This window comes from Spinacia oleracea, chromosome 3, assembly GCF_020520425.1.
Source record: "Spinacia oleracea cultivar Varoflay chromosome 3, BTI_SOV_V1, whole genome shotgun sequence".
Taxonomy (NCBI): Eukaryota; Viridiplantae; Streptophyta; class Magnoliopsida; order Caryophyllales; family Amaranthaceae; genus Spinacia; species Spinacia oleracea.
Window position 1 is genome coordinate 91,446,103 of NC_079489.1, and position 72,089 is coordinate 91,518,191.

At 37.4% G+C, this 72,089-nt stretch overlaps 3 protein-coding genes across 28 annotated transcripts; all 3 read left to right on the forward strand.

Annotated features, from left to right (window-relative positions):
* Window positions 1-32,533: 32,533 nt before the first annotated feature.
* LOC130469184 (uncharacterized) lies at window positions 32,534-36,909 on the forward strand. Of its 22 annotated transcripts, none has more exons than XR_008929559.1 (9): window positions 32,534-32,823; window positions 32,914-32,982; window positions 33,091-33,108; window positions 33,215-33,283; window positions 33,392-33,409; window positions 34,168-34,709; window positions 34,795-34,839; window positions 34,950-35,148; window positions 36,471-36,909. XR_008929559.1 is itself a non-coding variant. In XM_056838138.1 (4 exons), exons 2-4 carry the CDS (start codon window positions 34,827-34,829, stop codon window positions 36,623-36,625), a joined length of 363 nt encoding a protein of 120 aa, XP_056694116.1. In that variant the 5' UTR covers window positions 33,392-34,709; window positions 34,795-34,826; the 3' UTR covers window positions 36,626-36,909. The 22 variants fall into 22 exon arrangements, 1 of the variants encoding a protein (XP_056694116.1); XR_008929572.1 differs by having other exon boundaries at window positions 34,580-34,709; XR_008929566.1 differs by having other exon boundaries at window positions 33,220-33,283.
* Window positions 36,910-40,880: 3,971 nt separating this feature from the next.
* On the forward strand, window positions 40,881-57,407 carry LOC110782559 (putative pentatricopeptide repeat-containing protein At5g59900). 5 transcript variants are annotated; one of them, XM_056840575.1, is made up of 5 exons: window positions 40,881-43,907; window positions 55,443-55,546; window positions 56,034-56,260; window positions 56,740-56,963; window positions 57,074-57,407. In XM_056840575.1, the coding sequence occupies exon 1, from the start codon at window positions 41,123-41,125 to the stop codon at window positions 43,850-43,852; it is 2,730 nt and encodes a 909-aa protein (XP_056696553.1). In that variant the 5' UTR covers window positions 40,881-41,122; the 3' UTR covers window positions 43,853-43,907; window positions 55,443-55,546; window positions 56,034-56,260; window positions 56,740-56,963; window positions 57,074-57,407. The 5 variants fall into 5 exon arrangements, with proteins under 5 accessions (XP_056696553.1, XP_021842413.2, XP_056696554.1 ...); XM_021986723.2 differs by having other exon boundaries at window positions 40,885-41,391; window positions 41,639-43,907; window positions 56,740-57,407; XM_021986721.2 differs by having other exon boundaries at window positions 56,740-57,407.
* On the forward strand, window positions 51,884-55,435 carry LOC130470439 (uncharacterized). Its single transcript, XM_056840577.1, has one exon. The coding sequence runs from the start codon at window positions 52,079-52,081 to the stop codon at window positions 52,559-52,561; it is 483 nt and encodes a 160-aa protein (XP_056696555.1). The 5' UTR covers window positions 51,884-52,078; the 3' UTR covers window positions 52,562-55,435.
* Window positions 57,408-72,089: the final 14,682 nt, after the last annotated feature.

Sequence of the window (72,089 nt, forward strand, 5' to 3'; positions counted from 1 at the left end):
AAAACACGTTTCAAACGTAAGTATGCTTGATTTGTGCTTTATACATGCTTCCTGGCTTTGGGGATTGTTTCCGCACATGTTATTATGTTTAACTATATTCCCCTACAGTTCTAGACAATTCATAAGCCAAAACCAAAGAATCTAAGAGGAAACTTTGCCGGAATTGAAGGAAGGATAAGGATCTGAAAGTCAGTATAAAGGTTGTTCTAAAGCTAAAAGGAGGCTCTGCTAAGGCGAGCGGTAGGTGTTCCTGAGAATTGCAGTATAGCCTACGATATATTGTAACCTTGAGTCTACATTTTTTACCGCTTTCATCACCATATAAATCGGTTCACATATTCTGTTTTATTAATCACGCCTAATAAGATAATCTCTGGACAAATTTGATTATTGCTAAGCTCTATAAATCAATCTAAATCACTATTTTGACGACTGTTTAGTAAATATATGTGCATTAAAATCAACTCAGATTAGTAATGTAGTCTTACGTATGTCCCTTTCGTCGTCGCATTGAACTAGTAAGGACCGTCGTGTGGGATAATATTGGGCTTTCCCGTATTAGTAAATGTCCCCCGGACTCTCAATCTCTACTTTGCTGGAGGTACATTGAGCGATCTCCACAATAGGGATCACAAGGGAACCTATGGCCGTTGTGAGTCAAATATGTTTGCACTCCAGGCATATCACGATAACCGGGTTTTGTCAGTTTCCTTCAATGTTGTTGTAAAACTGAATGGCGACTCCTAAATACTAGTAAAAAGAGGCTAATGCCCACAGTTAGTTCCTATTTACTTAATATGATTGCCACATCTAGAGGGGAAAGTCGTGCGGGCCATATTCTTAAATACCCGTCGTGTTTTTCGACCCCCTCACAGGCTGTGAATTGCCCAGAGGACCTTAGGGTTAATAATGTTGTATATTACCTTAGGGGAGAAGCTGACTTATGGTGGAAGAGATGTGAGAATGCCTTTGAGAGCTACACCTAAATTTGGGTGGGAATCATTTAAGGTTTCTCTAAGAAACACGTTTTACCCACCATAGGCCTAAAAAAGCAGAAAGCTCAAGTGTTCAATGAACTGAAGATTGAGGGAATGTTTGTAAAATAATTGTTGATACCAGAAATAATTATAGACAAGGAAAGGATATTACTTGATTGTAGATCTCTTAATAATAGTGTTGCGCCGTGTTGTGGAGGCCACTGCCTTAGAAGCGAATTTTGGCACCCTACCGGTGTAGCCTTATAGTGACGAACGCCCCCCAAGGTTAACACAACACCTCTATCTAAATTCTACACCCCGAACTCAAAGGTTGAAATTTCTCATGAACTGCTCATATCTCAAATGGAGATATTAGGGTTTGTGTTTTTTGTTTCTCCATAAATCTGAATATTATATTATCCCATGAAAAGAATAATAGGGAGTATTTATATGTTTCACAAGAAAAGGAAACAAAACGAGGTGGGTTCAAGTCCTACCGGTCAACTGGGCCATTTAACCCGACTGGGCCCAAACCTGAAAAACTCCGAATGCATTATTATTTCCAGCGGTCATTAATAATATACTGAAACAACACAATACTCCCTCCGTCCCGGAATACTTGACATGTTTTCCTTATCGGGCCGTCCCTTAATACTTGACCTATTTCTAAAAATGGAAATATTATAACAATATTATATTATGTCTCACTCCACCCCTATTAACCCACCTACCCCCTACTCCATACAAAAAATAATTAAAAATTCAACCCCTACTCTCCCCCAACCCCACCTCTTAACCCACCTCCCACTAACTACATTAAAATAATACCCTACTATCAACTACTACCTATTAAATTAAATAAGTCAATTCAAGTTCCTTAAACTCTGTGCCGGTCAAACCGGGTCGAGTATTCCGGGACGGAGGGAGTAGAAACTAAGGGGCTGTATGGTTCGCAGAACTGGAATGGAATGGTATGGAGATCCATACCTTAGAGGAATAGATTATAAACCCCATACCAATAAGAAATTGTTTGGTTCAATTGTGGAATGGTTTCAATGTCCAATATGTGTTATTTGGTTCACTCTTGATTTTGAAATGGATTTCTTGTCCTAGGGCAGCAATTTTCTATTTATCTATGTTTTTCCATCTTATTTTTTTTCCCAACATATGGAGTATTTCAATATTTTTTAGATAAAAAAATATATCCAACTTTTAATTAATTATTCTTTTTTACGGGACAATTAATATTCTTATATGTATTATTTCCAGAAAAAAACCAAAAAGACTGAAAAATACAGGATCCCCAACAATTTGTATTTTATTAAATAAAAAATTATGCAGAAATACTAGCTAAAAGTAATGTTAAATCAAGTAAAATAATAAAAATGGTTTTAAAAAAAGGTCAAATAAATACAAACAAAAAAAATAAAAAATAAATGAACTATGAAGTACTAAAACATCAATTTCACGACTATATCCTTTCCTTCACTAACCATCTTCAACCGGAAAGTTTACCATCTTCGCAAACCTACATGTAAACAATAATTCAGTCCAAATCAACCAAATAACCCGCCGGAGAAGATGTCACAGTCGCCGGTGATGATCGCTGGATCGAAGATCGCAGTTGAAGATCGTTAGAGATAATCGTCGGATCAAAGGTCGTCAATGATCTGATCGAAGATGGTGGCCGGCTACATCCTCTTCTTTCTCTTTCTCTTTCTTTGTTGAGTTACGTTGGGATATAGGGTTAGTAACTTGGGTGGAATGGATTGTGAATCTTAGAGTAAGAGGTGGGTATGAGATTCCAGGGGTATGAGTGGAGATAGAACCCTCTTGGTATGTGACTCCATTCCAGAAAAGCCCAACCAAGCAATAAAATGGATGGAATGGATTCTAACTCCATTACAACCCATTCCAAAACAACCAACCAAACGACCCCTAAACTTCCATCGATGTAGTTTTTTTTTTTTTTTTTGAAAAGGTAAGGAGAATAGTACATTAGGGGCCTCTCTGCACGAGGAATTCTTCTAAGTAATCACTATCTAAAATGGAAATTAACTGGGGACTATTACAATATTCAATACACATAGTGCTGCTAACTAAATGACCAACATTTGCTATCCAATCTGCTGCTCGATTAGCTTCTCTGTAGACGTGCTTAATATTCCAAGTGTCGAAAAATTTGAGAATATCCTGAATATCTTGAATGGCGAAATGGAGCTTCCACGGGATTTTCCAAGTTCCTTTTACTGCATTGATAACCATCAGATGGTCTCCTTCAATGTAAAGATGCTTGATGTTGAGTTTTTACGCTTCTTGAAGTCCTTTGTGGAGAGCACAAGCTTCTGCCATGAATGCTTGCATGATGCCTAGATTGTAGGTATGTCCATCGATGTAGTCAGTTCCTTATAGTATGTTTCCATTTATCATATACTCAAAAAATACAAGAGTAACTAAACTTCCAGTTATGTAGTTTGCTAGACCTATCAATTTTGGTAAGTACTCCTCCGTATTTGAAGGAAATAATTTCCTTGGTCCAAGTATGCATTTAATGTTAAGTCTAATAAATGCGGTTCAGTATTAATTAACAAGTTAATAATTCAGTGAGATCAAGTGAGCTGAATGCCTAGCTAGAGACCGCTTCAGTTCAAGTGGAATTAATGATATTAATCCACAGCTTACTCTTGACTGAACCCGTAGGGTCACACAAATAGTACGTAAACGGATCAAGTATTTAATGGCATTAAATACTCCATCTATGGATATTCGGAATCGACGGATCTTGGTTTTAGTGGGAGCTGAGATCGTCAAAGGCAAGTAAATGAATACTCCGGAAACGATGATATTGTCGGAAACGGAAATATGTATCGTATCGGAAATATAAATATTATCCAAGTCGTAGATGTAGCCGGAAACGGAAACATGGTACGTATCGGAAAATATCATCGGAAATAGAAATATTACCTGAATCGGAAATATTGCCGGAAACGGAAATATTGTCAGAATCGGAAATATTATCGGAATCGGAAAATAATCCCGGAAACGGAAATATTAAATATTTGTTCGAAACGGAAATTAATTCCGGAATTGGAAATGTTAAATATTGTTCGTATCGGAAATGAATTGCGGAATCGAGAATTTAATCGGAAGCGCATCGTACGAATTAGCATCGGACGAAACTTGCTAGACGAAGGCCCAGCACGAAGTCAGGCCCGCGCCCAGCAAGCTAAGCGCCCAACACACGCTACCAAAGCCTCGCCAGGCCCAGCGCAAGGCCAAGCCCAGCAAGGCATGGCGTGCGCGCATCGTGGGCTGCGAGCAATGCTCATGGGCTACGAGCTGTGCAGCTCGCGTGGGCCGCTAGGCTTGCGCGGGCTATGCGGTGCTAGTGCTCGTGTGCGGTTGTGTGCGATACGAATCCTAAAGCTATTGGAATTCGTTCTATGATTAAATCCTAATCCTAGTAGATAGAATTTATTTAATAGAGTTCTAAAGGGATTCTAATTAAACTAATTGGTATTCTAATAGGATTCTAAATCCTTTTCCATGACTCTATAAATATGTGCCTAGGTTCACAAATTTATACACAAGTTTTCAAGTATTCAAAGCTAGGATTTTTAAGCAGAAAAATCAACCAAAACACTTGCCCTATTTAGCCGAAAATAAGTAGTACCTTAAGGGCGATTCTAGTTGGTCAATCTTAAAGCGGATCCGGACGTGCTGTGGAGTTTCTAAGGAGGGACGACACTTGGAGTCCTAAAGACTTGTTCTTGTTCGGTTCGGGCGCAGCTAGGGAGGGCACGCTACAAAGTGTATGCATCCTAGACTAATAATATGATTATGTGCAATTAATATGATTCCTGGCATTAAGGTTTTTCCGCATGATTTATGTTGTTCATATGTATCATAACCTAACAGTGGTATCACGATCCTATTATTATTACATAATCTATAAATTGCTTAACGTGGTTAAATTTTACAAATTTGCAAAGAATTAAAAGGGGTGATTAATTTTCGTAATTGTTAATTAATTGCAAATTGCGTTTATTTAATTATATGTACGCAGTTTTTTCGGCAGTTTATTCGTTACTCAACCAAATCGAGTGATTTTGTGTCAATTCCGCATGTAAAAGGCATTCTAAAATTTTAACAAAATTTCTGTTTTTCGGCCGAACCCAGAATTCCCAAATTCGAAGCCTAACTATTACTTTTCGGAGGTTTTAGTTTTTCGAACGCAAAAGTTTGTAATTTTAAGATGTTAAATTGAATATTTGCAATCCTTGTTGTTAAATCTTGAATCTTTGATTGACCTACTGTATATGTTTAACAATTTTGAATGCCTAAACTTGTTAATTATACAACCTAATTTGTAATTGTAATTAATTTGTTGAAATTCGAATAATTTAGAATTTGATTTGATTTTCATAATTAATTGACAATTTAGTTAGGTATCCATGATTAAAAACCACCATAAAAATTGTTAATTTGTGATAAATTTTAAATTTTTATGACCTAGATTTGAATCCATGTTAATCGGAAATTAATTGATTAATAAATTTTTGATTTTTCGCCCTAAAATTATGAAATTAATATGATTTATTAATTTGTCATTAATTTTAAATTAAAAAATTTTAATTTTTATAAAATTCTCTCATAAAAGTTGCACGCACAAAGCAAAGGAGGCTACGTGTTACCCTTAAGGGGTGTTGTATAGTGCGAGCACGCGACGACGAGCAAGGGAGCTCGTCGCCCGTGCGGTACGAATGCAGCGAGCAACCAAGAAAGGTGCGCCCGCGAGGCAATGCTACCTGGGCGTGTGTGCTGTGTGCATGGGCGATGGGCGATGGGGCGTGGCACAACAAGACGAGGCGCGCGCGTGGGAGAGCGAGAGCTGGGTCGCCCAGCGAGCGTTGTTCCGCGCACCGGCGAGCGTTGCTTCGCCATCGATCGATTTCTCGCGCCCAGCGAGCGATGCATCCCTTCGGTAGCTGCTGCAAAGCGAGCGAGCATGCTGCGCGCAAGCGTGGCCTGGCTTGCTGCGTTTGCGCGTGGCTGCTGCTGCTTGTGCCATGGCTATGCGATCAGTCGAGGGGCATTGATGCCTCGTGCACTCGACGGGGCTTGGGCGCAAGCCCAAGTGCCTCGTCGTGTTACGATTGAGTCGTTTTGATTTAAATTTGAAATTTTCAGTTCGGAAATAATTTTAATTAACTTTAAAATTAATAATTTAAATTGTTTTCTCGGATTTTAATTTTGAATATTATAATTATTATAAATTTTAATTTATACTAATTATTTTACTAAAATTAAAACCTTGAATTAATTTAAATTCATTTAATTCAACTGAAAATAAATTAAATAAATGGATTCGATTATAATTTTATATGAGCTTTAAATTTTAATTAAACTTGTATGTTTCCGGTTAGACTAGAAATACATTTTTATGTTTAAAATTAGTAAAGCATATAAAGTTATTGGTTTAAGTGGGAGCATTTTTAGTCATAAACTCTTGATTAGGTCTATAATCCTTTAAGGTTAAAACAACTTGATTAGAATTAATAAGGACTGAATAATTGGTAGATTATTGGTGCCCTTGATTAATTGCTGCAAATATTTATGTGATGCATTACAATGTGTTTTACTAACCAGCTATGTGGGCCATTCATGATAATGAATGGGTGAATGGTATATATTGTATATGTACTGTGTTGCAGGTTATTGAAAGTGACTAGTATGGCCCAAATAGGATAGAAAATATGGTCTGCGTACCATTAATTTGAATGTAATTGGTCTAAAGTACCAAAATTGTTTTTAAATTCAAATATGGTCTGTGTACCATCAAATAGTTGTAATTAATTATAGCTTATCCTATTTGAAGAAAATGGTGCCTCCCATGGAGATTTTCGAGACGGACTTTGAAGTTGAAGCTTCAAGATGAAGTTGGGCCATACTAGATCACATTTATCTTATGCATGTTTTAAGTTATTTATTGCTCTTATATATGTCTTAATTATGCATGAGATTGTGGCTTGATTATGTTGCATGATTAAGGATTTTAGTTCACTTAAAATCTAACCAACATAGTAAGAGCCTTAAGTTCCAAACTTAAAAATTGAGTTAAAAGGTGCCATGCCAAAGTAACACTTACTTTGATAACCTTTACATCAATCTTAGTAATAGTTTTCCGCCATAGCGAGGTGTTACTTATTGATTCTAAAGGGATAAGGTACACAAACAATTGTGAGTACATGTTAGTTTTGGTGAAACTCAACGTTATAAGTAAGGAGTCCTTTTATATCGTGGCAAATTCGATAGGTTTACCTAATAAGTTCTTAGACGTACCTATCAACCAAGAGTAGTTTCTAGACTATTAGTAAAAGGCTTTTGCTTACCTAAAAGATTTTAGAATTGCGTCAAAATACATAATGTGCTTAATTCTTCAATGGGTTTTAGGATCTTGGAATCATTTTATTCACACCTGCCGGAACACATAACTTGAATAAAATGCTTAATGAACATTAAATTATGCATGTATGCTAGAATTTGAGTTTATTAAGAGAAACTGTGAATGATTATTTATTTGTTTATTCTTTTTCAATTGTAGTTTTAACTATGGCAAACAACAATCCATTCAACATTCGATCAATTCTCGAAAGGAGAAGTTGAACGGGAAAAACTTCCTTCACGGGCAAAGGAACTTGCAAATAGTTCTTATGTAGGAAGAAAATGAGTATGTCCTGGAAGAGGCGATGCCCGAAGCCGCGGGCGACGGGGTCACTCAGGCAGCCCTCAATCGTTGGATTGATGCCAACAAGGATGTGAAATGTCTAATGCTTGCAACCATGGGTGCAGATCTGCAGAAAACGTTCATCAACTCAGATGCTTTCACGATCATCAGTGAGTTAAAGAACATGTTCCAAGATCTGGCTCGAGTCGAAAGGTTCGAGACCCATAGGCAAATTCTTGAGACCAAGCTTAAGAAAGGCGAGCCCGTAAGTCCACATGTTCTCAAAATGATTGGACTCATTGAGAATATGAGTCGGCTGGATCAGCAATTCTCTCAGGAAATGGCTGTAGACACCATCCTCCATTCTCTTCATAGCGGGTATGATCAGTTCAAGCTGAACTACGGTATGAATAGTCTGGACAAAATGCTCACTAAGCTTCACGGTATGCTGAAAACCGCTGAAAAGACGCTCAAAAGTGATAAGCAAGATGTCTTATGGTGCGTGGGGGCAAGTTGAAGAAATCTGGAAAGAAGAGGAATGCTAAGAAAGGTGGCAACAAGGCCAGCCAGACTAAGCAGCCAGGTGGCACCAAATCTGAAAAGAAGAAGGTGAGCCAACCCACTTCTGAATCTGAATGCTTATATTGCAAGAAGAAGGGGCATTGGAAGAGAGATTGCTTGAAGCTTAAGGAAGATCAGAAGAACGGAACAATCGTTCCATCTTCAGGTATTTTCGTTATAGACTGTATACTTGCTAATTCAACTTCTTGGGTATTAGATACAGGTTGTGGCTCACACTTATGTTCCAATTCACAGGGACTAAGAAGAAGTAGAAGGTTAAGCAAAGGTGAAGTCGACCTACGAGTGGGAAATGGAGCAAGGATTGCTGCATTAGCTGTAGGAACTTATTATTTGTCGTTGCCCTCTGGGCTAATTTTGGAACTGGAAGACTGTTTCCATGTTCCAAGTCTTACTAAAAACATCATTTCTGTTTCTTGCTTAGATGCTAAGGGATTTTCCTTTTTAATAAAAGACAATAGTTGTTCGTTTTATTTTAAAGAGATGTTTTATGGATCTGCTAGATTAGTCAATGGACTTTATTTACTAGATCACGACAAACAAGTTTATAACATAAATACCAAAAAGGCCAAAAAGGATGATTCAGATCTCACCTATTTGTGGCATTGTCGATTAGGCCATGTTAACTTGAAACGCATAGAAAGACTTCAAAAGGAAGGAATTCTAGAACCATTTGACTTAGAGGATTATGGTAAGTGCGAATCATGTTTACTTGGCAAAATGACAAAGCAACCTTTCTCTAAAGTTGGAGAAAGAGCAACTGAACTATTGGGTTTAATCCATACAGATGTATGTGGACCAATGAGTACAAATGCTAGAGGTGGTTTCAGCTACTTTATCACCTTCACTGATGACTTCAGTAGATATGGTTATGTCTACCTAATGAAGCATAAGTCTGAATCCTTTGACAAATTCAAGGAATTTCAGAGTGAAGTAGAGAATCAATTAGGCAAGAAGATTAAGGCACTGCGGTCTGATAGAGGCGGTGAATATCTGAGCTATGAATTTGATGACCATCTGAAAGAATGTGGAATTCTATCAGAATTGACTCCTCCTGGAACACCACAATGGAACGGTGTGTCGGAACGGAGGAACAGAACCTTGCTAGACATGGTTAGATCAATGATGGGTCAGGCCGAACTTCCAATAGAATTTTTGGGACATGCACTAAATACAGCTGCACTCACTATAAATAGATCTCCGTCTAAAGCTGTTGAAAAGACTCCATATGAGTTATGGTTTGGAAAGCCTCCAAAAGTGTCTTTTCTTAAGATTTGGGGATGTGAAGTATACGTCAAACGATTAATTTCAGACAAACTTCATCCAAAATCTGACAAATGTATCCTTGTAGGCTATCCAAAGGAAACAAAGGGATATTACTTCTACAATACATCTGAGAACAAGGTGTTTGTTGCTCGAGATGGTACCTTTTTGGAAAAGGATCACATTTCCAAAATGACAAGTGGGAGAAAAGTAGACCTCGAAGAAATTCGAGTCGAACAACAAACTCTAGAGAATGCTCAAGATGACATTCAGGATGAAACTTAGAGATCTTTAGAAGTATCTAGTGAGAATCATGGACCATCTAGACATGTAACCCCGCGTGGATCGCAGAGATATAGATCTCAACCGGAAAGGTACTTAGGTATTTTGACGAACGAGAGCTATGAAGTTCTATTACTTGAAAGTGATGAACCTGCGACTTACAAACAAGCTATGACGAGCCCTAGCTCCAAGCAATGGCAAGAAGCCATGCAATCTGAATTAGACTCCATGTCTGAAAACCAAGTTTCGGATTTGGTCGATTTGCCAGATAGCTATCAAGCCATAGGAAGCAAATGGGTTTTCAAACTGAAAAAGGACAAGGATGGGAAACTTGAAGTTTTCAAAGATAGATTGGTTGCAAAAGGTTACAGGCAAGTCCACGGTGTGGATTACGATGAAACCTTTTCACCAGTTGCAATGCTAAAGTCTATTCGGATAATGTTAGCAATCGCTGCATATTACGATTACGAAATATGGAAGATGGATGTCAAAACCGCTTTCTTAAACGACGTTTTAACAGAAACTGTGTTTATGACACAACCTGAGGGTTTTGAGGATCCAAAGAATGCTAAAAAGGTATTCAAGCTTAAGAAATCAATCTACGGATTGAAGCAAGCATCAAGGAGCTGGAATATACGTTTTGATGAAGCAGTCAGTGACTTTGGTTTTATCAAGAACGCAGACGAATCTTGTGTATACAAGAAGGTCAGTGGGAGAAAAATTGCTTTTCTAGTATTATATGTCGACGACATATTACTTATCGGAAATGACATTCCTATGTTGAACTCTGTCAAGATTTGGCTTGGGAAATGTTTTTCGATGAAGGATCTAGGAGAAGCACAGTACATACTAGGCATCAAGATCTACAGAGATAGATCTAAAAAGATGATTGGACTTAGTCAAAGCACTTATATCAATAAGGTGCTTGAAAGGTTCAAGATGGCAGACTCCAAGCGAGGCTACCTACCCATGTCTCATGGAATGACTATAAACAAGACTTAGTGCCCAAAAACACTTGATGAGCGTAGACGAATGAGTGGGATTCCATACGCATCATTGATTGGTTTAATAATGTATGCTATGATATGTACACGCCCGGATGTTGCGTATGCACTCAGTGCTACGAGCAGATACCAGTCAGACCCAGGAGAGGCACATTGGACTGCTGCCAAGAATATTCTGAAGTACCTGAAAAGGCACAAAGATGACTTCCTGGTCTATGGTGGAGATGATGAATTAATTGTTAAAGGCTATACGGACGCAAGTTTCCAAACCGACAAAGATGATTTCAGATCACAGTCTGGGTTTGTCTTCTGCCTCAACGGAGGTGCAGTAAGCTGGAAAAGTGCTAAGCAAAGCACCATTGCGGATTCTACAACTGAAGCGGAGTACACTACTGCACATGAAGCAACAAAGGAAGCTATATGGCTAAGGAAGTTCATAGGTGAACTTGGTGTAGTCCCCTCCATTAATGGACCAATAGCCCTATATTGTGATAATAACGGAGTTATTGCACAGGCAAAAGAGCCTAGACACCACCAAAGAGTCAAGCATGTACTTCGTAGATTTCACCTTCTACAAGAGTTCGTTGAAAGAAAAGAAGTCGAGATAAGAATGTAACACCCTAATAATTCCTTGCTTTTATAAAACCATTTTCCAACTTAAAATAAAGGAATTACTAAAGCATTACCGCCACCGTGATAACGGTTAAGGATATTACCAGAATTACGCAGCGGAATTAAATGTCAACTAACTTTTAAAAACATAATTAATGAAATATTGAGGCCTCCTACAATTTGGAACCATAATGGCCTAAAGTCCAAAGTATAAATAATTCAAACGTTTCAAACATAATTAAAGTATAATTAAATAGTTTCAAAGTACGAAAACATGCAACTCTCTCGATCATCCCAAGCCACATGATTCTGATATACCAACCTGCTATTTTATTCTACTCCCCATCAATGCAAGTGCAAATGATAGATCATCATAGGGTCATTAAGGCAAAGGTCATGACCAAAACACACAAAGCACGTAGTCAGCAAAAGCTGAGCACTTACAAGCATAGAGTGAATGAAACTAAAACATGCATCACTCACTAAGTACTAATCAACATGCAAAAGCCATATAATAATTAACAACCAATCGTGAATACAAGACTCGACACTTGACTCGACTCTTGACTCACAATTTAATTAGAATAAGCTTCGAACGGGCCAAAAGAATATCCACAAAGGGAAAAGGTGATGGGAGCCAACCATACACCAAATATAATAATAATAAAATCGGGCCATACCGACGGAATTCCTGCGCATAATATAAATGAAACAACGTCTTGTATCATTAGTAGGAGTACGAGCTTTCCGGCAAGACTCCCCCCAATGTTCATACTCAAGGTATATACGTTGCAAGAGTTTTGAAGCTTGTTCTGGTTGCACTTTACGTTTATTAATATTTTATTAAAGGCGAACTCAAGACGCACCAACATGCACACATACAATTAATAAACAACAACCAAAACAATCTTATTTTAAATGCTTTAGGACTTGTGATCAACAAGGCAAGACACTTGTGATATTACTACCATGTTCCTCCTCACCAAAGTGAGACTCCACATCATGCACATTAACATGAGGGTTGTGCCCTTGCACGACAAATCCTAATTCATTTCATACATAATATTCCCAACTGAACCCTACATGTGCGGTGGCTTACGTGAGCTAACCCTTCACATGTGGTAAAATAAATAGTACAATGAAGTACGAGTAATTGGCTCAAAGTATGCTAGACATCCCGTACAATAGCATACAAATAAATAATTCATCCCTTGCATGTGAAATAAACCATACATGCATAAATATTGAACAACATGATTGACAATGAAATCCATACTCATAATAATTCCAACATGCTTGTTCAACAATTGACCCAATAAATCCAACATCACAAATCACATGCTCGTTCACCAAAATAAACATGATTCCACATAATGTAATTCACATCATCAACAATCATGTAATGTCATTGACAAAAAGGTGTGGTCGCCCTAGACTTGTACGTACCTTGAATAACTAAGCGTAGGGGCCACTTTGCAATAACGAGCACTCAACTAGAAATCACCTCCTATCATCAAAATAATGAAACTTAAATTATTTCCATGTTCATTAAATTTCCAGCAACTTTATAAAATTTAAAACCTCCTTTAGACTTTAGAATTCAATCTTTTTTCAATAATAAAAACGTCTCAATTTGCAAAATCAATCCCTAGTACGAAAACATACTTTTTCCGCCTTTAAAATCAATTAAAATCAACACTTTAAACCTTTATTCAAATCTGAAAAAATAATTGATTATCATAATTAAAATCATCACCTAATTATGCTAATCAATTGACTCATTAGGTCTAGGTTAAAACCCTAACTTGAAAATCCAAATAACACTAGTTTATTATCATAAAAATCAATGCTTTATTCAATAAACAAATCTGAAAATTCATCCTTTAATAATTAAAACAAGCCTAATGAATCACAATACGCAAATCCTCAAACCACGGTATTCATAACCGGTTCCCAGCATTTTAATTACTCAAAACAATATTAATATAATAATTTAAAATACGGAATTTAAATAGAATAGGTAAGGAAGAAGAGAATTATACCAATCCGGCCTATAGCACGGAACAACCACGAATTAGAGTGATTGGGCGAAAAAGGAATTGAAATACGAACACGAGCAACACACACACACACACACGTACATGTGTATGCGCGCGGGGACGAAGGGACGTAGCAGCGCTGGCGCGCTGGACAGGGCAACACGGCACGCTGGGCGCGCGCGTGGAGGGGCGAGAGAGCAGGGGCACAGCGCGCGCTGGCGCGAGAGAGCGAGGGAGGGAGAGCGGGTGTGGCTGGTGCAAGCAACGCACACAGCAACAACAACAATGGCACAGCGGCAACGCAAGGGGCGCGCTGGCTGGGCTCGAGCAAGAGAGTGGGCGAGAACGTGGGGCGAGCAACAAGGGCACGAGCAGCACACGAGGCACGACTAGTGCTCGTGCTGTGCGTGCGGGTGAACCAGACCAAAGAGGAGAGAGAAAGAGGAGTGTTGGGCAAGAAAGAGAGAAAAGGGCTTATGACAAAATATGGGGTCATTTAATGATGAGGAGTCCTATTTATAGGCTCCTTATTGTTAATGGGCTAAGCTTAGGAAATTAAATTGGGCTTAGGGGATTAAATGATTGGGGTAGCTTAGGACTTGAATTAAATTCTTTTGATTGGGCTCGTTTAGTAAAACGAATTGGACTTTTAATTTAAAACCCGAAGCATTTAAAAATCATTTGCAACCCATTTAATTTCCCGACTCAAGAATTAAATTCGTTTCGTAATTAATTAAAATAATAAATATTCTAATTAATTAAAATACATTAAATAAAATGCATTTAAATATTATTTAAATGTTAATAAATCGTAAAATTCTTTATAAATATAATAAAATATACTTATAAATATTATAAAAATACGAGGTATTACAGTCTACCCTCCTTAAAAGAAGTTTCGTCTTGGGTTCGGAAATCAAAATTCAACTCAAAAATTTAGACTTTCTGAGACTTTCAATACGTTCATTTACAAAAAATTTAAGTTGATGTACTCTTTACATGATTAAACAGGACAATAATAAGTGCAAATTCAATAGAAAGCTCTAAATTGAGCATAAAATAGGGGAAAACAAGGTAAAAAACGCGAAATTCTACCGCACTCTACCCCCCTTAAAAGACACGAGTTACGACCCCGTAACTCAACTAACCTCGGGAAAAAGCTCGGGATATTTCTTTCTCATTTCGTCCTCCGCTTCCCAAGTGGCTTCCTCGGATTCTTGACTAGACCACAACACTTTGACAATTTTCACATCTTTAGTACGCGTACTACGCACTTTGCTATCAAGGATTTTGACAGGTCTTTCCTCAAAGGTTAGACTTTGGTCTAATTCTATTGTCTCCGGTTGCAACACATGCGATTTATCCGGGATATATTTCCTTAACTGAGATATGTGGAACACATTATGCACTCTATGCAAGTCCATAGGCAAGGCTAGTCTATAGGCTACCTTTCTGATTCTTTCTAAGATCTCATATGGGCCTATGTACTTAGGGCTTAACTTCCCTTTCTTTCCAAATCTCATGACACCTTTCATTGGCGACACTTTGAGCAACACTTTATCACCTATGTTGAACTCTTCATCCCTACGTTTCAAGTCTGCATAACTCTTTTGGCGATCCTGCGCCGCTTGAATCTTTGATTGGATGGTTCGGATTTGGTTCATGGTGTCCTCTATCATTTGAGGTCCCAACACTACGGTTTCACTAATATCGTTCCAGCAAAGTGGACTTCTACACTTTCGTCCATACAAAGCCTCAAATGGTGCCATTCCAATGCTAGCATGATAGCTATTGTTATATGAAAACTCAATCGAATCCAGACTATCTTCCCAACTTCCTTGGAAATCAATAACGCATGCCCGAAGCATGTCCTCCAGGCCGGGTTTGGATAGTCCTTTTAGTTTGTCCATCCGTGGCTGGGTGGAAGGCTGTACTCATTTTCAATGTCGTACCAAAGCTCTTCTGCACACTTTTCCAGAAATTCGAAAGAAACCTTGAATCCCTATCTGATACGATATCCTTAGGAACTCCATGTAACCTCACAACATTCTTAATGTAGGCTTTAGCAAGTTGTTCTATTTTCCAGGTTTTCTTCATTGGTATAAACACTGCTGACTTAGTCAACCTATCTACCACAACCCAAATTGTATCATTCCCAGTCTTTGACTTAGGTAAACAAGTGACGAAGTCCATAGAAATACAGTCCCATTTCCAGCTTGGAATCTCTAAAGGTTGGACCTTCCCTTGAGGTCTCCTATGCTCAATCTTAACTTTCTGACAAGTCAGACATCTAGCCACAAATTCAGCCACTTCGTTCTTCATCCTTGGCCACCAATAGACCTTTTTCAAGTCCTTATACAACTTGTCACCCCCTGGGTGCACAGGATATGGCGTGTTATGCCCTTCTTTCATCAATTTCTCCTTCAATTCTCCACACTTTTGAGGCACGCACCACCTGCCTTTGTACCCCAAACTTCCATCATCATGGATTCGGAAATCTAACTCCTTACCTTGCGAAATCTTTTCCTTGATTCGCTCCAACTTTACATCACCTGCCTGATTCTCCCTAATCTCATCAAATATTGACGGCTGGATGGTTAAGGCATTCATCATTCCCTCAAGGCTTTCACCACTTACTATTTCAAGGTTCAAACGCTGCATGTCCTTACACAGCTCATTAGCAACGACTAACACATTAACACTATGACTTGATTTCCTACTCAAGGCATCCGCAACTACATTGGCTTTTCCCTCATGGTACTGGATATCCAAATCATAGTCCTTAATTAACTCCAACCACCTTCGTTGGCGCATATTCAAATCCTTATGTGTGAAGATGTACTTCAAACTTTTGTGGTCCGTAAATATCCTACACTTCACACCGTATAGATAGTGTCTCCATATCTTCAATGCAAACACTATAGCAGCCAGCTCTAAATCATGGGTAGGGTAATTGGATTCATATGGCTTCAACTGCCTTGACGCATACGCAATAACCTTCCCGTTCTGCATCAATACACACCCTAAACCATTCTTAGAGGCATCACTATACACATCGTATGCACCACTCTCATCTGGTAAGGTTAATACTGGCGCGGTTGTCAATCGCGTCTTTAAGGCTTGGAATGCTTCCTCACACTGGTCACTCCATTCAAACTTGGTTTCCTTCTTCATCAAGGTAGTCATGGGCTTGGCTATCCTAGAGAAGTCTTGCACAAAGCGCCTATAGTAGCCAGCTAATCCCAGAAAACTACGAATGTCAGTCACACTCTTGGGTGTAGGCCATTCACTAAGAGCTTTGATCTTAGCAGGGTCAACTGCCACTCCTTCTTTTGACACAAAATGTCCCAAAATGCAACTCTTTCCAACCAAAACTCACACTTTGAGAACTTGTCATACAACTAGTTATCTCTCAAGGTACTCAACACCGATCTCAAGTGTTCCACGTGATCCTCTTCACTCTTCGAATACACTAGGATGTCATCTATGAAAACCACTACAAACTTGTCCAAATAGGCATAGAATACACGGTTCATTAAGTCCATAAATATTGCAGGGGCATTGGTTAACCCAAAAGGCATAACAGTGAACTCATAATGTCCGTATCTAGTCCTGAATGTGGTCTTTGGTATGTCGTGGTCAGCGATTCTCAATTGATGATAACCCGAACGCAAATCGATCTTTGAAAAGATTCCTGCTCCTTTTAGTTGGTCAAATAGGTCTTCTATCCTAGGTAATGGATACTTGTTCTTGATTGGGACCTTATTGAGCTCCCTGTAGTCTATACAGAGCCTCATACTTCCATCCTTTTTCTTCACAAACAACACTGGTGCTCCCCAAGGCGATGCACTTGGCCTAATATAACCTTTCTCCAATAGATCCTTTAGTTGGCCTTTTAACTAATTCATTTCTGCTGGAGCCATTCGATAAGGTGCTTTTGAAATAGGGGCGGTTCCAGGCATTAGATCTATGGTAAAGTCAATAGGTCGATTGGGAGGCATCCCCGGGATCTCTTCTGGAAATACGTCAAGGAATTCATTGACTACTACAATATCCTCAAGCTGATCCTTGGTCACATTCTCTAGGTTTCTCACATTACATAAGAAGGTTGGGTTCCCTTTACTGACTAGCTTCACGAGTTCCATTGCCGTGATGATTCCTATATTCTTAGGCTTACCAAAACGACGATATGACACTACTTTGCCTAGACTAGACCTCAAGTGAACCTTCTGCTTCTCACAATCTATTTTGGCTTTGAACTTGGCCAACCAATCCATCCCTGGAATTACATCTAGCTCTCCTAACTCAAATTCGATTAGGTTAGATAAGAACACGGTCTTGGCTATGGTCAAAGGCACATCTCTATGAATTTTGGTACACTTCACTATACTACCAGTAGGTATGACTATAGGTACTTCAATTGGTTCAGGCTCTTTCAACCCTAGTTTCCCCAAAGCATCTACTGATATAAAAGAATAAGTCGCACCAGAATCAAATAGAACTTTAACTAAAACGGAATTAATAGAAAAAGTACCCGTTATGACGTCAGAGGAAGTCTCCGCTTCTTGCCTAGATATCACATTCAACTTTCCTTGGGCAACTCCTTTGTTATAGCCACCTCCATTGGTGTTCCCATTGTTGTTTCGGTTCCCATTCTGCTGTTGGTTTCCTCCAGGCTTTCCATGGTTCTGGTGATTGCCATTGCTATTGCCATTGTTACTACCTTGGTAGTTCCTTTGGTTTCCACCTCCATTTCCCCCATTCCGGTTTTGATTGTTCCGGTTATTTCCTTGGTGGTTACCTTGGTTAGGCTTTCCATTCTCAGAATAGCACTCATACTCCTTATGGCCTAACTTCTGACAGAATCTACAAGTCACCAAATTTCCATCACAATCCTTTCCAGGGTGATTCATGTTACAGCGCCTACATTCGTAGGTCCGTACTCCATTCCTTCTAGACTGATTTCCACCACCTTGGTTGTTGCGATTACCACCATTGTTAGCCCTAAACTGGAAATTCCCATTTCCTTTGTGGTTCTTAAAATTCCCCTGATTCTGATGGTTATTCCCTTGATTCGAGCTTCCACCATCCTTTCTCTTTTCAGCACTACCATTCTTCCTTTGCTGTAACCCATACAGGTGAGCAGCTTTTCCGTACAGGGTGTCTAACGAGGTAAAGGTCTCTCTAGACAACAACGGCTGTAAGTCCATGGTCAAACCATTCTCAAATCTTTGAGCCCTGAGCTCTTCCGTTGCCACCACTTCAGGTGCAAACCTAGACAGCTCTATAAACTTAGAATAGTATTCCGTCACAGACATACCTCCCATTTTGAGTTCAATGAACTCTTGCGCCTTTTGCTTTTTCAGATAAGGTGGGTAAAACTTGTTTCTTAGTGCAGTTTTGAATGCTTCCCATCCAAAGTTAGGTGTGGCTCTAAGGGTATTTTCACATCGTTGCCACCATAAATCAGCTTCACCTCTTAGGTAGTACACAACACTATTCACCCTAAGGTTTTTGGGGCAATTCACAGCTACAATGAGTTTATCAAACTCTCTCAACCAGTTCTCAAGCACACTGGGTTCAATCTCTCCGCTATAGAGTGGAGGCTTGCTTTGAGCTATTTTCTTAAAAATTTCCCCAGCCGGATCATGCATTGGGTTGGCTCTGGTTTGAGCTAGGTCTCGAACTACCTCAGCTAGTTGTCTAACCACTTCAGAAATCTCTTGGTTAGCCATATCCCTTCTCCTGAATAAATAAAAAAGGCTAACTTTAATATTGGTTGGATATCACATTACTAAGGCACTAGTTCAACAACGAACCTACTCACAACAAGAACACATTTAGGCGTAACCTAGGGGAAGAGTTGGCGCCATTCTTGGGCCTTCTCACCCCACTATTCGATGCAAGTAAATTTAGATGGTTGCTACTAAACCACCTTGCACATAAAATTTCATTGAAGAAATAACAAGTAATCCCTTTGCGATACCCACAAGACTTAGAATTGAGAATTGAACTTAAAGGATAACGAAAAAGGAAATTCTATTCTTTTATTAAAACTCCAATGAATAAGTCTTACATCCACTAATGCCATAGCATTTATTCTCCAACTATGATAAAACTAAAACCATAAATAGTAGCTTTGCCACTTTATTAATCAACGAAAAATAAAACTAAGGATTACATTTCTTTAGAGACTAACGTCATCACGACGATCATTTCCTTCCTTGTATTGCTCTGGAGTAAAGTCTTGATCATTAGGATCATCCAAGTCTTCTTCCAGATCCGAGTCTTCATCCATAGCCTCATCATTTTGCTGTGGCTCACTATCAACCACATTATTCTCTTGAAACTCATCTTCAGATCCACTGGATATCTCAATGGTGGGTTCAGGAACTATAGGGTTAGGATTTTCAATCTCTACCACGTCATCATCACTATCCTCCTCAACCTCACTAGCTTGCTCATCATGGATCATGCCATCCTCACCATCACTTTCTATTCCTCCATAGCCCATACCTAGACCCGCAGAGTACTTCCCATCATCATAGCTATTTTCTGCAACCTCTAAGATAGTAGCAAGAACCTCAGAGTCATACTTCCACCTACCATCACTAGTCCCATATTTGTACCAATTAGGGGTACCATCACCAAAATGCATGTCACTGAACTTGTTCTTGAGGTCTATGTAAGGGTTCTTATGGAGTAAACAATGTATAACCATACTAGCCAGCATATCTTTGTGTCTAAGGTGGGGCATATTCTTGGTCGAAGCCAAATAGTCACAAGCAAACACGATCTTCTGAACATACGTGCGAGGAGTCTCATTATCCATCTTCTCTAAGTATCCTAGACTGGTGAACTTAGAAGGTAGCATCCTTAATTCCTGAAAATTCACAACTCAAAAAGTCTTACTAACGCGTTTCCATAAAAATTCCAACCCCAAAAGGATACAATAAATAGTTCGTGGAGCCATACAATTTCAATGCACAAATATATGCTCAACATGAAATATGATGCAATTAATCACATAAAGCAAGATAAAACATGGTTAGAACATATTCATGGCACTTAATAAATCACATTGTCACATAATATGCATTCTTAGACTAATATGCCCTTCTTAGTCTACCCAATTCTCACTTGAAAATAATATTAATTTTCGAAATTAATTAAGAAATAACTCCTAACTTAGTTGAAATTATTTAAATTAAAATCGAAAATTAATAAGAACTATTATTTAATTAAATAAATAAATAAATTTCGGATAATAAAAGAAAAATCCGAAAAATAAAAAAAAAATTCGAAAAAAATTCGAATAAATAAATAAATAAGTAAATAATTAAAATAATTCGGATATTTAAATAAAGTAATTTCCGAAATTAATAAGATAAATTCGAATTATTTTTGAAATTTTCGAATAAATAAAATAAATAAATAAATAAATTTCGGAAAAATTAATTAGTATTACGTAATAATCCAACTTTTCAACTTATTTCAAACGACCCAAAATAATTGATATTTGACCTTTAAGATATTGAGTACTCAAAATAATACGTTTTGACTTTAGGAAAATAATTTTCGAAAATACTAAAGTTCCGCAATCGTAGTTTAAGGATTTACCACTTTGCACTATTAGTTAATGCAAAGCAGCTCTCAAACTAGAGCTCTGCAAATACCACTTTATAACACCCTAATAATTCCTTGCTTTTATAAAACCATTTTCCAACTTAAAATAAAGGAATTACTAAAGCATTACCGCCACCGTGATAACGGTTAAGGCTATTACCAGAATTACGCAGCGGAATTAAATGTCAACTAACTTTTAAAAACATAATTAATGAAATATTGAGGCCTCCTACAATTTGGAACCATAATGGCCCAAAACCCAAAGTATAAATAATCCAAACGTTTCAAACATAATAAAAGTATAATTAAAGTATAATTAAATAGTTTCAAAGTACGAAAACATGCAACTCTCTCGATCATCCCAAGCCACATGATTCCGATCTACCAACCTGCTATTTTATTCTACTCCCCATCAATGCAAGTGCAAATGATAGATCATCATAGGGTCATTAAGGCAAAGGCCATGACCTAAACACACAAAGCACGTAGTCAGCAAAAGCTGAGTACTTACAAGCATAGAGTGAATGAATAATCAACATGCAAAAGCCATATAATAATTAACAACCAATCGTGAATACAAGACTCGACACTTGACTCGACTCTTGACTCACAATTTAATTAGAATAAGCTTCGAACGGGCCAAAAGAATATCCACAAAGGGAAAAGGTGATGGGAGCCAACAATACACCAAATATAATAATAATAAAATCGGGCCATACCGAGTGTAAGGCCATACCGACGGAATTCCTGCGCATAATATAAATGAAACAACGTCTTGTATCATTAGTAGGAGTACGAGCTTTCCGGAAAGACTTCCCCCATTGTTCATACTCAAGGTATATACGTTCCAAGAGTTTTGAAGCTTGTTCTGGTTGCACTTTACGTTTATTAATATTTTATTAAAGGCGAACTCAAGACTCACCAACATGCACACATACAATTAATAAACAACAACCAAAACAATCTTATTTTAAATGCTTTAGGACTTGTGATCAACAAGGCAAGACACTTGTGATATTACTACCATGTTCCTCCTCACCAAAGTGAGACTCCACATCATGCACATTAACATGAGGGTTGTGCCCTTGCACGACAAATCCTAATTCATTTCATACATAATATTCCCAACTGAACCCTACATGTGCGTTGGCTTACGTGAGCTAACCCTTCACATGTGGTAAAGTAAATAGTACAACGAAGTACGAGTAATTGGCTCAAAGTATGCTAGACATCCCGTACAATAGCATACAAATAAATAATTCATCCCTTGCATGTGAAATAAACCATACATGCATAAATATTGAACAACATGATTGACAATGAAATCCATACTCATAATAATTCCAACATGCTTGTTCAACAATTGATCCAATAAATCCAACATCACAAATCACATGCTCGTTCACCAAAATAAACATGATTCCACATAATGTAATTCACATCATCAACAATCATGTAATGTCATTGACAAAAAGGTGTGGTCGCCCTAGACTTGTACGTACCTTGAATACCTAAGCGTAGGGGCCACTTTGCAATAACGAGCACTCAACTAGAAATCACCTCCTATCATCAAAATAATGAAACTTAAATTATTTCCATGTTCATTAAATTTCCAGCAACTTTATAAAATTTAAAACCTCCTTTAGACTTTAGAATTCAATCGTTTTTCAATAATAAAAACGTCTCAATTTGCAAAATCAATCCCTAGTACGAAAACATACTTTTTCCGCCTTTAAAATCAATAAAAATCAACACTTTAAACCTTTATTCAAATCTGAAAATATAATTGATTATCATAATTAAAATCATCATCTAATTATGCTAATCAATTGACTCATTAGGTCTAGGTTAAAACCCTAACTTGAAAATCCAAATAACACTAGTTTATTATCATAAAAATCAATGCTTTATTCAATAAACAAATCTGAAAATTCATCCTTTAATAATTAAAACAAGCCTAATGAATCACAACACGCAAATCCTCAAACCACGGTATTCATAACCGATTCCCAGCATTTTAATTACTCAAAACAATATTAATATAATAATTTAAAATACGGAATTTAAATAGAATAGGTAAGGAAGAAGAGAATTATACCAATCCGGCCTATAGCACGGAACAACCACGAATTAGAGTGATTGGGCGAAAAAAGAATTGAATTACGAACACGAGCAACACACACACACACACACGTCCGTGTGTGTGCGCACAGGGACGAAGGGACACAGCAGAGCTGACGCGCGGGACAGGGAACACGGCACGTTGGGCGCGCGCGTGGAGGGGCGAGAGAGCAGGGGCACAGCGCGCGCTGGCGCGAGAGAGCGAGCGAGGGAGAGCGGGTGTGGCTGGCGCAAGCAACGCACACAGAAACAACAACAATGGCACAGCAGCAGCGCAAGGGGCGCGCTTGCTGGGCTCGAGCAAGAGAGTGGGCGAGAACGTGGGGCGAGCAACAAGGGCACGAGCAGCACACGAGGCACGACAAGTGCTCGTGCTGTGCGTGCGGGTGAACCGGACCAAAGAGGAGAAAGAAAGAGGAGTGTTGGGCAAGAAAGAGAGAAAAGGGTTTATGACAAAATAGGGGGTCATTTAATGATGAGGAGTCCTATTTATAGGCTCCTTATTGTTAATGGGCTAGGCTTAGGAAATTAAATTGGGCTTAGGGGATTAAATGATTGGGCTAGCTTAGGACTTGAATTAAATTCTTTTGATTGGGCTCGTTTAGTAAAACGAATTGGAAATTTGTAGAAGTAATACCCCTTTGTTTCCTTTGGATAGCCCACAAGGATACATTTGTCAGATTTCGGATGAAGTTTGTCTGAAATTAATCGTTTGACGTATACTTCACATCCCCAAATCTTAAGAAAAGACACATTTGGAGGCTTTCCAAACCATAACTCATATGGAGTCTTTTCGACAGCTTTAGACGGAGCTCTATTTATAGTGAGTGCAGCTGTATTTAGTGCATGTCCCCAAATTTCCATTGGAAGTTCGGCCTGACCCATCATTGACCTGACCATGTCTAGCAAGGTTCTGTTCCTCCGTTCCGACACACCATTCCATTGTGGTGTTCCAGGAGGAGTCAATTCTGACAGAATTCCACATTCTTTCAGATGGTCATCAAATTCATAGCTCAGATATTCACCGCCTCTATCAGACCGCAGTGCCTTAATCTTCTTGCTTAATTGATTCTCTACTTCACTCTGAAATTCCTTGAATTTGTCAAAGGATTCAGACTTATGCTTCATTAGGTAGACATAACCATATCTACTGAAGTCATCAGTGAAAGTGATAAAGTAGCTGAAACCACCTCTAGCATTTGTACTCATTGGTCCACATACATCTGTATGGATTAAACCCAATTGTTCAGTTGCTCTTTCTCCAACTTTAGAGAAAGGTTGCTTTGTCATTTTGCCAAGTAAACATGATTCGCATTTACCATAATCCTCTAAGTCAAATGGTTCTAGAATTCCTTCCTTTTGAAGTCTTTCTAAGCGTTTCAAGTTAATATGGCCTAATCGACAATGCCACAGATAGGTGAGATCTGAATCATCCTTTTTGGCCTTTTTGGTATTTATGTTATAAACTTGTTTGTCGTGATCTAATAAATAAAGTCCATTGACTAATCTAGCAGATCCATAAAACATCTCTTTAAAATAAAACGAACAACTATTGTCTTTTATTAAAAAGGAAAATCCCTTAGCATCTAAGAAAGAAACTGAAATGATGTTTTTAGTAAGACTTGGAACATGGAAACACTCTTCCAGTTCCAAAACTAGCCCAGAGGGCAAAGACAAATAATAAGTTCCTACAGCTAATGCTGCAATCCGTGCTCCATTTCCCACTCGTAGGTCGACTTCACCCTTGCTTAACTTTCTACTTCTTCTTAGTCCCTGTGGATTGGAACATAAGTGTGAGCCACAACCTGTATCTAATACCCAAGAAGTTGAATTAGCAATTATACAGTCTATAACGAAAATACCTGAAGATGGAACGACTGTTCCGTTCTTCTGATCTTCCTTTAGCTTCAAGCAATCTCTCTTCCAATGCCCCTTCTTCTTGCAGTAGAAGCATTCGGATTCAGAAGTGGGTTGACTGACCTTCCTCTTTTCAGACTTGGCGCCAGTTTGCTTAGTTGGGCTGGCCTTGTTGCCACCTTTCTTAGCATTCCTCTTCTTTCCAGATTTCTTGAACTTGCCCCCACGCACCATAAGCACATCTTGCTTATCACTTTTGAGCGTCTTTTCAGCGGTCTTCAGCATACCGTGAAGCTCAGTGAGCGTTTTGTCCATACTATTCATACTGTAGTTCAGTTTGAACTGATCATACCCGTTATAAAGAGAATGGAGGATGGTGTCTACAGCCATTTCCTGAGAGAATTGCTGATCCAGCCGACTCATATTCTCAATGAGTCCAATCATTTTGAGAACATGTGGACTTACGGGCTCGCCTTTCTTAAGCTTGGTCTCAAGAATTTGCCTATGAGTCTCGAATCTTTCGACTCGAACCAGATCTTGGAACATGTTCTTTAACTCACTGATGATCGTGAAAGCATCTGAGTTGATGAACGTTTTCTGCAGATCTGCACTCATGGTGGCGAGCATTAGACATGTCACATCCTTGTTGGCATCAATCCAACGATTGAGGGCTGCCTGAGTGACCTCGTCGCCTGCGGCTTCGGGCATCGCCTCTTCCAGGACATACTCCTTTTCTTCCTGCATAAGAACTATTTGCAAGTTCCTTTGCCAGTTAAGGAAGTTTTTCCCGCTCAACTTCTCCTTTTCGAGAATTGATCGAATGTTGAATGAATTGTTATTTGCCATAATTAAAACTACAATTGAAAAGAATAAACAAATAAATAACCATTCATAGTTTCTCTTAATAAACTTAAATTCTAGCATACATGCATAATTCAATGTTCATTAAGCTTTTTATTCAAGTTATGTGTTCCGGCAGGTGTGAATAAAATGATTCCAAGATCATAAAATCCATTGAAGAACTAAGCACAGTTTGTCGACTCAATCCTAAAATATCTTAGGTAAGCAAAAACCTTTTGCTAATAGTCTAGAAACTATTCTTGTTTGATAGGCATGTCTAAGAACTTATTAGGTAAACCTATCGATTTTGCCACGACATAAAAGGACTCCTTACTTATATCGTTGAGTTTCACCAAAACTAACATGTACTCACAATTATTTGTGTACCTTGCCCATTTAGGATCAATAAGTAACACCTCGCTGAGCGAAAACTATTACTAGATTGATGTAAAGGATATCCAAGCAAGTGTATATTTTGGCATGGCACCTTTTAACTCAATTTTTAAGTTTGGAACTTAAGGCTCTCACTATGTTGGTTAGATTTTAAGTGAACTAAAATCCTTAATCATGCAACATAATCAAGCCATAATCTCATGCATAATTAAGACATATTTAAAGCAATAAATAACTTAAAGCATGCATAAGATAAATGTGATCTAGTATGGCCCGACTTCATCTTGAAGCTTCAACTTCAAAGTCCGTCTTGAAAATGGATTGGAAACTCCGTCTTGAATTTCACCATGGGAGGCGCCATTTTCTTCAAATAGGATCAGCTATAATTAAACTAATTACAACTATTTGATGGTACGCAGACCATATTTAAAAGCAATAAAATTTGGTACTTTAGACCAATATTACATTCAAATTAATGGTACGCAGACCATATTTTCTATCCTATTTTGGCCATACTAGTCACTTTCAATAACCTGCAAAACAGTACATATACAATATATACCATTCACCCATTCATTATCATGAATGGCTCACATAGCTGGTTAGTAAAACACATTGTAATGCATCACATAAATATTTGCAGCAATTAATCAAGGGCACCAATAATCTACCAATTATTCAGTCCTTATTAATTCTAATCAAGTTGTTTTAACCTTAAAGGATTATAGACCTAATCAAGAGTTTATGACTAAAAATGCTCCCACTTAAACCAATAACTTTATATGCTTTACTAATTTTAAACATAAAAATGTATTTCTAGTCTGACCGGAAACATACAAGTTTAATTAAAATTTAAAGCTCATATAAAATTATAATCGAATCCATTTATTTAATTTATTTTCAGTTGAAATAAATGAATTTAAATTAATTCAAGGTTTTAATTTTAGTAAAATAATTAGTATAAATTAAAATTTATAATAATTATAATATTCATAATTAAAATCCGAGAAAACAATTTAAATTATTAATTTTAAAGTTAATTAAAATCCGAGAAAACAATTTAAATTATTAATTTTAAAGTTAATTAAAATTATTTCCGAACTGAAAATTTCAAATTAAAATCAAAACGACTCAATCGTAACACGACGAGGCACTTGGGCTTGCGCCCAAGCCCCGTCGAGTGCACGAGGCATCAATGCCCCTCGACTGATCGCATAGCCATGGCACAAGCAGCAGTAGCCACGCGCAAACGCAGCAAGCCAGGCCACGCTTGCGCGCAGCATGCTCGCTCGCTTTGCAGCAGCTACCGAAGGGATGCATCGCTCGCTGGGCGCGAGCAATCGATCGATGGCGAGGCAGCGCTCGCCGGTGCGCGGAACAGCGCTCGCTGGGCGACCCAGCTCTCGCTCTCCCACGCGCGCGCCTCGTCTTGTTGTGCCACGCCCCATCGCCCATCGCCCATGCACATAGCACACACGCCCAGGCAGCATTGCCTCGCGCGCGCGCCTTTCTTGGTTGCTCGCTGCATTCGTACCGCACGGGCGACGAGCTCCCTTGCTCGTCGTCGCGTGCCCGCACTATACAACACCCTTAAGGGTAACACGTAGCGTCCTTTGCTTTGTGCGTGCAACTTTTATGAGCGAATTTTATAAAAATTAAAATTTTTTTATTTAAAATTAATGACAAATTAATAAATCATATTAATTTCATAATTTTAGGGCGAAAAATCGAAAGTTTATTGATCAATTAATTTCCGATTAACATGGATTCAAATCTAGGTCATAAAAATTTAAAATTTATCACAAATTAACAATTTTTATGGTGGTTTTTAATCATGGATACCTAACTAAATTGTCAATTAATTATGAAAATCAAATCAAATTCTAAATTATTCGAATTTCAACAAATTAATTACAATTACAAATTAGGTTGTATAATTAACAAGTTTAGGCATTCAAAATTGTTAAACATATACAGTAGGTCAATCAAAGATTCAAGATTTAACAACAAGGATTGCAAATATTCAATTTAACATCTTAAAATTACAAACTTTTGCGTTCGAAAAACTAAAACCTCCGAAAAGTAATAGTTAGGCTTCGAATTTGGGAATTCTGGGTTCGGCCGAAAAACAGAAATTTTGTTAAAATTTTAGAATGCCTTTTACATGCGGAATTGACACAAAATCACTCGATTTGGTTGAGTAACGAATAAACTGCCGAAAAACTGCGTACATATAATTAAATAAACGCAATTTGCAATTAATTAACAATTACGAAAATTAATCACCCCTTTTAATTCTTTGCAAATTTGTAAAATTTAACCACGTTAAGCAATTTATAGATTATGCAATTAATAATAGGATCGTGATACCACTGTTAGGTTATGATACATATGAACAACATAAATCATGCGGAAAAACCTTAATGCCAGGAATCATATTAATTGTACATAATCATATAATTAGTCTAGGATGCATACACTTTGTAGCGTGCCCTCCCTAGCTGCGCCCGAACCGAACAAGAACAAGTCTTTAGGACTCCAAGTGTCGTCCCTCCTTAGAAACTCCACAGCACGTCCGAATCCGCTTTAAGATTGACCAACTAGAATCGCCCTTAAGGTACTACTTATTTTCGGCTAAATAGGGCAAGTGTTTTGGCTGATTTTTCTGCTTAAAAATCCTAGCTTTGAATACTTGAAAACTTGTGTATAAATTTGTGAACCTAGGCACATATTTATAGAGTCATGGAAAAGGATTTAGAATCCTATTAGAATACCAATTAGTTTAATTAGAATCCCTTTAGAACTCTATTAAATAAATTCTATCTACTAGGATTAGGATTTAATCATAGAACGAATTCCAATAGCTTTAGGATTCGTATCGCACACAACCGCACACGAGCACTAGCACCGCACAGCCCGCGCAAGCCTCGCGGCCCACGCGAGCTGCATAGCTCGCAGCCCATGAGCATTGCTCGCAGCCCACGATGCGCGCGCGCCATGCCTTGCTGGGCTTGGCCTTGCGCTGGGCCTGGCGAGGCTTTGGTAGCGTGTGTTGGGCGCTTAGCTTGCTGGGCGCGGGCCTGGCTTCGTGCTGGGCCTTCGTCTAGCAAGTTTCGTCCGATGCTAATTCGTACGATGCGCTTCCGATTAAATTCTCGATTCCGCAATTCATTTCCGATACGAACAATATTTAACATTTCCAATTCCGGAATTAATTTCCGTTTCGAACAAATATTTAATATTTCCGTTTCCGGGATTATTTCCCGATTCCGATAATATTTCCGATTCTGACAATATTTCCGTTTCCGGCAATATTTCCGATTCAGGTAATATTTCTATTTCCGATAATATTTTCCGATACGTACCATGTTTCCGTTTCCGGCAACATCTACGACTTGGATAATATTTATATTTCCGATACGATCCATATTTCCGTTTCCGACAATATCATCGTTTCCGGAGTATTCATTTACTTGCCTTTGACGATCTCAGCTCCCACTGAAACCAAGATCCGTCGATTCCGAATATCCATAGATGGAGTATGTGATTATATGATTATGTGCAATTAATATGATTATGATTATGTGCAATTAATATGATTCCTGGCATTAAGGTTTTTCCGCATGATTTATGTTGTTCATCTCTATTATATGAAGGAACAGCTGAGTGAAGCGGAATACAGTTAAACATAATAACATGTGCGGAACAATCCCCAAAGCCAGGTGTTAGGTTATGATACATATGACAATACATAAATCATGCGGAAAAACCATAAAGCCAGGAAAGCATATTATTTACACATAATCATTTAGCATAGTATAGATGCATACACTTTGTAGCGTGCCTTCCCTAGCTGCGCCCGAACCGAACAAGAACAAGTCTTTAGGACTCCAAGTGTCGTCCCTCCGTAGATAGTCCACAGTACGTCCGGATCCGCCTCAAGATTGACCAACTAGAATCGCCCTTAAGGTGTTAGGAATTTTCGGCTATTGTTGTGCAAGTGTATGGCTGAATTTTCTTCCAAAAACTTACCCTTTGAATACTTCAATCGTATCTGTAAATAATGACCCTAGGCACTTATTTATAGAGGTATGGAAAAGGAACTGGAATCCTATTAGGATACTAATTAATTTAATTAGAATCCTGTTAGGACTCTATTAAATAAACTTTATCTAATAAGTTTAGGATTTAATCTTTTATCGAATCCCGATAGCTTTAGGATTCGCACACGAGCATCGCACGAGCACCGTACACCCGCGCAGGCCTTGCGGCCCACGCTGAGCGCATAGCGCTCGGCCCATGCTGCTGTCCGCGCGCGCCTATGGCTTCGGCTGGGCCTGGCTTGCGCTGGGCCTGGTCGAGGCTTGGCGTGTGTTGGTGATGCGTGTGGCTTGCTGGGCGATGGACTGGCTTCGTGTTGGGCCTTCGTCTAGCGAGCCTCGTCCGACGCTAATTCGTACGATACGCTTCCGATTAAATTCCCGATTTAGGAATTCATTTCCGATACGAACAATATTTAATATTTTCGATTCCGAAATTAATTTCCGTTTCGAACAAATATTTAATATTTCCGTTTCCGGAATTATTTTCCGATTCCGATAATATTTCCGATTCTGACAATATTTCCGTTTCCGGCAATATTTCCGATTCCGGCAATATTTCCATTTCCGATAATATTTTCCGTTACGTACCATGTTTCCGTTTTCGGCAACATCTACGACTTGGATAATATTTATATTTCCGATACGATCCATATTTCCGTTTCCGGCAATATCATCGTTTCCGGAGTATTCATTTCTTGCTTGTGACGATCTCAGCTCCCACTGAAACCAAGATCCGTCGATTCTGAATATCCATAGATAGAGTATTTAATGCCATTAAATACTTGATCCGTTTACGTACTATTTGTGTGACCCTACGGGTTCAGTCAAGAGTAAGCTGTGGATTAATTATCATTAATTCCACTTGAACTGAAGCGGCCTCTAGCTAGGCATTCAGCTCACTAGATCTCACTGAATTATTAACTTGTTAATTAATACTGAACCGCATTTATTAGACTTAACATTGAATGCATACTTGGACCAAGGGCATTATTTCCTTCACCAGGAAACATGTATAAAGCACATATTGAGCAAACTTACATTCGAAGCGTGTTTTCCACATTAATCCGTCAATGAATACGAACAAAGAACTCCACTTGTCGTTCCTCTACTTGGTTCACCGACACGTCAGATCCGTCTTGATAATCGTAGCTTAGACAATTGATCAAGATACTTTGCTTTTTGGGAAGAACTCACTTTGGAGGCACAGAGAGAATTAGGGTTCTCTGTGTCTCTAGGGTTTGAGTGTATGAATTGTGTTGTGTGTTGGAAACTAGGTTGTAAGGTTATATCATTAACCTTACTAACCGACCAAGCAAGAAACAAGGCCGGCTAGCAAGCCGTGCGAGCCAAGCAACGGACACACGCCCGCGCCCAGCGACACACTGCAGGCCGAAGCCCACAGCGCGCGCGCCGAGCAGCTGGGCCGTGGGCCTTGCTCGCTCGTCGCTGCTGCTGTGCTATGCGTGATGTTGCATGCTCGCGCCCAATGGGCTTGCCTTGCTTGCTCGCGAGCTTGCTGGCTCGTTGGGCCTTGCACGCTTACGTGCTTGGCTCGACGGGCCGGCAACTCCGATGCCCTTCGTATTCGCGATTTAATATATTTCCGATATATTATTTATCGTTTCGTATACGACGAATCACCGTCGTACGATACGATTTATTCGTGTCGCCCAGCTTACGAATATTCGCGATACGATATACGATTCCGACAAAGGTCGTATCGTATAATACGTTTCCAACTAATTCCCGAAAAGCTATTAAATGAATTTCCGATTCATTTAATCCGGTGATCTGTTACGTGTCATTGGTGTGACCTTGTAGGTTCAGTCAAGAGTAAGTTGTGAGTTCAATATCCATTAGAACTCACTGATCGGAAGCATTGCTCCAGCTAGCTGTTCCGATCACTTGATCTCACTGAATTAATTGTCCGCAATTAATTTGAACCTTGGTATTAGACTTAATGCACCTTGGGTGAATGACATATTTCCTTCACTGAGGGCGTTTAGGTAACTCAACTTTTCGTGTCCCCAAGAAAAATGACGAAAATACCCTCTGAGTTTTTTCCTCCTCTCACCTTCGTTTCTCTTTCTTACTGAGCCACTCTCCAGTCTCCCCCTCCAACCTTCGTTTCTCTTTCTTCTCTCACCTTCGTAGGGTTAGACCTCCTAGGTCACACTTCCCCGCCGTCGTCCTCACCAAACCGCGTCCCTGTCGCCTCCATCCTCAATCGCTTCCCATCGACGGCCTTCCATCGCTTCCCATCATCGGCCTTCCATCGCTTCCGGAAATGATGCAGCAACCGAGATCGAGTATTCAGGCCAAGTATTCAGACCGAGATCGAGTATTTCCGGAAATGAAAACCAATTTCGACGATGATTACGCCTTTCAAATCACTTCCAAGTACTCTTTTTCTCTGCTGCAAATTTCAATTAGGTTTATCAAATTGTTTCGAAACCAATTTCATCTTATGTATTTTTTTGTGATGCAAAGGAAATATTGGTCGTTCATGGCGGTTTCTGCAAAATAAATGTTGTGCGAAATAAACTAATTGGAATTCTGGTGAGATTCCAACAATTTTTTATTAAAATTTCATTTTTTTCGAATTGATTCTGGATATTTTGTTGATTAGATGTGTTTTTCCTATTTTTGTTTGAATATCTTAACAAGGTCATCAATAATCAAATGGTATGACATCTTACCTAATTTCAGTTTAAAATCTAGCACCCACTATTTAGATCAACATTTTTAGCAAATTCTCGATTTACATGATGTATTTTTTTGTGATGCAAAGGAAAGGTTGGTCGTTAATGGCGGTTTATGCAAAATAAATGTTGTGCAAAATAAACTAATTGGAATTCTGGTGAGATTCCAACAACTTTTATTAAATTTTCATTTTTTTCGAATTGATTCTTGATATTTTGTTGATTTGATGTGTTTTTTCCTATTTTTGTTTGAATATCTTAACAAGGTCTTCAATAATTAAATGGTATGACATCTTACCTAATCTCAGTTTAAAATCTAGCACCCACTATTTATATCAACGTTTTTAGCAAATTCTCGACTTACATGATGTAATTAAAATTGTTTATTGTCATATTTTTTTAATTCCTTGGTGCAATCCTGATACTATTTCTGTAAGCCTTATTTTCTTTCCTTTTTCTTTTAATGCGAGATATTAGTGGATTGCTCCTTCCTTTCTTTCCATAGTTTTTTTTGTTTGTTCATCTAAGATGGGGAGTTGGAAATTTGGGATAGTATTCAATTATTTTGAAGAGAAATAGGATCAAAATTTGGTTTCTTAGCTGCGAGAACCGCCAGTTGCCAAGAATGAAAAGCGCATTTCATTGAGTTATTTGTGTTAAGAAATGCTTATTTCTTTAGCCTACAGAATAGATTGACGAAATTTTGAGGTCTGATTTATTAAGTTCATAGGAAGACTGAATATTAGCATTATGATTTTGTTAACAAGTAGTATTGTCTTTTTTTAGTACTGAATTTCGATGGTTTTTAGATGCGTTTCTCTCTGGTTTAACTGAAACACCTTCAACCTTGATCCTGTGCCTGATAAAATGTTGAGGCCAATTAATCAAATTTGTTTAAAAGTTATAAAACGTAACACCTATTTCCTACATTGATCTAAAAGTTATCAATTTTGACTAATGAGTGTAAAATGTACTATTCTATTTTACTTTATCATGTGTTGATTCATCATTTCATACTCTCTCCGTCTCTTTTGATTTTTAGGGTTTATGCAACTAAATTTTGGAATCTATGGATTTGGGTCAATTCGGTGACCCGTAAAGGAATGCTGGATCCTTTGGAAGTCCATCTGCTTGATTTCCTGAACATAGTTATCAAAGCACGTGAGCTGCAACTTCCTTTCCAGCCTTGCTTAAAGATTGAGAATTTTGGTGATCTAATCTTAAAGGCTACGGAACCACAAATGGGTTTCTTCAATATCTATGATGATTGGTTGAAAAGTATTTCTTCATATACTTACTTACCTGCCTGACTAACTATTTTTAGAATCTTTGGTAATTGTGTGACCTACATGGAGTGTGATTTTGTAGTATCTGCGATTCTAAGAGATAATGATTTTCCTTCTCTTTTCTGAAGTGGTTTGCTGTCACATAACTTTTTTGTCTTATTATTTCAGTGTAGGATTAATTGTTCTTGGTGCATTCATTGCTGGTGCTCGAGATATGTCATTTGATGCTTGCGGTTATGGAATTGTATTTCTAGCCAATATTACTAGGCTATATACCTTGCAACTATTGCTCGAATTGGTGATACATCATTGTTCTCATTCATTTGCCTTATATTCTGTATGATTTTCTTATATTGATGCTTATATAACCATTTTTCTCTCAGGAAAATCCAATGGCCTTAATAGTTTTGGACTTATGTGGTGTAATGGTGAGATTGCAGATCTGTTACAAAAAAAAAATTCACTTAAGACTCACTACCTTACTACACAATGTATCAGTTCTTTACTTATGTACCTTTTTCTCTATATTTTTTTATAGTAGGTATTCTTTGCGGACCAATATTGCTGTTTTGGACTTATGTGAGAGGTGACCTGGATCTCCCCTTCAACTTTCCGTACTTGCTATCACCTGGATCTCACCTTCAACTTTTCGTACTTGCTATCACCTTCAACTTTCCGTACTTGCTATCACTCATCTGTCTGAGCAGAGACAACAGATTGCTGAGATTTAGAAGCAGGTGCGTTAACCCTCCAGTTCTGTTATGTATTTTTTGTATTTTTTCTATTAAAATATACCTGTCCGTTTCCCCTTATCATTTCTTCTTGATGACATTTCCTTAATTTTTCCTTAATGTGCCCATTTCTTGATCCTTAATTTTTCCTTAATTTGCCTATTTCCTAATTTTACCTTAATTTGCCTATTTCCTAATTCCTTCTACATGATATTCTGATTTGTTGTTGTTGTTTTAGGTTCATTTATGATTGCATTGCTAAAATATGTGCTTGGCTAGCTATATTTCCTATATATGTAAATGTACTTCGTACATGTTATCGATTCAAATGTAAAAATTGCACGATATACATCGTGCAGGAAATTTCATAGTTGCTGTCAGCGTCACATTTTCTCGACATAAGGGTGTTGTCCTATCTTTGGGATAGAGGCACATATTAGGGATAAAGAGTGTATTATGAACACAAAACTGTGCTAAGTGCTAACGTGGTATCAGTTTAAATAAATAAATAATTGATTCAATTTGAAAAACGATATGCAAATTTCTGATTGCACTTGTTTTCTTGAAACAAACTTCTATAGAGATTCTCAGGTTGATGGATCATTAGTCGTTACTGTATAAATCGAAACTGAATCAAATGATGTTTTTCTCACTAGCTGTGGGAAGTAGATGTTCATATGAATAAATCTGTTGAAAATTGCATAAAATCTCTATTATACAAGTTTCAATCTTTGTGATCAATGAAAATAATTTGTGGTTATATTGCTCAGAATTAACAATATATGATATGCTTATTGCGTAGAAGATATTTGCAGTATAGTATTAGGGTTTACATAAAAGGATTGCAGAAAGTTGCAGTCTTTTGGGGGATTTTTCTGGCAGGTTAAACTCCTTAGATTCAGATTTTGATGTATTTTATTGCTATTTCTGTTTGCTTTTGCTTTCCAAAATCTTGATCACCTGACTATTCGTTTCGTAATTGTATTTGTTGTGGTTTTATTGATTTTTTTGTTTGATGTTTTGGTTTTACGAGCTATTTTTCCGACTAAAAAGTGGTTTGGTTGAATGTGAATGCTCACTATAGTTGCGACTTGCTGGAATTAGGTTTTTATGAGCTTGATTGATAATTTATTTATGAGAAATTGGTTTAATTTTTGAGTTGAATTCTATTGGACTGTTTTAGTCAATGCTGAGATCGTTCTTGCGATTTGCATTTGTATAGATTTCTCTTATATGCTTTGACACGATTTTTGTACAAAGATATATGCCTTAGATTCAGTCTTGGTCTTGGTTTCTGGCATATGGCATGACTGATTGTTGATCTGCAGGTGTATTGATGCACTGGTTCTGGTGCTACAGGCCTGTTGTCATTGTTCAGGCCAGTCTGCTGTTGTGTAGGCCAGTTGCTGTGCTCTACTTCTGTTTGCTCTGCTGCAATGCTGTTGTACTCTGCTGCAGTGCTACTTTACTCTGCTGTAGATGAAGGAAATGCTCAACTTGAAGCTACTAATTTTCCCAAGCTGCTTTCAATAGGTAGCTATTTGATGTTCTCTATATGTATTGGACTCTGGGAATATTTTTATAAGCATCTTACTTTGTGTAAAAGGTAGAGAAATTCTTATATAGTTCCTCAATGAATGTATATTGTCCTTTTTCTATCACGGTATCACTATATTCTCCTGCTTTTCGTTATGGTTGTAATTGTAAAATTCAGAATTATGTTGTTTTGTGGTTGATTATCATAGAATGGTTCTATTAATTCTTGAAGTTTGATGTTCTATATTAATTATTTATTTTTTCATGTAAATGCATGATTTGTTTCACTATTTAGATGTATGATCATATAGTATAACCTTATTTTTTTAAAATATGAATTTTGTGAACATTTTTTTAATCCAATATTTATATTTAGTGGTAGTAAAACAATTTTAAGCTTTTATATAATCCTGCACGCATCGCGTGCATATAAGACTAGTATGTATCATAACCTAACAGTATTTCATTAAAAAAAATACACTTTCCGTAATCGGTCGTATTTAATTAATAGATATACCTCCTATTTTTGGCATGTCATGGTCCCCACTTCCAATTATATTAATTTATCTCCCTCTAATTGTATCTTTTAATGAAATACTGAGAGATTAATATTTAATGCGTTTGGGACTGCGCGTTATCAGTCAAACAACTATGTCAAGAAAGAATAGCTTACCATATACAGAGGTCGTGCGTTTTTCTATTTCATAAGAATTTGTAATTAGGCAGTAAATTAAACAAATTTCAATTTCACAAAATAGTTTTTACTTACTTGGGGGACAATGCGCTAACACGGCGCGCGTTACGCGCCGCCCAACAACTAGTATCTATAAAAGGTTAACAACAATGCAAGTAATTCAGCAAAGGCAACTTCCAATGGCCCTAATAGAGGTTTATTTTGAATTAACTTTTAAACTTCTAGTGAACGCTGGATTGACAGAAACACAATAATTCTATTTTTTTAGAAGGTAATATTAGTTCATTAATAAATAGTCGTACGGCATGTACAATAGAAATCAAAACTAACAAATAGCTAGAAAATAATTTGGATCAAACGAAATTCGAATCCGGTAAAACCACGATCGTTGTGGATGAGTCTAACAATGATGAATACCCTCTTTCAAATCGTTGTTTGATACAACCTTAATCGAGGGGGTCTTTCGATCTGCTATAGTTTTGAGATTGAATTAAATTCGATTCAATTGATTGTAGACGTAGAACTGACATTTATTGTAATGTCACACAAATTTTCATCAATAAATCAATTCTTTTTTGCGAAATTAAAACCATAGCCCCATACTATCACAAGTAAAGAGATAAAATCCAATAAATAGGTAGATGAAACCAAATAAATGGGTAAAGAAACTCTCCAATAAATAGAGAATGTAGTTTTTATTCCAAACATGAAATCAAGAGTTAGAAAAAGAAAAAGAAAAAAAAGGACTTACCATCAACCTAATGACTAATTACTATTACTTTTATTTACTTTAACGGCCACTTAATTTAAGTCAGGGGTTCATCTTAGAAATTAAGTCTGTTTGGCCAAGCTTCTGGAAAATAATTTTTGTTTCTCAGAATTAGTTCTATAGAAACTGTTTCTAGAGAAATACATGTGAGAAATAGAATTGTTTGGCCCAAAATTGTAGAAGTGCTTTTAAGAAACAGAAACAATTTTACATTGTTTGGCCTATTATAAATTTCTAGACTTGTAGAGTAATTTATTGAAATTTTAATACTCCTATTTATATAAACATTACTCAGTACTCACTAATTAGTGAAAACTACTTTAGTAAAAACTAAAATAATACTTTGTTACAACTTACAAGTGTTACAAGGACCATACTACTGATCGGAAAAACAAACTTTGGTAAATCTTTTCTCTTTCTTCCTAACTTCATCAACATATTTTATGATCTATTTTTCTATCATTAACAAGCCTACTAATTTTCGCATGCATCATCATCCATCATACCATCATCAACTTCACAAATCACAACCAAACACCTCTAACAACTCACCAAATATCATCTCCAAGAAATCCGCCATCATCGTCAACTTCCCACACCAATTTCAATTAAAAAAAATTCAAATTGAATTTGCCTATCGTTTTTTTCCCATCAAAATCATATTTTTTGGCCCATAATTTACTCTGCACTTTCCACCATTTCCTTCATCATACAACCAGTCCATTTTTCCACTACTATATATCATCCTTTTTCTCGCTCCTAACGTGTTTTATGTCTCTCCTCCCAACATAAGAGATCTACTAATAAATTGGATTTCTGTCATTAATCCACCAAGTTTTTTTGTTAATTAGAGGAATTATTGTACTGACAAATCAGCTGTAAAGAATTTGATTAATTGAATAAAGCTCATAAGCAGAATTGGGAAGGAGAAGGAAGAGGCGACACAAAAATCTAGTTTGCAAAGTAATTCAAATAGGCACAACGATTAATGGGTTAAAGAGTGGATCTGTAGTTTCAAGTTTTTAATTATATCTGTCTGTGATCAAGATCGTATATTTGTTATCATCTACTATTATTTTGGAAATTAAGGGGTGGGTGAAGATGGTGGCTATTAAAAGAGAAGAGTAGGCCCTGTTTAGTTCACCTTATTTCAGGAACTTATTACTTATTTCATATTTAATCAGATCAGACCAGATCAGATCAGATCAGATCAGATCTGAATAAATAAGTTCAGATCAGATCAGATCAGATCAGACCAGACCAGATCAGATCAGATCATATAGACCAGACCAGATTGTTATTATTATTATTATTACTATTATTATTGTTATTATTATTATTATTATTATTATTATTATTATTATTATTATTATAACAATTATTATTATTATTATTATTATTATTATTATTATTAATTTATTATTATTATTATTATTATTGGTATATGTTTATATCATTGTTATTATATTTATTATTTTATTAATATTAGTGCTTTAATAAAAAATAATGTTGTTGTAGGTGAAATTAAAATCTATTATTTAAGGCATAAAATAAATTAACAAAACATTCAAATTCATCATTTCCAAATTAAAACCATTAAGTTTAGATCATAAACGATATGATCAGGTCATGTCCATATCAGAACTGATTTTTATAGATCAAAACCATTATATATCTAGACCAGAACTGATAGGATCAGATAATATCCAAATCATAATTGATCTGTACAGATCATGTCCAGATCATGTTCAAATATGCAAAGATCTTGTCTACATCAGAACCGATCCTTACATAACCAATATGTTCAGATCAAAATCGATTTGTATAGATCATGTCCAGACCAAAATCGATATGTCCAAATTATAACTGGTCTAGATATCGACTCTGTACAGATTATGTTCAGATCAGAATTGATCTGCAAAGATCATGTCCATATCAGAATTGATTTGTACAGATTATGACCAGATTAGAACTGGTCTGTATAGATCATGACCAGATCAGAACTAATGTGTACAAGTCATGTCCAGATCAAAACTAACCTGTACAGATCATGTCCATTAATTCAGAACTGAACTATACAAATCATGTCCAGATCAGAACTGATCTGTACAAATCATGTCCAGATCAGAACCGATCTGCACATATCATATCCAGATCATAACTTATATGTCTAGATCATAACAAATCTATCTAGATCATATATAGGTCTATCTAATATAAGGAATAGTTAAATCATGAGCAAAGTCAAATAAATAATAACAATATTATAAATTTGTGTAACATTTATTTTACACGTAAGTCGTTTAATATTAATGAATGCAGATTTTTGTTTAAACTTAATTCTGAAGAATCATATCAGATAAGATCAGATCAGAACAAACCAGATCAGATCAGATCAGACCAGACCAGACCAGACCAGATCAGATCAGATTAGATTAGATTAGATTAGATCATATCAGAAAAAATAAGTTCAAATCAGATCAGAACAGATCAGATCAGATGAGGAGAAATAAGGTGAACTAAACAGAGCCTTACAGTAGAGTTGAAGAGGAGAGAGAAGGTTTTATGTTTGTTAAAGTGGACTGGGAAGGAATTTTTTAATTTATGTGAGGGTAATTTGGACTACTGAAAAATTTCATTAAAGGGGTAAACAGCTCCGGAGAAACAGTTTTCAAAAGCTCCAATTTAGAGCTTCTCCTTCTACCCCTACTACAAACATTTTTGGGCTTCTCAAGAAGTAGAAACATCTTTCAATTTTTATGGTGTTTGGCCTAGTTTCAGCTTTTGGGTCATAGAAACTCCCCTAGAAGCTTGGCCAAACACTAGCTTTTATTGAGCCCGGGACTAACTTTTATTGAACCAATTTCGAATCGTTCACGAAGAGTTTTTGTTCGGGTTACCCCCAGTATCATCGCTACTCTCTACATCAGTTCTTCACCAAGCTCCAATTTCATGTAGTGCCTATTATACCTAGATTGACAATGCTCACCAGAACTCTACAATGTCGACAATTCTCCACCTACCAAATCACCCGAAAACTCTCTACAGCCTCCGAAACTCGCAACAATGGCAGAAATCAAGAAGAAGAAGAACAACGAGTAGAATCAACAATTGTGAGAGAGTTAACCTCCATTCTCAAAAATAAGCCCCAAAATTCATGGAAATACGCCATTTCCAACCTAAATATCAAGCTTCAACCTTGCCATATTGATAAACTGTTGCTTCAAACCCTAGATGATAATAATCCCAGGTTAGCTCTTCGTTTCTTCAATTTCTTAGGTCTTCATTACAATTTCTCTCATTCCTTGTTGTCATTCTCTATCCTTGTTCATGCCCTTGTTAAATCCAATCTTTTCTGGCCTGCATCCTCTCTTGTGCAAACACTAATTCATCACCACCATGTTAATTATCCTCCATCTAGTGTTTTTCGTGAATTTCTTGCGGCTTTTAAGGGTCACGGGTTTTCATCGTTGCTGGGTTTTGATTTGTTGATCCAGGTTTACGGGCAATGTAGGAGACAAATGGATGGAGTTGTTGTTCTTAGGCTGATGCTTGAGAATGGGATTGTTCCGGAGGTTAGGACTCTCAGTGCTTTATTTCATGGGTTAATTGGAATTAGGAGGTTTCGTTTAGTTGTTGAATTGTTCGACCAGATTTTTGATGGTTTTTGTGTCATTCGTCCTGATGCTTATGTGTATACGTCTGTGATTCGCAGTCTGTGTGAGTGCAAAGAGGTAGATAGGGCACTGGAGGTTGTTCACTCGATGGAAGTGAGTGGTTGTGAGTTGAGTGTTGTAACTTATAATGTGCTGATACGCGGGTTATGTAAGAGTCAGAGGGCTAAGGAAGGTGTTGATATAAAGAGTTCTTTGGATCTTAAGGGGTTGAGTGCCGATGTTATCACTTATTGCACGTTGGTGCTTGGGTTATGCCAATCTGAAGAGTATTTGAGGGCGGTGGAGATGACGAGAGAAATGGTTCAACAGGGGTTTATTCCGAGTGAGAGTGTGGTTTCTACTCTTGTTGAAGGGCTTCGAAAGAAAGGGAAGGTTGTGGATGCTTTTAATTTGGTTAATAAATTGGCAGGGCTTAAAGTTGTGCCTAACATAGTTGTTTACACGGCTCTAATCAATTCTCTTTGGAAAGATGGGAAACTAGAACAAGCAGAGTCATTGTTTAAGTGCATGGAACAGAGGGGATTGCTCCCAAATGAAGTTACTTATTTGGTCATGATTGACTCCTTCTGCAAGCAAGCAAGGCTAGATGATGCGCTTGCCTTACTTGCTACAATGTCAGGGGCGAGAGTAAAAATCACAGACTATGCTTACAATTCCTTGATTCATGGGCATTGTAAGTTTGGGAAATTGAACACTGCTGAGTTTCTTTTCAAAGAAATGATCAGTAAGGAACTAACTCCAACTGTGGTAACTTATACATCCTTGATTAGTGGATACTGCAGTGGTGGAGAACTTAACAAGGCATTTAGGCTCTATCATGAGATGACAGGGAAGGGTATTGCACCAAGTACTTACACATATACTGCATTAATTCATGGTTTTTGTCGAGCAAAGAGGATGGATGATGCAACTAACTTATTTAAGGAAATGGTTGAGAGAGGTGTTTACCCTAATGAGGTAACCTATAATGTCCTGATTGATGGTTACTGTAAGGAAGGTGATATATCTAAAGGTTTTCAATTGCTGGACGAAATGTTAGTAAAGGATCTTGTTCCAGACACATACACCTACAGGTCCTTGATATCTGGGCTCTGTTCTGCTGGTAGGGTGTTTGACGCCAAAAAGCTGGTGGACGATCTTCATAAGGAACATTTTGAATTAAATGAAATATGTTTCAGTGCCCTTTTACAAGGATATTGTAAGGAGGGAAGAGTACAGGATGCATTGTGCGTTTATGGTGAGATGTTGGAGAGACAAATAAAGATGGATCTTGTGTGTTATGCAATACTTATTGATGCTACACTGAAACAGAATGATAGGGAAAGACTATTGCTGATCTTAAAGGAGATGAATAATAAGGGAGTGAAGCCTGATAATGTGATTTATACAACCATGGTTAATGCCTACACCAAGGCAGGAAATCTTAAGAAGGCATTTCAACTTTGGGATATAATGAGCAGTGAAGGATGTGAGCCCAACGTTGTTACTTACACGGCCCTTATCAATGGTTTGTGTAGATTGGGATATGTAGGAAAAGCACATCTCATTTACAACAAAATGCTGACTAATGACACAAACCCAAATCAGATTACTTATGGATGCTTCCTTAGCTACTACACCAGCATTGGAAGTATAGATTGTGCTGTACAGCTTCATAAATCGATGCTTATAGGATCTTTGGCCAACACGGTCACATTTAATATTTTAATACATGGGTTTTGCAAACTTGGTAGGATTCAGGAGGCATTTGATCTTATTGGAGAGATGAGAGAAAATGGTATCAAACCTGATTGTGTGAGCTATTCCACTATAATGAATGAGTACTGTAGAGGTGGTAATATGCAGGAAGCTTTCAGGATATGGGATTCCATGCTGAGTGAGAGCATATGTCCTGACGCAGTGGCCTATAACTTCTTGATCTCTGGTTGTAATTTATCTGGAGACGTTAAGAAGGCTGCTATTCTGAGGGATGACATGATAAGAAGGGGTGTCAAAACCGATACAAAATCTGATAATTTTTTCCTTGGTACTTAAAGGTAACTATGCGAACAGCCAATTTGGTTCTGCTGGACAGCTCTTCTGCTACCTGGTGAGTTCACTGCATCTAATCACATCTTCCAGTAGCATTCTTAAAATGACTAAGGATCTATGCTGATGTCGGGGGACAAATTATTAAGTGGTTGCCTTAGAGTAGTGTTAAGCTGGGGGATGAAACTTCAGTTTTTGATGTTTTAACTTGTCTGGGAAACATTAGAACTCTAGAGTAACTGTCCCACTCAGAATTTATGGTATATCGTGTCTACCTTCAGTCGGTGAATTAAGGCACATAGACCCAGCCACTGTCTTTGCTATGAACAGACAAATGGGGAGGGGCATATTAGATAGTGCAATATAATTCAGTTAGTAGTATCTTGAGGAGAAAGATAAGTGAGTTAGTTAGGGGAATAGTACTAGTATATAGTATCTTGAGGAGAAAGATAAGTGAGTTAGTTTGGGGAATAGTACTAGTATATAGTATCTTGAGGAGAAAGATAAGTGAGTTAGTTGGGGGAATAATACTATAACTAAGAGAACATTAGGAAGGGATTATCATGTTGAATATTGATGAGATTTGTGTTGAGCTTACAAGTGTTCATTTGGGAGAGAATCAAGCCTCTCAAAAGCTTCAATATCATCACATTTTCTGTATTTTCCAGCTTATTAACCTAGCCGCTGCTTTATTTGGGAGACGCGAGACCATCTTCTTTACCTAATTCTCATCTCCTTATGCATTAGCTTTATTTTTATGACAACTTCAAGAATTAGTGGAGTTACAGATTTCTGTTTTGAAACATGGAGATTGCACATAGTAATGGATGATGTGTGCATTTTTTATCCAAGAAGTTGCGGAAATCGCCTTGATGAACTATGAGTTTGGCCTATCAGCAGCCATTGATGTGAAGTTAATGTCGTATTCTCATTTCTCAACAACATAAACTTTAAATGTTTCTACACATAACAATAAGATAGTCCCTAGAGATTGGTGATCCCCGCTGAAATGGCATACATGTTCTAGGAGATCGATAAGAGGGTTTAGGAAGGAAAGTAAGAGAATAGTTGGGAGATTGGTAGTACCTTTATTTGGCTTTTGAATGAAGTTTTATTAATACATATATGATGTTAACTCGTTAAATTACAAAAGATTTCCGTCTCAGAGGATTATAAAGTACAAACATTTTGGGAAATTCTACATGGTAGCCCCGTGGTATTGTAAATTCTTGGTGAAAAGTTTTTATTGCCCGATTTTCTTTAGTGACCTACTATTGCATAATTATTTAGTTTGTGCAATTGCCACTAAAATGACTAACCCATACTTAAAATGTTAATTTACTAACCTTAAGTATGCAAATGACTGACCTACCCTATGGTGGAATCTCGTCATGGTGCTGTAAGAAGTTTGTAGTAAAAGTTGATATGATATTGATTTTAGGCGGTGGCTGATCCAGGATTTTATAGATGGTGTGTCACCACCGACCACCGTCCATAAACTCATGCCATTCATTAACTAATAGAAGTAGGAAAATTTAATTCTAATAATCCGACCTTTGCCCGGTAATCCATTAACAGTCCCACCTATGAGGTATTACTAGCTGATCCAACCTTTGGTACCTATTTTCTTTAAACGGACCTTATGACCGGTTACCTGAAAGAAAAGTCAACAACTTTCATATTGACTCTCTTTATCTGAGTTGGCTTTTATTTTTTACATTTTTTGCAATTAATTTGCTGACTTGGACTCTGGGATTGAAGCCCCTTTATTGAACGTACTCCCTTTCCCTTTTGTTCTCTCAGAATCACGAGCTCTCTCTCAAGCTCAACAATGGCTTCACTCATCTTTTTTCCTTCCTTCCTCTCCTCTTTCCTTCCCTAAACTCTCAATTCTAAGATAGTATTAAAGCGGGACGATCCTAACTATTCAATTCCGCATAAATTTTTCGTTAAAATCAACTCATCAATTTTTCCCCAAAATTTGAACCTAGGCCGTATCAATGACGGCGGCGGACTTCGAGATCAATGTCGGCGGCGGACTTCGAGAAGGTTCCAGAAATACGGCATGGCCGACAAAGGGGAGATGTTCTGTTTAGCTTGTAGTGAGTTGACCCGGTGAAGGAAATCGGGTTTAGGTCGAGACGGAGGGCGGAAGGGTTCATGTCTTGTGGCGGAAGAGAGAGAGTGCGGTGGCGCCGACGAACTGACGGAGAACCTAGGTTTTATCATTGAGAATTTGGGGTTTTGAGAAGGAAACGTCTATTATTTCCAAAATCAGCGTTTCCCTTGCGTATTTCCAAGCTTCAGCAATACGGAAAGTCTTTAAAGAAAAAGAAACGCTTTTAAGCCGTTTCCCCCAAATTTTCTACTTCAAATTTTTTTCGCGAATTGGGTCAAAAAGCGACGAATTAGAGATTTAATTTTCCCTGACATCTTCTGATTTCATTCATTGATCGTTTCTTCGAATCTTGAATCAAATAATTGTTGATTCTTGAATTCCCCAAATTCTAGGGTTCTTGAAATTTTTTGTGTGTTTGCAAGAATCTGGGTATTGGTGATAGATTCTTGACATTTTTGGCATTTCGCATATCCTTGGCATTTTTCTTTTTTTTTTTTCTCATTTTTTTTTGCAATTTGATTATTTGGAGAAGAGAAAGCTTTCTTTTTTTGTGTGTTAATGGCTTCATTTGGAGCAAAAATAGAAACAGGAAGAGAGGAAGGAAGCCCACTAAAGGAAACCTGCTTAATTTTCAATGATCACTGCCACGTAGGATAAATGACCTGATTTTACAGGTCGCAATTTAACGAGGTCCATTTAAAGATAATAGGTACCAAAGGTTGGATCAGCTAGGAATACCTCATAGGTGGGACTGTTAATGGATTACCGGACAAAGGTTGGATTATTAGAATTTAATTTTCCATAGAAGTATATATGTATATATATTTCATAAATAGTTCATCCCAATTGTTTAAAATATTCATATATAAGTGTTACAATTTGTTTTCATATTACTACAAAATAGTTATGAAAATATCAGAAAATTAAATTCTCCAACATTTCCCTATTTAATTGTATAATGTAAAACATACAATTAACAATTAAACAATAAATAAATAAAAAATCACAATAAATTAAAGATTACATTTTTTTTTAACTACCCCTATATTGTAGCACGTTAGTCCTTGAGCAAATTTTTTCATAGAAGGAACTTAAAAAAAGAGGGAAGAAAAATTAGATACATAAGAAAAGACGCTAAATGCATTCTTTGGGAATCGACCTCGGGGCATTTTGCCATCCCGGCTTTGGTGTAGACACAAATACCCTATGTTACTCCGACACTCCATCTGACGGTGGGTGTCGGTGTCGACACGACCCGACCCGTGACACGACACTCGACACGTGTCCGGGAAGGTGTCGACACCGGTGTCGAAAAAGTGTCCGATATGAAGTGTCGAAATCGGGAGGAGAAAGAAAAATTCGAAACCCTAGATCTAGAAATTGAAGGTGGGGGAAGCAAGAGAAGAACAATTATATTAGGGCTTTTGTTGTTGGAGAAAAAACGCCAAGATTGCACTCTTCAATTCTGATTTTCACCGGCATTTGACTGTTTGAGAGTCTTCCATGGCTGTCTTCGTTTCCTTCGGGTCATTTTTCGGTGATGGTGGACTGAGCTTTCTAACTTATTTTTTTTACCCTTTTTTTAAATATCCTAGGCCTACCACTATAATAAAAAATAAAAGAAAGGAAAAGGTGGGAAGTGGGGAACAAACCCACGTGCCCACTGAGTGACAGCTTTACAAAGTCAGCATTTTATTTTATTTTCATTTATTTCTTACTTTTAAATTCTTGTACTTTTAAACTCTTTTAAATAAATTTATCCTGCTTTGGAACTTTAACTTGATTAATATTTTTATTCTCACCTTTTTTTTTATATATAAAATTATATTATTTAACACTATTTTTGCAGTTTTTATTAAAAGTGTCGATTTTTTTCCGACACTTTGCAAACTAGTCGTGTCTAAAAAACAAGTCAAGACACTCCTTTGACCGTGTCGGAGTGTCTTCAAATATTTGGAACGGAGTGTCAGATACTCCGACACCCGTGTCGGACATGACACCGACACCCGTGTCTGAGTAACATAGCAAATACCACTGCAGCGCGCTGACTTTTATGTATATAATAATAAAAGCAACAGTAATTAAAAGTAAAAAGAAGCAATAATATTTTTTTTTTCCAATTGTGGGTCACATGACCTAGGATGTCACAACGTGGCTCCGCCACTGGTTATAGGTTGTATACATTTATGTCAGTGGTTCCATATTGGTCAAAGACTCAAAGTTCGTGTTGCTTATAAGGTAGATGACAAATTGACAACAGGGGCTAAGATAGAGCTCACTACAACCTATGTAGTATGTATAGAGGATCAAGAATCTACTTTAGTTCTGACCGTCCTGTAAGGTACCGACCAAAGGAATGGTGGTGTAGGTATTTCTGTTAGGATTGGCTTGAGGAAGAAGGCAAAGTATTCTGTTAGGGTCTTGTTGGTAATTCACTTTTGAGTTTCTGAATTGAAGTTGCAAGTATAGAGATTTGTATTGAACATATGTTATTAGTTTGTAGTTATCTTTGGTGATTGATACAATTCTCATTTAAATTTATGTTTTGGTAGCAATTTGCACTTCACATGACCTCCACAAATTTCATTTTAGTTACCAACAAAAAGGTTTAAAGGGGTATATAGTTTTATTCATGTACAAAGTTGGTAAAAGGATGCTTGCTTTAGATATACATTTTGTAGGTGAGATGATAACAAAAATATAGATCTTAAAATCTTAAATTTGTAAGAGATGCTTCTTTTAAACGAGGGAGTATATCTAGGAGAATAACTAGATTGAAAGAAAGAGAGGAAAGCTATAAAGTATGGGAGTGATGGCGTGGAAAAAACCTTTAATGCTTCAAGACTAATGCTCCGGTCATCTTAGAAACACAGCATTAGATACGCGATAATTAAAATTGAAAAAAGAAGTTTAAACTATCGAATGCTCCAGTGGAGCTGCAACATTCGAGTAAATCTGTTTCGAATTTACTTGGACCAAAACATTTGAAGGTAGCTATATTCCTTGTCTAAGTCGTGAAAATCGTCTCTCGTGACGGAGCTCATGCACGTCACTCTCTATCTCCCCTCTCAATCATCCTCTCCCTCAATCTCAATCTCTCTTCAATCCTGTCATTCTTCTTTCTCCTAGTCTCAATATTCTCAAATGCTTTTGTTACAGCAGTTCTTCAAATGATATGGGTTAGTATCCAACATTAGATTCACAAGTGAGTAATCCCCCAACTATCTAAAATTATTCAAATTCAAAAGACTGTTAGTTATTTACTTCTTATCTTCTTTCCATTTATAATTCTTTTGGTCATTGTGTTTAAAGTTAATTTTTTAGGGTTCCTTTGTTTTTCAGATTTTAATTTTAGATTTTTTTTTTTGATATTTGGGTGGCGGAAATTAGTTTTTAAAAAATGCGCCTAGGCTCAAGGAGCACGTCCTGGCGCCTTAGACGTGACAGCCTGAATAGGCTCAACCACCTACTTAGCCATGACAGGCTAAGTCACCTACAAAAGGCGCGCGCCTTATGGTATAAGGCTCCAATTGCTGGCAATTAATAATTTTTAGAAAAAGCCAAAACCACGTGACATTTATGGCTCCCCAATAGTTAGAATTTACTATAATGAAAAGAGGGGAGAGAAAACCTCAAATTTTCTCCCTTTTTTTTTTCCTTGTCTCTTTCATTCAGCTAAGAGGTCATGTAAACCCCTCTTTTTTGAAAAAGTAAATGCTTTATGTAATGTGTGGCGCACTTTGTTTAAGAACCCGAACCTTTCTTAGTCCCATTTCTGCTATTTTTCTTCTCAAAAAGGCTTTTAATTTTACTATAATTACTATTTTACCCCTTTGTAGCAGCAAGTAATACTATTTTGATTTTTTTTCCAGAAAATAAATACCACAAAAATTTGTATTATTTCCCGTTAACCTTCATCACTGAGGAGTTTGCAAGGGTTTTTGTGAAATTTCGATTTCTTACATTTAGATCAAATTGTTGCCTGAATTAGCTCCAGGTGAGTTGGATTGATGTGCTTCTATAACAGTAGTCAGCCCCTAAATCAGTTTGAAAATTTTCAGAAAGCGTTAGCTAGTTTTGTTTTCTATTTATTGTTGTTTTGCTGGTGTAGTTTTGTTCTCCTTTTCTTTTCATCTGTGATATATAATTCTTAATATTTGAGTCACGAACATACTCTTACATAATCCTTGTATCTTTTCACTTTTCTAATTTGTAGACTGGTATAAATTATTGGAGGGTTATTTGCAGGGGCAAAAATTGGCCTCGTCCAAACAATGACTCACTGTGGGTTTCATGAGATTGAAAATATGTCTGTCAGCATACATAGTCAAAACCTTTTTGTGGTTGTACTTTAAGAACATAAAAAGGTTTGGCATTTTGGCAAATGGCTACAGTTTGGGAATATGGAAAGAAGACATAGATTATGGATAGAACGTAGAAGTACTCGAAGACTGGAGATATTCTAGGAGGGAAATTAATTTAGGGGTAGATTGCTTATGCGGCATTTACTTATGAGTGTCGCGTATGCGGCATTCACTGCCGGTCCCAATCCCGGGTAAAGGAGGAGGGTTGCGGTAGGTTGGTGGCGGCCAACGTAAAACTAAGTCACATATCATGACATGAATCGACAATGGAATATCGTGGGGGCGTCCCCTTCTCAGCGACGCACTACACCTCTTAAGCCCGGGTGTAGTGAAAACATGTGAGGGTTGCTAGGTCGTCGCCCAGAAGCGGCGCGCCACCCCTACGCCTGGCGGTGGTGTCAAATATGCAAGGGTGCGCTACACTTCTTAGGCCCGGGTGTAGTGGAAAATATGCAAGGGTTATTAGGTCGTCGCGCGGAAGCGGCACGCCATCCGAGAGTGGTGTTAACTATCCAAGGTTTCATGGTAAGGGTAGGGGTAAGGGTAAGGATAGTAGGATGCGTTTTGGGACTTGGAACATTGGCTATTTGAGTCATTTGACGGGGAGATCAGTCGAAATAGTAGAGGTTATGAGAAGGAGGAGAATTAACATATTATATTTGCAGGAGACCAAGTGGGTTGGAAACAAGGCAAGAGAAATAGCTTCATGGGGTTATAAGCTTTGGTATTCGGGAAAAGTTAGGGGTAGGAATTGGGTAGGTATCCTTATTGACCGAGAATATATTGATGATGTAGTGGACGTGTCTTGAAAGAGTGATCGAATTATGAGTATTAAGCTTGTGATAGGGGATGAAGTTGTAACTATTTTGAGTGTCTATGCACCACAAGTAGGACTAGATGCATCAACTAGACAAAATTTGGGAGGATTTGGAAGAAGTGGTGCAACGCGTCTCTAGAAGTGAGAAACTGATCATTGGTGGGGATTCAACAGACGTGTAGGCTCGAGTCGTGATGTATTTGAAAGCATTCATGGTGGCTTTGGGTATGGGGATCGGAATGAAGTGGGAAATGCTATTTTGGATTTAGCATTGACATATGACTTGCGTATGTATAATGAACACTTGGTTTGAGAAAAGACACTCTCACCTAGTAACCTGTAGGGGTGGAGGTAATACGAGTCAGATGGACTTCTTTTTAGTAAGGATTGCTTTGATACAATGCTACACCAATTGTAAGGTGATTCCGGGTGAGAGTACATCAACCCAACATAGACTTGTGGTACTTGATTTTCGAGGTAGAAGTTGTATTAGGAGGAGAAAACCACTAGTAGAGCCTAGGATCAAGTGGTGGAAACTTCAAGGGGAGCAACAACTAAAATTCGTAGAAAAGTTGGTAAGTGAAGGTATTTGGGCCGGTGATATGGATTTGTATATAGACTCATTATGGACAAGGGCGGAGCACACCATAAAGGGAGTGGCGAAAGAGGTCCCAGGGCAATCTATAGGAATCATGCCACCAAGTAAGGACACATCTTGGTGGAACGAAGTTGTGTAACAAGCTATAAAGAGCAAACGAGAATGCTATAAAGAGTTGGAAAAATGTAGAAGTGATGAAAACTACGAGAAGTACAAGGAGGCTAAAAGGGAAGCAAAGAAGGTCGTAAGAGAGGCTATAGCAAAGGTGAATCATGATCTTTACCCAAGATTGGATACTAAAAAAGGGGAAAAGGACATCTATAGACTTGCTCGAATGAGAGATAGAAAGACGCTAGACATCGGGAGGATTAAATGTGTGAAAGATGTTGATCAAAAAGTTTTGGTGGGAGATAAGGAAATCAAGGATAGATGGAGGTTCTTCTTTGATAACTTGTTCAACGCAGATCAAGGGTGCGATATTGGAGATACAAATATCTCTTGGGATATGGTTAACCTAGCTTTATGCGAAGATTTCAAAAGAGAAGTTGAAATGACATTGAAAAAAATGGGACGCAAGAGGGCAGTGGGGCCCGATGGCATACCTATCGAAGTTTGGAGATGCTTGGGAGAGAGAGGGGTTGTATGGTTAAGAACTCTTTTCAACAAGATTTGGGGAAGTAATAGGATGCCAGGAGAGTGGAGGAAAAGTATTATCATCCCCCTGTACAAGAATAAGGGTGATGTCCAGGACTGTTCTGACTATCGAGGAGATCAAACTAATGAGTCATACTATGAAACTTTGGGAGCGGATTATTGAGCAAAGATTAAGGGAGAACTGTGAAGATTTCGGAGAACCAGTTTGGATTTATGCCTGGGAGATCAACTATGGAGGCCATCCATCTTATAAGGCAACTAACAGAGAATTATCGAGATAAGAAGAAGGATTTACATATGGTTTTCATTGATTTGGAGAAAGCGTATGATAAGGTACCGAGAGAATTTTTTTGGTGGACATTAAGTAGGAAAAGAATTACGAGGAAGTATATATTGATATCATCAAGGACATGTATGAGGGAGTTAGCACGAGTGTGCGTACTAGTGTTAGTAAGACCGGAGAATTCCCCATTACGATTGGAGTGCATCAAGGTCTGCACTTAACCCGTTTCTTTTTGCTATAGTCATTGACGAACTGACGAGGTCAATTCAAGATGGTGTACCATGGTGTATGATGTTTCCAGATGATATTGTGTTGATTAATGAAACCAAAGGAGTGGAAAGTAAGCTGGAGTTATGGAGACAAACTTTGGAATCTCGGGGTTTTAGGCTGAGTAGAAACAAGACGGAATATATGGAGTGTAAGTTTAGTGGAGTCCAAAACAGAGAGACAGGGGTGATTACCTTAGATGGGAAAATTGTCTAAGGTTCTGAACTGTTCCGTTATTTATGGTATATTATCCAAAAGGATGGGGAGTTGGATGGCGATGTGGCTCATAGAATCAGAGCAGGTTGGTTAAAGTGGAAAAGTGCTACGGGGTTCCTATGTAATCCAGGCATGCCCAAAGATTGAAGGGAAAATTCTACCGCACGACAATTCGACCGGTGTTGTTATACGGTACGGAATGCTGGGCAGTGAAACATTGTCACGTGCAAAAGATGAATGTGGCGGATATGCGCATGTTACGTTGGATGTGTGGGCATACAAGAAAGAATCGTTTGAGGAATGAGATTATTAGGAAGAAAGTAGGGGTTGCACCAATGAGTTTAAGATGATGGTAAATCGCTTAATATGGTTTGGGCAAGTAAGCAGAAGATCAAACGATGCCCCGGTTAGGAGACTAGAATGGTGGCAAAGTGATAGAATTGCAAGGGGTAGGGGAAGACCTAAGAAAACGTGGAGGAAGGTGATTGAGCACGATATGAGCCTACATGGGATTGAGGAGAATATGGCGTTGGATATGACAGAATGGAGGGAGAAAATATACGTTGATGACTTCATTTAACTTATACATCTTCCATTTTGACTTTTTTTTTCTATATTAAGGGATAATATGAAGCAATACATCCAAACATGGCTGTAGGGTTTTATTTTTATTTTTTGAAATGCTATTTTGAAATGTGCTTATTTTACTTATATTTATTTTAAACTTTATTTATTTTTATTATCCCTTATGATATTTTTATGTAATATAATTTCACTTTCTTCCTCTTTATTGTTTATTCTTTTAACTTCCCGCTCCTTTCTGGTTTGATTTGGTTACAATGACGATCTTGTATGATGATTCATGTTAGTCGACCCCAAATCATTTTGGGACTAAGGATTTGTTGTTGTTGTTGTTGTTGTTGTATTGCTATGAATTAGCATAGATAACAGACTACAAATAAAGAGACTAATGAAGATTTGATTAATAAACTGGAAGTACCGGAAGTAACCGATATTCAAGCATTCGAGATGCTTGATTTCTCTCCCAATGAGCTCTTAAAAGCTCAACCAAATTACTCCACAATATTCAGCATAACATTCCCTCTCTACAGCTGCATATATATATAGTACTACCTCCCTGACTAACCCCTAACTTATTCCCCAATCTGCTTGTACTAACTTATATAGCTATTTCCTAAAGTACCCCTCCATAATGTCAATTCATTGCATAGATGCACTTTGAGCTAACCAGGAGCTTGGCACTTGCTTGTCCTAAAATGCTTGTATTATATATGATCTTAAGAAGTGATGGACACCTATACATGGATTCCACTTGAATATATATCTAAATGTGGCAATAAGGGAACGTTCTCTTAACAGAATGAAACTTGAACTTAACTGAACTTATTGAAATTGAGATTCACCTGGTAGAACCTGACATGACCTGATTGGTCATGATCAAACTTTATTAGAACTTATTGGACTTGATTAAACCTGATTGCAAGAGAGTAAACTTATAGGACTTAATTGGAATTTATCAACCTGATTAATCCTGATTGTAACTTATCGGAACTTATTGGACCAAAAACTTACTGCCTCCGTTTTTTATTTAAATGCATAATTTGCATGAGCACGTAGTTTTAGGAAACCCTGCAATTTTTTTGATAAATGGCGCAAGTGGGCAAGTGGATAATTTATTTATTAAAGAAATTAACTATGGGGACCATGATACTGATAGGATGTGAGAGATGTTACCTTTTTAATTATTTAGGTGGGGACCATGAGAGAGAAACAATAAAATATTTTGAGAGGGAGTTAATGAAAGAGAGAAATAATATAATATGGTAGAAAGTTACCAAATATAGAAACAGATGTATTTCAAAGAAAATAAAAACCACCCATAAAAGACAAGTTATGCATTTCTTAGAAAAAACGGAGGGAGTGTTTTTTTTAAGGTAAGAGAACGCACCAAGGTGAAAGGCTCTTTGAAAATCAAATTCTTGAATGGACTATGGTTGATTTATTTTTAGACTCTATAGGACAGCTTCTGCTTTCCACTCAAGCTGTTGTTGTCTTTCAGTTCATTGATGTTATTGGTGATTATTTATAACATGGAAGCTGGTTAATTAATGACTGAGTTTATCATTGTGCTATGTGAATGATGCTGATGCTGTATTCTTTCTCTTTCCATATTCTGTAGCAGATAAGTGGTGCATATCTCATATTGAATCTTAATGCTGTTTATTTTCCTAATTTCTGTATACTTTATTTGTGATAGGGTGTCCACCCCTCTATCTGAGGTGCTGTCTGGGAGGTTTTTCTGGGCTCTTACGCTCCAAATAGTATGTTTGATGACCAAAGTCTAATCAGGCAACTCCACAGGTAGTGGTTACTTGCATTGGGGCTGTTTTTTTGTTATAGACTTATGTTGCATGTTGGTCGTCTGTTGCATTTTTGTATGAACCTTAGTTGCATTTAATTACCAATTCTAGTTCTTAATCTCTATCCCCTATCATCACTCTTGCTGAAGGCTGCAACATGGGACCAATGATGGTTTAAACAAAATTTTGGCTCAGGCAACAAGTCATGATAGATGATAATTTTTATATCTGAATTGTGTGCATGAGAATGATTGTCTTTTATCAGGGAGTCTTGTTTCTTAAGTTCATTTGGTTAGTGGCTGTTTATCTTGTGGATGATCTCTTGGAATCTTCTTGTTAGTTGGCATATGGTTCATGCTGCTGAAGCTGTATTCTTTATGATGTATGCATGGTTTCTGTTTGTTTAATGTAACATTTTTGTGTGGATCCAACTGTGAAATTATGTGTGCACATAAGTTGACTGTAACTGACTTATTATTTGCACTTAGAGAGCAGCATGATGAATGGAAAGCAGATGGCCAGAAGATGATACCTGTTACTGGTAATGGAAAGTTTCTTACAGCAATTGCCAAGGCTTCCATAAGCCCATAACTGATGAGGACAGCCAATAGAGGATGCCCAGCCGCACAGGGTGGTCAACAAGGGGAAAATGATTGCTTTTCAGAAGAAAGAGATACAATGGAAGCAGGTTTTGCGTCAAATTGGTATGCAATTGGTACGTATTCTGCATTATTAAATTTGGTAAATTCATAAATTACATGAATCTGTAATCATGTTTGTTCTTTCATTCATTTTATGCCATTATTTTTACTAGTAGTATGATATTGATAGAGTGATGTGTGCCTCTAATGAACTTTTCTTTAGGGATCGTAAAGGGGCAGCCTTAACAGTAGAATTGCTAAGAAGCTCTATTAGCCTTTGTATTGTGAGTGCAAATTTACAATCTGTAGTAGTCGTTGTTCTGAAAGGCAAAGGACCCTTATAATAACGTTCCAGAGAGAGAAGTTATCTTCATGTGATGATATTGATTTTATGTAAGTTGGTCCTGGAGTATAACGTAAATAGTTACATGTAAGGAGTATCATTCTTTTGTGCTTGATTACATTATTTAGTAATGTCAAGCATTTTATCTAACAATGGTTGATTTTGATCATATTTATTTTTATTGTTTTTCAACTTATTCTTTTATGCTAGGTACAAAGCTGCAACGGTGACTGTGACTCCTAAGCTTCAACTTATTATTGCATTGTCAGAATGTTGTGAGCCTGCATGACTACTGCTGGCTGCAAGGCTGGATAACTTTGGTGAAATGCTCTTGTGGCTAGTGCTTCGGTCCAAACCACAACATTTCAAGTTTTTTTCGACTAATGGTTGGTAAGGCATGTCACGCGGTCCACAATTCGTGTGTCGTACTACCAGTAAGTCAGTAACACATACTCTGTATAAAAAAATCAGGCTGAATATAGGGGTGACGGTTTAGGACGTCAGTAAAGCCTATTCATTCACTGTTGTTTTATTTTTTTACCAGAAGTAATTTCAAATTCAGAGTACGCAAGTCAACTTATCAAGATAGGCAAGTTGATATGAAATCTTGCCAGTTATCAGACAAGTGGACATGTATAAGGCATAAGCACAACAAACTGGAAATAATTAGTGGCTTGTCCACTAATTAACCTGGTGGGATTACATTACATTTCATTTCTCATACTCCATTCTTTTATCAACTTGAGCGTGCAAAGCGTGAGCAGTAGAAGCTCATCCGCTTTTTTTTTTATTTTTTATAATCAAGTATCATTAACTATGATTATCAAACTTCCATTTTAAAGGATAGTGGAATTAAAAGAAAAGGACTTTGAATCCCATCTCTCTATTTGTAATTTGTATTGCCATTTGGGTTCATTTGAATTATCAAACTTCCATGCTCCTGTGTTTTCTTTGAAAAACGTTACGCTTTGGAAAACCTTTTAGTTGATGTATTCTTGGCTTCTTCCTATGACATGATACTTTTCCTTTCTTACGCAAATCACTCACAACAGATTACACTTAGGTCGAGTTGGTTTGATGTTAAAACTTTTTCAAGGAAAATAATTTTCAATTTTTTTTTTTTTTTTTTTCATTTTACGTTGTTTAAAAAAACAATTTTCTATAACTCTCTCAAAGGTTGAAAAATTCTTTTTTCCATTTGAAAGGAAGATAAATGGTTTTTACACTTTTTTTCCTTACCTCCTCTTCCTTCTTCCCATCAATCTTCTCCCATTTTCTTTTACGGTTAATTTTCTTGTAAGGAACAAATTACACAAAGGAGAACTAGTTTGAGATTGTGTTTTTACTTGAATTTTTTTTCATGGAAAATCCTTTTTCACTTAAAATGTTTTACGCCAAACAAAACGAAGCTTTGATATACGAATTAAACAAAAAAAACACTAAAATGAGCAAAAATAAGGGGGAATCTTGAAAATGTACCGCACTCAAACCTTAAAATCACAAACCTTTCTGCCTATTAAGGGCGTGTTCGGCGGTAGCGTTTGAGGTAGCGGGTAGCGTTTTGACCTAGTCAAGACGCTACTTGTAAAATTTGTAAGTGTTTGGTAAAGTAGCGATTTAGGTAGCGGTTAGCGGTTGGGTAGCTTTTATCAAACGTTAAAATTAGTAGCGTTTAAGGTAGCGGGTAGCGTTTGACAAATTTATAATAAAGTTTTAAATAATATTCTTGCTTTTATTTTTATTTTTATAATATCAACCGCTACTTTTACCGAACACTCATATTAGTTACCGCTACTTTGACAGCTAACCGTTACCCGCTACTATTCACCGCTACTCGTTACTTTAACCGCTACCCGCTACTTAACTGCTAACCGCTACCCGCTACCCGCTACCGCTAATTTTGCCGAACAGGGCCCAAGTACAACCCGATTATGAACATATTGCTTATTTATTTATACCTTATTATACTAAGGAAATATAATATACGTTGTATAAAAAAATTTAATCAGAGAATATCCAAACTATACATTTCACGTAAAAGTCATAACCATAGTCCAGGTAAGAACTCGGGCGCAGCCCAAGCCCATAAAAGTAGTCCTCGCATGAAAACAAGAAATTAAAATGAATTTCCATCTTATCTTAATAATAAGAAAAGGAGAAAATCGATTGCACTTCTATCCTTATGCACCATATATGTCTCTATCCAATTCAAACAAAATATTTTTGGTCCACGTTATTCTGTCTTCATTGTCAGCAATTAAGATAGTTGTACAACAAATATGGTAAGGCATGTCCGTGTATGCAATATTAATTTAAATATTTTGCAGGAAAAAACTCAATGTCCGTGTAAGATACAAGTATTTATGAATGATGTCAAACAACCTTTGAATAATTTTGATAGTATTTCTTCTCGCCACATTTATTGGGATGTCAATCGCGCTGCAGATTATGTTGCCGCATTAGGTCATTGCATACAAACGCATCAAGAAATTGACCCATACATATATAGTAAAGTTTCTTATTTTTAATCTTTAGATAAGTTAGGATACAGTCTTGAGAGAATAGGGTAAAAGTTATCAAAAAAAATTACTAAAATCTATACTCTTTAAAAAGTTGGAATCCAAATTACTGTTCCTTATGAACAGTTACACAACATTACAAATTTCACAATTAATTATGCAAATATTAATTAGTATTATGTTAATGTTAACCTATGTCACAGTTGTTGAATTAATCTTTGCATAATTAATCTACTTTTTATCTTTGCATAATTAATCTAGTGGTCGGGGTGCACGTTGCGCGCGGTATGCTTTGGAATAAGTAATTTGGTATCAACTTTATTCTAATGCTCTATATATATTTATACTAATGATATGTAGAGTGATAAGTTGTACCGCCTTTGATTTAATTTTTACTTCACAATAGTATAGTTTATGAATAACTAATTTGGTATCAACTTTGTTCTAATGCCCTATATACATTTGTACGTACTAATGATATGTAGAGTGACAAATTGTACCGACTTTGATTTAATTCTTACTTCACAATATATGCTATGTTGTTTGTTTGCTATGTTATTAAAAAAATTTACCTATATATATCGAAGTCGACGGCAATTTCACTGATATGTCGAACAACTTATTGTTGATATGTTTAATCCTGTTTGAGAGGCTCGATAATGGGAGTAATTTAATAATAATAAGAAGAAGAATTAAATTTAAAAGTAAAATAAAATTTAGTGGGTTTCATTTAATTATAATAAGAAGAATTAAATTTAAAGTAAAATGAAATACAGTGGGAAATTACTGTTCATAAGAAAGTAAACCATCTTCCACTTTTTAAGGGTTAAAGATTAAATATTAATATCCTATCGTTTGTAATTATCTTTCAACATTAGCATAGTTGTTATTTTGTTTTATATTTGGCGCAACAAGTAGTTCTTAACTGTGTTCCTTCAGTACATTATTTTTCCTTTCAAAACTGTATTTAGACTGCAAAACCTGGTATGCATTGGTGTGCGTGTAAAACTGTGGTTTCTGGATAATTGATTTTATTGAACAAATTGCTACTCGTATGTTACTATATTTCGTTGGCTAGATGGTCATAATTTGAATCTGGGTAATTCTTGATGGTTTCATTAAAGAAATTACAAGAATAGAATATGAATTTGCTAACATTAGAAGTATTTAACTATGTATCTGAAGATCTGGAATGTTATTTCGTTCAAAAAGGTTCTTTAGGGAAAGTTGCGTGGAGAGTTAAGTAAAACCCAAACATCTTTCTATTACTGGCAGTATATTGATAAGGTCACTAAGGTATAAACTTTCATCCTTGGAAACTGCAACCCTGAATGTCAAGAAAAAGGGTGGTCATGAGCATTTAGAAGGATTATAACTCGATTTCTACGTAGGTGTACTCAAATAAGAGAGGTATAATTGGATAGAGAATGATTACACATTGGAGCAATTTGCTGATAATTAGTTAGCATTGAGAGCATGTATGACTCTCGCATATGGTGTAATAGACTAATAGGAGATCAATTGTTAAACTTTGGCATCTTAAACCTCCTAAAAATCATTCTTTGCAGAAAATGGCTGTCTGTGACTGTTCATGCTATCGATTTTCATGTAGATGGGTCAAGAATCAATTACCCTTGAGGCCTTAACAAGCTATGTGTTCCTACAATACACCTTTTGCGTTAGTATTATGTTTTGCAAAAAACACAACTCTAAGTAGTACACTATATGTTGTACTCTGTAGCTAATAAATACATACAGTATGTTGTTGTAACCATTCATAATATATCATACCGAATTACTAATAAACACTAGAACTTCCTTCGTACCTGGTCTAAAATTCCAGCCACTAGTTTACAAAAACATTGTGTAGAGGTTACAAAAAATCAGGTAAAAATTATTCCTGCGTACAATAATTTATTATACTTCTTGTGCGTATAAGACCTTTTATAATATATTTATTGTACATCACATATAAATAATACTCTGTAATTTATAAGAATAAAATTAATCAAAAACATGTAAAAATTACCTAATTACACATACACAATATTTTTTAAAAATGTTAGGCGAAACCTCTTGACTTTGTCGCCAACAAGACTAGAACATATCCATCCCGAATCTTCAAAATTCGGTGGAGTCTTGCGATCTACTTACTTCTGGATTCCTAATAACTATACCTCCACCGAAAAGTCTCCAACATCAATTCCAAACAAAAAAAATAGCAGCAAAACCCAAACCAAATACTTACCACTTAGAAGTTCAAACCCATAATAGACATTATGCATGCCTAATATTCTCTTTTTAGCCTTTTAGGCTACCTGTCTTGGTTGTCTATAGGTTATTAGACTCCCATGGATAATCCAAATTCGAGTTTTATAACATATTAGGAAACACGTTCTTAGGACTTCCGTTCCCGAAAGATTTTTACGTTTTCTGTTTAAATTCGGTCTTAATAGTTCTTTATACTTATATTTTATTTTATTTTTGGAATACAATGTGTTGGGGTCCAAATTGACTTCCTTACTCTGGGCCTTATTGGTCTTTATGAGCTAGAGAAGTCAAATGGCCCAAACAACAAGTAAAGAATTCTTACAGGTTTAAGCCAAATGCCGTCAAGCGGCCCAGCATAGCCGCCCAAAGCCTTGTAATTAATACAACTATAAACCTATTGTACTCTATTAAAGAAGGGGACTTCACATTTATTACACTTACTTATTATACCACATATCTGTCTTAATCTGGTTAATCAAGATCATTAAGGCTAATTACCGAATCCGGCTTAAAATCCGTAGACTTCCTCAACTCAAACATAATTTACCTCCTAGGATTGTTTGCACCCGAAATAATTTGGCGTCTTCAGTATGGAAGATACTGAAAAACAATGGCCACATCCCGTGTTATACGTTGCTCATCTTCGGAATCCACCGGATCACGAAGCCCAGAACCGTCGACTCATTGAACCTCCGGAAGCAGGAGAACGAGAAACACCAGGTCGACCAGGAGAGAAGAAACTAGTTCACGAGTAGACACACTCCCGACCGCTTCGCAGATCGCAGTAGCCATGAAAATGTGTTTATGACACAGCCTAAGGGTTTTGAGGATCCAAGAATGCTAAAATGGTATGCAAGCTTAAGAAATCAATTTATGGATTAAAGCAAGCATCGAGGAGATGGAATATACGTTTTGATGAAGCAGTCAGTGACTTTGGATTCATCAAGAATGTAGACAAATCTTGTGTATACAAGAATGTCAGTGGGAGCAAGATTGCTTTTCTAGTGTTATATGTCGATGACATATTACTTATCAGAGATGACATTCATATGCTGAACTTTGTAAAGATGTGGCTCGGAAAATGTTTTTCGATGAAGGATCTAGGAGAAGCGCAATACATATTAGGCATCAAGATCTACAGAGATAGAGAAGATAATTGGACTTATTCAAAGCACTTATATCAATAAGGTGCTTGATAGGTTCAATATGGATGACTCCAAAAGAGGTAACCTACCTATATCTCATGGAATGACTCTTAGCTAGATTCAATGTCCAAAGACACCAAATGAGCAAAGACGAATGAGTGATATACCATATATATACATCATTGATTAGTTCAATCATGTATGCTATATATGATATGTACATGCCTGGATGTTTCGTATGCACTCGGTGCTACGAGTAGGTACTAGTTAGACCCAGGAGAGGCACATTGGACTCCTGCCAAGAACATTCTGAAGTACCTGAAAAGGCACAATGATGATTTCCTGGTCTATGGTAGATATGATGAATTGATTGTTAAAGGCTATACGGACGCAAGCTTCCAAGCTGACAAAGATGATTTCAGATCACAATCTGGGTTTGTCTTCTACCTCAACGGAGGAGTAGTAAGATGAGCAAATCACTATTGCAGATTCTACAACTGAAGCGAAGTACATTGTTGCACATGAAGAAGCAAAGGAAGAAATTTGGCTAAGGAAATTCATTGGTGAGCTTGGTGTAGTCCCCTCCATTAAAGGACCAATAGCTCTCTATTGTGACAATAATGGAGCTATTGCCCATGCCAAAGAGCCTAGACACCACCAAAGAGTCAAGCATGTACTTCGTAGATTTCACCTTCTATGAGAATTTATTGAAAGAAAAGAAGTCAAGATAATCAAGATTAGAATTGATGACAACATCTCGGATCCATTGACAAAACCTCTACCGCAAGCAAAGCACAACTCGCACACAACAGCTATGGGAATCAAGCATATTGGAGAATGGCTTTGATGTCTTATAAATGTTTAAAGTTTTTAGAATTTAAATACTTTATAAAACATTCTGGTTAACCATTCATTGAAATGAATAAATTCATTTTTTCATTTAATTTTGTGGTTTATTAAATGATGAGTCCTTTCAATTTGACAAAATTCAAAATAGACTGTCAGGACCAGTCCTGTGACTAAGAAACGTCTATCAAGTGAACTTGAAAGTCAAAAGTTGAATATGGTCCCTGTTCGGAAGTTTTCTATAAAGGTGGACGCATAGAAAACGCTAGACGACTGGAATGCAAGATGGTTAAATATGCTATGATTTGTACAAGGCCGGATGTTTTGTTCGCACTCATTGCAACGAGAAGGTACCAGTCAGAACCAGGTGAGGCGCATTGGACTGCTGCCAAGAATATCCTAAAGTACCTGAAAAGGACTAAGGATCAGTTTCTGGTTTATTGTGGTACAGATGAGTTGATTGTTAAGGGCTATACGGACGCAATCTTTCAAACCGACAGAGATGATTTCAGATCACAGTCTGGGTATGTGTTCTGCCTTAAGGGCGGAGCAGTAAGCTAGAAAAGAGCAAAGCACTATTGCAGATTCTACAACTGAAGCCGAATACATTGCTGCCTCAGAAGCAGCAAAGGAAGTTGTTTGGATTCGGAAGTTCATCGAAGAACTTGGGGTTGTCCCCTCCATTAAAGGACTAATGGCTTTGTATTGTGACAATAGCGGAGCCATTGCCCAGGCAAAGGAGAATAGGAGCCACCAGAAGTCCAAGCACGTACTGCGGCGATTTCATATACTTTGAGAAATCGTTGAAAGGAAAGAAATCGAGATTTGCAAGGTTGGAACTGACGACAACGTCACGGATCCATTGAATAAACCGTTGCCACAAGCGAAGCACAACGCACATGTAGCAACCATGGGAATCAAGCATATTGGAGAATGGCTTTGATTTTCTAAGTTTTGTTTTAGAACATCTGTTAGATTTGTGTTTAAAACAATTGGTTTAACCATTTCATATTTATGAAATTTATTATTTCATATTGATTTAATTTGGTTTAGTATTAATGATAAGTCCATGTGATTCAAAACATTCAAATGGGATGTCAAGATGGATTCTTCGACAAAGAAACACCCATAAGTGAACTTGAATATTGAAGTCACAAAGGATCCTTAATCCAGGTCATTGAAAGGTGGACGACCAATGACTAATGAAGATTAGATTGCAAGTAGATTTGTAGTTCGGTTTGTTGAACTAGATTGACAGGATGTCATAATCTTTTGCATAGATACTTATTGGATCTTGTATCGGATTGATCATGAGAACAATTTAAGTGATTAAAGTCATGTCATAAGTAGTTCTTGTTAGGCTATGATACATATGACAATTCATAAATCATGCGGAAAAACCATTTAGCCAGGAATACATATTATTTACACATAATCATTTAGCATAGTTTAGATGCATACACTTTGTTGCGTGCCTTCCCTAGCTGCGCCCGAACCGAACAAGAACAAGTCTTTAGGACTCCAAGTGTCGTCCCTCCGTAGATAGTCCACATCACGTCCGGATCCGCCTTAAGATTGACCAACTAGAATCGCCCTTAAGGTACTAAAGATTTCGGCACTTTTGAGCAAGGAATGTGTCTGAATTTTTCTCTCAAAAACTCACTTTGAATACTTGAAAACTCGTCATAAATTGTGAACCCAGGCCACATATTTATAGGGGTATGGAAAGAGAATTGGAATCCTATTAGGATACGAATTAATTAAATTAGAATCCTAATGAAACTCTTATTTAATTAATTTATCAAATAGAATTAGGAATTTAATCATTAAACGAATCCTGTACGTTTTAGGTTTCGTATGCGAACACAAACACCTACGCACGCACAGCAGCCCACGAGGGGCGCCATGCGCGCGCGCGCACAGCCCGAGCATCGCAGCCCACGACTGCCGTAGCCTTGGGTGCGCGCTGGGCCTGCCTTGCGGTGGGCCTGGCGCAGCCTTGGGCTGGCGTGTTGTGGCGCGCGTTTCCCTTGCTGGACGTGGGCCTGGCTTCGTGCTGGGCCTTCGTCTAGCAAGCTCGTCCGATGCTAATTCGTACGACGCGCTTCCGATTAATTTTCCGATTCCGGAATTCATTTCCGATACGAACAATATTTAACATTTCCGATTCCGGAATTAATTTCCGTTTCGAACAAATATTTAATATTTCCGTTTCCGGAATTATTTTCCGATTCCGATAATATTTCCGATTCAGACAATATTTCCGTTTCCGTCAATATTTCTATTTCCGATAATATTTTCCGATACGTACCATGTTTCCGTTTCCGGCAACATCTACGACTTGGATAATATTTATATTTCCGATACGATCCATATTTCCGTTTCCGGCAATATCATCGTTTCCGGAGTATTCATTTCTTGCCTGTGACGATCTCAGCTCCCACTGAAACCAAGATCCGTCGATTCCGAATATCCATAGATGGAGTATTTAATGCCATTAAATACTTGATCCGTTTACGTACTATTTGTGTGACCCTACGGGTTCAGTCAAGAGTAAGCTGTGGATTAATATCATTAATTCCACTTGAACTGTAGCGGCCTCTAGCTAGGCATTCAGCTCACTTGATCTCACTGAATTATTAACTTGTTAATTAATACTGAACCGCATATATTAGACTTACCATTGAATGCATACTTGGACCAAGGGCATTATTTCCTTCAGTCTCCCACTTGTCCTTCGGGACAAGTGTGCATTTCCTAATTCCTTTGTCGCTCGATGCTTGCTCTTGAACATAAGGTAAGAGTTGTCATCCTTATTTTGTCCAGAGGTGTTCCTCGGTTTCAGAGTTCAACTGATCAAATAAACAGATAATCATAGCCTATGATTCATCCGAGCACGGCCATGCATTTCACAGTTTCTAGCTCTCCGAGTGGCCTTGTACAACTTTTAAGCATCTCATCCCGATTTATGGGAGGACAATCCCAATCTTGCGATCTTGAGATTAGACTTCGTTTGATAGGTGATTACCTGAGCGTTGCCTTTATAGCCTCCTTTTACGGTGCGACGGTTGGTCAACGTCAAAGTAACCAGTTCTCAAACAAGTAATCTCAAATCACTCAGGTATTGAGGATTTAGTGTCTAATAATTTTAATGAAATTTACTTATGACAGATTTTCATCTCTTACAGTAAAGTTTCATAGGTCTTGTCCGATACTAGTCTTCCCAAAGTAAGTATCTATGCAAATGATTATGACATTGCCATGTCCACATAGTTCAAGAAACAGAACTACTAGTCATCTTGCATTCTAATCGTCTAACGTTTTCTATGCGTCCAATTTTATAGAAAACTCCGACTAGGGACCATTTTCAACCTTTGACATTCAAGTTCACTTGATAGACATTTCTTAGTCACAGGACTGGTCCTGACAGTCTATCTTGAATATATCGTCAAATTGAAGGGACTCATCATTTAATAAACCACAAATTAAATGGAAAAATGAATTCTTTTCATTTATTGTGAATGATTAACCAATAATGTTTTACAAAGATTTAAACTCTAAAACTTTAAAACATTAAACAGAGACATCAAAGCCATTCTCCAATATGCTTGATTCCCATAGCTGCAGTGTGCGAGTTGTGCTTCGCCTGCGGCAGAGGTTTAGTCAATGGATCTGATATGTTATCATCAGTTCCAATTTTGCTTATCTCGACTTCTTTTCTTTCAACGAACTCTCGTAGAAGGTGAAATCTACGAAGTACATGCTTGACTCTCTGGTGGTGTCTAGGCTCCTTTGCCTGTGCAATAGCTCCGTTATTGTCACAATACAGGGCTATTGGTCCTTTAATGGAGGGGACTACACCAAGTTCACCTATGAACTTCCTTAGCCATATAGCTTCCTTTGCTGCTTCATGTGCAGCAATGTACTCCGCTTCAGTTGTAGAATCCGCAATGGTGCTTTGCTTAGCACTTTTCCAGCTTACTGCTCCTCCGTTGAGGCAGAAGACAAACCCAGAATGTGATCTGAAATCATCTTTGTCGGTTTGGAAACTTGCGTCCGTATAGCCTTTAACAATTAATTCATCATCTCCACCATAGACCAGGAAGTCATCTTTGTGCCTTTTCAGGTACTTCAGAATATTCTTGGCAGCAGTCCAATGCGCCTCCCCTGGGTCTGACTGGTATCTGCTCGTAGCACTGAGTGCATACGCAACATCCGGGCGTGTACATATCATAGTATACATTATTGAACCAATCAATGATGCATATGGAATCCCATTCATTCGTCTACGCTCATCAAGTGTTTTTGGGCACTGAGTCTTGCTTAGAGTCATTCCATGAGACATGGGTAGGTACGCTCATCATATGGAATATCATTAATTCCACTTGAACTGTAGCGGCCTCTAGCTAGGCATTCAGCTCACTTGATCTCACTGAATTATTAACTTGTTAATTAATACTGAACCGCATATATTAGACTTATCATTGAATGCATACTTGGACCAAGGGCATTATTTCCTTCAGTTCTCATTAATGGTGATGTAACGCCCTAATAATTCCTTGCTTTTTATAAAACATTTTCCGACTTAAAACACAAGAATTACCAAGATATTACCGCCACCGTGATAACGGCTATGGCTATTTACCAGAATTACGCAGCGGAATTAACTAACTTTCAAAACATGTTAAATAGTTAATGGTCATTAAAAAAACTGGAACCATTAAGGCCCAAAACCAAAGTATTAAATATTTTAAAATCCATTAACTATTAGTTGTAGTAATAATAGAAACGATAGTCATGACTATAAATAGAGTTTATAAAATACGGAAGGTTAAAAAGTCTCTCAACACAGAATCCCATGATAACTTCTCCCGCAAGTTATCTCTACAAACCTGCTTTATTAAAATTCTACTCCCCAAAAACGCAAATGCAATTGATGGATCATCATAGGGTCATTAAGGCAAAGGCCATGACCAGAAGACATGAAGCACGAAGTCAGCAAAAGCTGAATACGAACAGGCTAGAATAACATTCTATCCTAACATGCTTCACTCAACGAATTAATAATTCACATGTAAAAGCCAGTTAATAAACAAGTAAACATGGAGACAAGACTCGACACTGACACGACTCTTAACTCACAGTTTAATAAGAAGTAGCTTCGAACGGGTAACATAAAGTATCCTCAAAAGGAAAGAAAAGGGTGATGGGAGCCCACCATACACCAAATAATAACAAGTCGGACTCGTACCGACAGTCGGACCATACCAACGGAATTCCAATGCACAGCGGCCAAAACGAAAGAATGAAACAACGTCTTGTATCATCCAAGGAGTACATGTTCTCCGACCAGACTCTCCCCATTGTTCATACTCAAGGTATATACATTCCAAGAGTTTTGAAGCTCATTCGGGTTACACTTTACGTTAATTAGTGTGTTATGATCAAGGCGACTCAAGACTCTACATAAGACATAACATGCAAGCAATTAAGCAGTTAAACAATTCAACAATGACACTTCATTTTTAATCCTTTAGGACTTGTGATCACACATAGACTCAAGTGAAATTACTTCCATTGTTCCTTCTCAAAAACACTGTTTGAGATAACCCGACATTGCCTATTAACAAGCTGGGTGTGCCCTTAGCACGAATTGTCCTTAGTTCAATTCACATAGACTCTCTAAAAATTTTCTACCCCTTGGTAGAATAAACAATGCACTCCGGCAATATTCAACAGGCTCAACATATGCTAGACATCCCGTACTATAGCATATTAATAATAATAATAATAACTTGCATGCGCAATACTCATACATGCAAACCAACTTGAACAACATGCTTGACATAATTCAACGATTATAAAAGTCCATAACATGATAGTTCAACAGAATCTATAAAGCATAATTCAATTCATAACATGCTCGTTCAAATAGATTCAATAATAATAATCACATGCTTGTCTACACATCAAACATGAATTCCCAACATATAAGTTCACATGATTCGCATTTAATACACTTCACAAAGTCCTCAAGGGATGGGTGGTCACCCTAGTCTTGTACGTACCTGGAATACCTAAGTACGGGGGCCACTATGCGAATCACGACTCACTAGAAATCACCTCCTATAAACACAGAGGAGAAACTTAATTATTATACATGTTTACTAAATTTCCAGCAACTATTTAAGAAACTAAAACCCTTAGTTTAATTAGAAATTAATCGTTATTCATTAAATTAATAGTCTCAAATAGTCAACTCAAGTCCTAGTATAAAAACATTGACTTTTTAGCTTTAAAACCATTAAAAACCAACTCTTTAAAGCTTATAAACAATCTGAAAATTTAAGTTGATTCCAATAATTTAAATCGTCATTAAATTATGTGAATCACTCGCTTAATCAATTGGAATTAAAACCCTAATAATAGGTCATCATAAAACCATGTTTTGACCTTAAAAATTGACACTTTATTAATTCATTAAATCTGAAAATAATAATTTCAATCATCAAAATCAATCTCTTTAATTTAAATACGACACTAATAAAATACGGTGTTCATAACCGTTCCAATCAATTTAAATAACCCAAATAATTAAATAATCCTAATAATTAAAACAATTTAAAAACTGAAAATTAAAGTTTAAAAAGTATATAATTGATTATCACCAATCAACAACACACACACACACAACAATTGATGTGTCCTGTGTGTGGGGCGTCGAGCAACAACAACAACAGCACCACGCCGCACAGTAGCGCAGCGACGCAGCGAGGGGCGAGAGGGAGTGGGCGCTGGGCGCTGGGGCACGCGACATAGCACAGCAGCAGCGAGCACGAGGCTCAGCGCTGCAGGCTACGAAGGCGAGGCGAGGGTGCGGGCACGCGGAGCGCAAGGCCACACAGTAGCAGGCACGCGAGTGCTACGCTATGGCTGCGAGGCAAGACGAGGGCGAGGGGTGCGCGCACGGAGCTGGGCACGAGTGTGCCTTGGGCTGCAAGCAAGGCTGGCAGAAGAAGGGTGTGAGGGTGCCGCAAGGAGAGAGAAAAGAGGAGAGAGAGGGAGTGCTGAAAATTTTGTGAGGGTTTAATGAGAGGGTGTATTTATAGTTTTTCTCTCCCATATGGGCTAGGTTTTGGTAGTTTGAGTTGGGCTTATTTCCGGGCTCAATTAAAAATAATCCTTGCAAGCTTTGTTGGGTTTGATCATGGAAATTTAACTGAGCTTTAATTAAATTAAATTCGTTTTCAAAATACGACACAACAAATCCCGATTAAATAAATTTGTTGAATCTATTTAATAAAAATACGGTTTTCGTAATTAATTAATAATTAAATTAATTAAAAATAAGATTCATTTAATTCTCATTAAATGGAATTAAATTCATAAAAATACTTTATAAATACGACAAAATACTTTATAAATATAATAAAATGTATTTATAATTATAGAAAAATACGAGGTATTACAGGTGATTAGAACCATTCCTCGGAACATGAGTGATTATGTCTGCTCGTTTGAGAATTATTAGTTCGCTCTAATGCTAGCTAAACGTCGCACCGTAAAAGGAGGCTATAAAAGCAGTTATTGGGCGTACTATGAATCAAAGTGAGTGTTCATAGATTGCAAGAATGGATTGTCCTCCTATCTTTGATAGGATCTGGTGTTGTTGTGTAACAAGGCCTCTCAGAGAGTTAGATACTGTGAAAATGCATGTCCGTGCTCAGAATGGTTAAGGCTTAACCTTCTGTAAAAGTTTAACAGTTGAGCTTTGTAATCCGAGAAACACTTCTGGACCTAATAAGGATGGCTTGGATCTTACCTTATGTTCAGCAAGTAAAACTAAGCGAAAAAGGAATGTGAATGCACACTTGTCTGAATGACAAGTGGGAGACTAAAGGAAATATGTCCTTCACCCAAGGTGCATTAAGTCTAATACCAAGGTTTAGATTAATTGCGAACAATTAATTGAGTAAGATCAAGTGATCGGAACAGCTAGCTGGAGCAATGCTTCCGATCAGTGAGTTCTAATCTATATTAGGCTCACAGCTTACTCTTGACTGAACCTATAAGGTCACACCAATGACATGTAACAGATCACTGCATTAAATGAATCAGAAATTCATTTAATAGCTTTTCGGGAATTAGTTTGGGAAAACGTATTATACGATACGACCTTGTATCGGAATCGTATATATCGTATCGCGAATATTCGTAAGCTGGGCGAAATGAATAATCGTATCGTACGACGGTGATTCGGCGTATACGATACAATAAATAATAGCCGTAAGGCGTTCATCGCGAATATGAGCCGCATCGGAGCTGCCGGCCCGTCGAGCCAAGCGCGCATGCGCGAAAGGTCCAACTGTAGGGGAATACAGTTAAACATAATAACATGTGCGGAACAATCCCCAAAGCCAGGAAACATGTATAAATCACAGATTAAGCAAACTTACATTCGAAGCGTGTTTTCCACAATAATCTGTCAACGAACACGAACAAAGAACTCCACTTCTCGTTCCTCTACTTGGTTCACCGACACGATCAGATCCGTCTTGATAATCGTAGCTTAGACAATTGATCAAGAGATTTGCTTTTGGGATGCACACACTATGGAGGCACAGAGAGAATTAGGGTTCTCTGTTTTCTCCTAGGGTTGTGTGTAATCTGAATTGTGATTGTACTGAGTTGGAAATTAGGTTGTAAGGTTATTTACATAACCTTACTAACCGTACAAGCCAAGAGGCAAGACCGGCTAGCAAGCCCGCAAGCCAAAACA

What these genes read in the sequence shown, in the direction of transcription:
- LOC130470439 (XM_056840577.1), top strand. Translation starts at nt 52,079, where the DNA reads ATGAGAGATAGAAAGACGCTAGACATCGGGAGGATTAAATGTGTGAAA.
- LOC110782559 (XM_021986721.2), top strand. Translation starts at nt 41,123, where the DNA reads ATGCTCACCAGAACTCTACAATGTCGACAATTCTCCACCTACCAAATC.
- LOC130469184 (XM_056838138.1), top strand. An exon ending in CAGATTGCTGAGATTTAGAA is followed by an intron (nt 35,145 to 36,470) that starts GCAGGTGCGTTA and finishes GTTGATCTGCAG; the next exon opens with GTGTATTGATGCACTGGTTC.